We start from the raw sequence: 72089 nt of genomic DNA, 5'->3' as shown, positions 1-72089 counted from the left end.
CAAACATCATCTCAACCAACCGAGACCACCTAGACCTCTATCCCGAATTCAAACCATCGAGCAGAAACCTTCCGAACACCAAATTCACTCTCAAACACCCAAATCCAATCCAGGCATGCATCATCCAAAGATTAGTCAAGAACAAAAACAACAAACCGACCCTATACAAGAACATAAAAACATCTTCAATTAAAACCTATCCTACCCCTTACCTTAGAAATCACATACCAAAATAAAGGAAATACTCACCGGATCAGCTAGGGCTGAGGAAGGGTCGGCTGTCGGCGATGGATCGGGAGGAAGGGGCAGCAATAGCCGGCTGGATCAAGGCCTCAGGCGACAACCAACACCACCAGATACCAGTGTCTCCCGATCGGAGCACATGATGGCCGGCGTTAGGGCACAAGAAGGGCGGCGCTGTGGTGCTCGCGTGCGGTGAGGCCGCGACTGTGACTCGAGAGAGAAGGAGAGGCCGGTGGCTGTGGCTCGCTCGCGTGAGGAGGAGATCGGCGGCGTCCGAAAACTTGAGAAGGGGAAGGGAATCGCCGGTTAGGGTGCGGTGGCTCACAAGAAGAGAGGAAGGAGGCGCGTCGCGAGGCAGGGGCTTAGGGGAGTTCGGCGAGGGAAATTAGGGAGGAGAAAGGAGAAGTTATATTTATATAATTAAACCTAGGGTTTAATAAACTAACTTTAGGTTAATTTAATTAATCAACTCCCAATTTAATTGGGATTTCAAACAGACCTTTTCCAAAGCCTATAATTTTATCCCCTCAAAATACATCATACGAGCTCCAATTAAATCCCAGAAAATTTCTACAAATTTCTACAAATTTCTAAAAATTTCGTTAAGGTTTTTCGTCTATTAAACCTTATTATTTAACTATTATTTGTTGCCGTATTTTACATTGGAGGTGCCTTGGATTGGCTTGAAGGCGCCTTCAAGTGGATGAGGTGCGACCAGTTCTGTGCTGATCCACGCGGGCGACTCGGGAGGCCTAGAGGCGCCTCAGACAGGCTTGGAGGCGTCTCCATCAGTGTATAAAAGGGGACCTCGAGGCAACAGTTAGAACAAGACAAGAAAAGCAATCCTTATGCAACCAGCTGCCAGCGAGAAGTTCAGACAAAGCTGTAACTTGACGCCGATGACCCCAGAGCTTAGAATCTACTATTAATCTTGTCGTTGGTATATTTCATTATTAATTATACTTGAAATTTGTAACTATCTTTACGAGATTATAGTTGTTGCCCAACGTAAACGCTCAACGAGCGTGGGCCTTGGAGTAGGAGTCGACACAGGCTCCGAACCAAGTAACTACTTGTGTTTGCGTGTGCTCTTTTCTTTACTTAATTCCGCTGCGTATTTTCGACTCTATTTTAAATCGAACGAAATAGTCACGAGCGCTATTCACCCCCCTCTAGCGCTTCTCGATCCAACAATTGGTATCAGAGCGGGGTTGCTCTGAATTGGTACAACTACCGTTCGAGCATTTTTTTTCGTCGCTTTCTCGTTCATTTTTTTCCCTCCAAAATTATTTTCAAAAAATTCATTTTCATCTCTTCACGATTTATTAGTATTGATAAAATATCAAATTTGAAAAAATTTAAAATAATATTTTTAATAATATTTTATTATTTTTTTCTTGAAATTCTTAAATTTCTATTTCTATCCTTTCCCGCACTACTGATCCAAGACCAAGTCTTGGAACAAGTTTTATTGTGTTTATTTTGCGAGATTCCTTCTTAATGACCTACGAAGATGGGTACAACTCACATGCCTACCACTTCTGTCCGGTGAAAATTTTAGATACTGGAAAGACCAGATGGAGCACCAATTGAAGATCGAAGCAGAAATATGGACCATAGTCCATATTGGATTTATTCTCCCCATCGAAGAAGGTGTACCCATCACCTGTGACAAGTGGGATGCACAAACAATACGAACATTCGAGGCAAATGCAAAAGCAACATGGATTCTCCTATGCGGACTAACAAATTCAGATCTTGATTGAGTTGGAAAGTTCAACAATGCTAAGGAGCTTTGGAAGAAAGTGCTCAAGATTTATGAGATCCCTTCAGAGCCAGAAGATCAAATAGAACCTGAGTCCGAATCTGAAATTGAATCCCCAGAGTCAACCTCCGAACCAGACTCAGAAGAATCAGAGCAAACCGATTTCATAGCACTGATGGCCAAAGACAAGATATCTGAACCTGAGTCAGAATTTGAAATGGCAACAGTCAAGTGGGAGGATCCTATCATGGATCTAAAAGGTAAAATTGTAAATTCAAATTGTAAATCTCTCATAACCTGTTTTAAGTGTAGGGAGAGAGGGCACTATAGAAACGAATGCCCCACTCGTAAGACTCGACCGACACAATCTGAGGAGAAGGAGAAAATGATTAGGAGAGGGAAGAAACACATTAAATGCTTCAAATGCAAACTAATGGGTCACTGCAAAAGACAATGCCCAGAAAGAAGACCCAAGAATCCAGAGGAAGAAATCAAGGTTAGTACATTTACATTATATGAAAATCCAGTTTTTGCAACACATGATTGCACTAGTTTAACTAATCCTGCTTACTCTAGTATAGATTTCTCTTCAAAATTAGATATGCATGCTAATAATGTAATGAATAAAATTAATTCAAATAAAAATAAGAAATTAACTCTTAGAAAATTAGAAATACAAAATAATATTTTAAAAGATAAAATTGATAAATTAGAGAAGATTGTTAAAATTTAGTCAAATCATGAAATCTAGACTTGAGTTATAAGTCTAAAGTAAAACTTAAACACTACATACCAAGCTAAAATCAAGTACTTTTTATTTACTAAACTTAATTTAAATATAACCAAAATCTAATTAATAAATAATTAAAAATTATCTTAACAAATAAATAATTAATTAAATTCATCTTAATAAATAAATAAATAAATAATTATCTTAACAAATAAAATTAAAGGAATATAATCAATAATGGAGGCTCTAGAATAGCTAGCACCTCTAAAAGGAATCTACCCTGTTGGTGCAACATCCCTTAGGTCAAGGTTGACCTGGTTGACCAAGCTTGAGTCTTGGTTTGGGTTTCGATGTTTGACAATGCAAGGTTGATTGAAGAAGAGTCAAGTAGGTCAAGGATGACCGGATACTTGACTGGGAAGTCCTAGTGAGTGAAGCTAGGCATGAGGAAAATCCTGATGAGTGAAGCCAGGTGAAAGACCTAGTGAGTGAAGCTAGGCAATTGGGAAGTCCTAGTGAGTGAAGCTAGGCAGGAGGAAAATCTTGGTGAGTGAAGCCAGGTGAAAGACCTAGTGAGTGAAGCTAGGCAATTGGGAAAGTCCTGGTGAGTGAAGCCAGGCAAGAGAAATCCAAATGGGTCAAGGTTGACCAGACATCTGGTGAGAGTCCAAGTAGGTCAAAGGGATTGACCGGATACTTGGCACGAGAAAGAAAAGTCCAAGTAGGTCAGAGGGACTGACCGGATACTTGGCAAGAAGAGAAAAGTCCAAGTGGGTCAAAGGGATTGACCAGACACTTGGTGAGAGAGTCCTAGCTGGTCAAGGGTGACCGGATGCTAGGTCTTATGTACCAACAAGTCATGGTTGACTAGATGTTGGTTTAGGGGGCTTTAGACTTGGTTTTAGGCAAAAACCAAGATCTGGATTGATCAGCCGATTGATCCAGCAGGTTTGGATTGATCCGTGGATTGATCCAGCAGGTTTGGATTGATCCGTGAATTGATCCAGCAGGTTTGGATTGATCCGTGGATCGATCCAGCAGATCTGGATCGATCAGTGGATCGATCCAGAAGATCTGGATCGATCCGTCGATCGATCCAGTGAGTCCCCGCGAACAGAACCCCTCTGGATCGATCCAGAGGTCCCAATCGATCAGTGGATCGATTGGGGCGCTGCTGCTTCGCGCGATAAGCGCTGGATCGATCCGTGGATCGATCCAGGCATTTTTCCAGAGCATAGAGGCACTCTGGATCGATCCGTGGATCGATCCAAAGCCTCCCCGATCGATTGGGAGCAATCCAATCGATTGGGATTCGACCGTTGGCGTCGTTTATAGCTGTTGGCGTGCGATTCCTTCAGCATCACTTCATAGATTCATTTCAGATCTTCACCAGCTCCTCCACAACTCTTCTCAAGCTCGAGATCGCCAGTTCTTGAAGGTTCTTGGAGGCTCTTCCAAGTCAAGAGGCGGATCAAAGCAAGAAGAAGAAACTAGGGTTAGGGTTTGTGCACTCATTGTAAGCTTGTATTTCTTTACTACCCTTTCTTCTTCTTGTATTGAGTCTTGTAGGGCTTCTCCGCCCTTGGTAGTTACCATAAAGGAGAGTTTCATTAGTGGAGGGTGCGTGCGTTGTGTGGATCCTTGGATTAGTCACCTCCCTTGGAGGTGGATACCAAGTAAAATCCAAGTGTTAGCGTGTTTGTATTTGTTTCTTTGTATTTCCGCTGCACATCCTTGAAGAAACAAGCAACGCCGAGCAACGAGCACGCGAAGAGCTATTCACCCCCCCTCTAGCTACTTTTCGGTCCTAACAAGTGGTATCAGAGCGAGGTCGCTCTTCACCGGAATCATCGCCGGAAGGGTCAAGCATAACAAGAAGAGCTAGAGGGTGAAGAAGTTGAAGCAAATTCATCAAAAGTCAAAGATTTCAAGAAGCTCAACTTCAAGATGCAATTCCAAGATGGACTTGGATTTGACACAAGGGTGGCTCCACCGTACACATCCACAAGCTTCGATTCTTGGAAATCAAGAATCGAAAATTTTCTTATGATGGAGATAGAGCAATGGTTTGCTCTAATGGAAGGCTTCAAAGCTCCAACAAACTCCAAGGGCAAGCTTCTCAAGAAAAGAAAATGGAGCTTGGAGCAAATTCAAAGGAGCGAGGCAAATGATAAAGTGACCAAGCTTTTGGTCAACTTATTGCCTAGCCACATTTTGGCTCAAATCGGAGAATTCAACGATGCCAAGGAGCTTTGGAGCAAATTGGCAACAATCCATGAAGAACCCTCCACTGTACCGAATCAAGAGGAATCCAAAGAGGGAGACTCATTGGAGCGAGATCAAGAGGAGGACTCCGAGGTTGAGAGATGCTCAACCTCCGAAGAAGAAGTCCAAGAAGAAGCTTCATCTTCAAGGGAGTGCAATGAAGAGAACAAGGAGGGAGCATACTCCTTGTTCCATGTACAAGATGATGAAGCCTCCACCTCTAGGATTGAGGGGGAGCAATCTTCATTGACACCGGATCAAGAGCAAGAAGAATCGTCTACATCCGGGTCAAGAAGAGAAGAGGATGAAGAAGCTTCCACCTCCACAAGTCAAGAAAAATCAAATGGAGGAGTATCACTATCGGATCAAGAGGAAGCCTCTACATCCACATCACATGGAGGAGAAAGCACCACCCCTACACAAGAAGGTATAAATGTTTCAATTAAAAATAAAAATCATATAATATGTTTTGAGTGTAGGGAAAGTGGGCACTACAAGAGCAAGTGTCCCAACTTGGCCAAGAAGAAGGGTCAAGTGACACAAAAGGGCAAGGAGAAGCCCAAGGAGACCACTCCCGGGACAAAGAAGAGCAAGGAGCACATTGTGTGCTTCTTGTGTCAACAAAAAGGGCATTACCGAAGTCAATGCCCTAAGGGGAAGAAGATGGTCAAGGCTCAAGGAGGCACTAGTCAAGGGGGAGCCTCCAAGGTAAAGAAGAAGGTAACATTTATTGAGTCTACCCCTTTACGTTATGGTAAAAAGCATAATAGTTCAAATTTTTACCATTTTAATGCAATTTACCATAAGAATAGAAAGCATGAGGGCATTAAGGAAAAGCATGTGGCCCTACATGCCAAGACTACCCAACCTAAGGTTAGGAAGGTAGATAGACATTTGGGCAAAAACACTAAGGATAATAGATACAAGCCCAAGAATAAAAATGCTCATGGATCAAATGAAAAATCAAATACTAAGTACTTAGTAAGGGAAAATCAAGTCTTGAGGTCAAGACTTGATAAATTAGAAAAGACCCTAAAAAGATTGGAAAATATCCTATTAGGGCAAAATGAGCATAACATAGGTTTAGGGGTACAAAAGTCATCCAATGACCATAGAGGTTTGGGATACAAACCCAAAGCTAAAAAGGATGTGCCTAGTTATCATAGGGTTCCATATAGTTATGGAACAAACCCTAAGTCTAGAGGTCAAGTCAAGGATACAAGGGAAGATATCCCTAGAAGTATCTTTACAACCAAAGTGACTAAGACTTCTAAGAAGTCTAAGAAAGTCACCAACAAGGTCACAAGGGAGGCTATCCCTAGAGTTGACCTAGAAAAGGTGACCAAGGCTTCTAAGAAGCCAAACAAGGTCACTAGGAAGGTATCTAGGGAAGTTATCCCTAATGAATACCTAGAGCATCCAAGGAGCACCAATAGGTGTTGGGTTCCTAGGAGCATTTTCTCTACCCCATAAATGGGTTAGAGAGTGTCCACTCTAAGTGAAAGGGTAGTTAACCCAATCATGAAGAAATTGACACTCAAGGAGCATTTTCAAGGTTTTTGTTAACCTTTGAAAATGAAATTGAATTATTATTTACTCCTTGAAAGAGTAAAATGTGCCTAATGGTGAAAAATTGATTTTATCTTAAAATGACATAAATTGGGAAAACCTAGAGAAATACCAAGTTGGGATTTTGGTATTCTCTTAGAAATTTAAGGCCATCCAGGCCTTGATTTATGTGATTATTCTTGAGGGAAAATGGAATATGCCAACATTTGAGGATATGCTTAATTTTTAAGTGGCATAAACAAATCAAGAGAAACAGAAATGTCAATTTAGGTTTTGGCATTTCTTTGAAGCATTTAGGGCAATCTAGGTTTAACGTTTTAAGTTAAAACAAGTGAGATTAGCTAAGTGGGTAAGGATACTTAGAAAGGTAATTTAGGTATATTTTATTTATGCTGAATCTTTCCATGATTGTTTGCCCATTATATGTCATGACATCATGTTTATTTTTGCACTCATACCTTATTATGAAAATACAAAAATACCATGTCATGTCATACATACATCATGTAATTATAGGAATCTTTCTTTTGAAAGTTATTTCATTTTGATGTATGCCATAGCATAATCATGCATTAAGTTTAATTCCTTGTAATTAAGGACAAATGACATTTAACAACACTTATTAACAAGTGACATCCTGGGTGGATGTCTAATATCTCTAAAATGCCTAGATAGATATGCATGATCCCTAGAATTGGGCAAAACCAAATTTTACATCTCACAAAGACCTATAAGATGACTTGTATGTGTTTTGTCCACAATAGATACAAGTGAGATGTTAGGATGATGAACAAAACTCAACATGTTGATTTAGTGCATTCTTTTGAGTTTTAGGTTCATCAAAACACATAGTTATGTATTTTCCCATCATTGGGAAAGCTGATGTACAAGTCATGTGCATTAAGCCCAAGGAATGTGATGGGATATTGGTTTTGAAAATTATTTTAAAAGACTTTTGGAAAACCTTGGTGAAGGCTATCTTTTGATAGTAATCACCATTGAATAGTTAGACACAAACTTGAAGAAAACGCTAAAGTTTTAGCAAGTTTTCAAGCTTGTGTCAATCTTTGAAGATATGATATATTTTCATAGAAAACTATTTTTCCATGATAAAGTATGCCCTAAATAATGTCTACACGAAATTTCATGATTTTTGTATTTTTGTAGAAATTTCTAGGGGTTTCTGAAGTTGGCTGAATTTGAAATTCAGCAACTATCAGAGCTCCGATCGATCCATGGATCGATTGGAGTGTCTGAATCGATCAGTGGATCGATTCAGAAGGCAATTCTAGCGAGCAGAAGCTCGCTGGATCGATCAGCCGATCGATCCAAGAAGACTGAATCAATCGGTGGATCGATTCAGCAGGGTTCAATCGATTGGAACCCAACTCCAATCGATCGAAGATGCTGATTTTGGCTGGGAAAGCTTATTTTCAGCATTTTGAACCTATTTTAGTCTAGGTAACCATTCCAAACCCCTAAAAATACATTTGTATACATAAAAAGGGTGTTTTCGTGTGGAAAACAAGGATGGATTGGTTAAGGAAGTCTAAGTTGAAGTTTAGGTTGAGGTTTGTTTCAAATTTTGAATATTTGAACCTCAAAACTTCTAAAATTGGGTTTCCTAAAGTTTTGGGGATTCCAAGTCATTGTTGGTGCAATGACAGAAGTTACCACCATGTCTTTAGGGGGAGGGACTCTTTAAAGACATGAAAACTATTTTTCATGAACCTTGGAAGGTGGTCAACCTTCCGTTAAGAACATGCTCAAGGTTGAACATTTGAACTTTAATGGGGAGTGGATATCCTCATTGTTCAAGTGGCTTCAAGTGGATAATGCTCAAGGATGGGCATTTGCCTACATTGGGGGAGAATGTAGGGTTAAGGTTAATGAAGGGTATGAGACCTTCATTATCGTGTTGATCACAACGAGTGAAGTTGTGAACAACGATGAGCAACTCTTCAGGGGGAGAGTTTTCAACAAGTGAATTTGTTGATATGTGCCCAAAAATGGGGCATAGTTTGATGTGTGCCAATAGGGGGAGAATGAAAGGGAGTAAGTTAGGCTTTCATTACCTAGAGGGAGTTTGCCCTCTTAGGGGGAGAATGAAGGGCTTAACTTATGTATTCATTACCTAGTGGCATGAAGAAGGTTTAGGCTATGGGATTAGCCTAACTTACATGTGGTATTGTAAATAATAGTGTTGGTATTGTCAAACATCAAAAAGGGGGAGATTGTTGGTGCAACATCCCTTAGGTCAAGGTTGACCTGGTTGACCAAGCTTGAGTCTTGGTTTAGGTTTTGATGTTTGACAATGCAAGGTTGATTGAAGAAGAGTCAAGTAGGTCAAGGATGACCGGATACTTGACTGGGAAGTCCTAGTGAGTGAAGCTAGGCAGGAGGAAAATCCTGGTGAGTGAAGCCAGGTGAAAGACCTAGTGAGTGAAGCTAGGCAATTGGGAAGTCCTAGTGAGTGAAGCTAGGAAGGAGGAAAATCCTGGTGAGTGAAGCCAGGTGAAAGACCTAGTGAGTGAAGCTAGGCAATTGGGAAAGTCCTGGTGAGTGAAGCCAGGCAAGAGAAATCCAAATGGGTCAAGGTTGACCAGACATCTGGTGAGAGTCCAAGTAGGTCAAAGGATTGACGGATACTTGCACGAGAAAGAAAAGTCCAAGTAGGTCGAGGGGCCGGATACTTGGCAAGAAGAAAAGTCCAAGTGGGTCAAAGGTATTGACCAGACACTTGGTGAGAGAGTCCTAGCTGGTCAAGGGTGACCGGATGCTAGGTCTTATGTACCAACAAGTCATGGTTGACTAGATGTTGGTTTAGGGGGCTTTAGACTTGGTTTTGGGCAAAAACCAAGATCTGGATTGATCAGCCGATTGATCCAGCAGGTTTGGATTGATCCGTGGATTGATCCAGCAGGTTTGGATTGATCCGTGAATTGATCCAGCAGCCTTGGATTGATCCGTGGATCGATCCAGCAGATCTGGATCGATAAGTGGATCGATCCAGAAGATCTGGATCGATCCGCCGATCGATACGGTGAGTCCCCGCGAACAGAACCCCTCTGGATCGATCTGTGGATCGATCCAAAGGTCCCAATCGATCAGTGGATCGATTGGGACGCTGCTGCTTCGCGCGATAAGCGCTGGATCGATCCGTGGATCGATCCAGGCATTTTTCCAGAGCACAGAGGCACTCTGGATCGATCCGTGGATCGATCCAAAGCCTCCCCGATCGATTGGGAGCAATCCAATCGATTGGGATTCGACCGTTGGCGTGCGATTCCTTCAGCATCACTTCATAGATTCATTTTAGATCTTCACCAGCTCCTCCATAACTCTTCTCAAGCTCGAGATCGCCAGTTCTTGAAGGTTCTTGGAGGCTCTTCCAAGTCAAGAGGCGGATCAAAGCAAGAAGAAGAAACTAGGGTTAGGGTTTGTGCACTCATTGTAAGCTTGTAAGCTTGTATTTCTTTACTACCCTTTCTTCTTCTTGTATTGAGTCTTGTAGGGCTTCTCCGCCCTTGGTAGTTACCATAAAGGAGAGTTTCATTAGTGGAGGGTGCGTGCGTTGTGTGGATCTTTGGATTAGTCACCTCCCTTGGAGGTGGATACCAAGTAAAATCCAAGTGTTAGCGTGTTTGTATTTGTTTCTTTGTATTTCCGCTGCACATCCTTGAAGAAACAAGCAACGCCGAGCAACGAGCACGCGAAGAGCTATTCACCCCCCCTCTAGCTACTTTTCGGTCCTAACATACCCGATAGGGTAACCAAACACAACCTACCCGGCAGGGTAATTAGGGCTAGAATAAAAAGGGCTAAGTTTAACTTGACCCACGGTACTGGTGAAGTAAGGAAGCTTAGTCTATACATGTCTAGGAAGATATGACTTCGACCTGGTGCATTTGGCTAAGTGGAACTGACCGAAGCTACATTTTATGGATCCTAACTAGTTAGACAAAGGTTTTGTACTAAGTTCAGTGGATATGACTATTTGGAAAACCTCGAAGGCATGGTTACTTTAATGATGTCCAAGTGACTCACCATAGTCCAGAAGTTTATCCAAAGAATATCTATTTGTTGACCCTAAAGCTAAACCTGAATCTAACATAAAGTTAAATCAAACCCTATAATTGAACCTAATTCATCTCACAAAATTATAAGAACCTCCGATTGAAAAATCTAGATCGGGTGAGATGACTAAGGACAAAACTCAAAATTAAAATTAAATTAAATTAAATTAAATTTAAAAATAAACTAAATTAAATTAAATTAAATTAAAATTCTTTTAAAAATCATTTTAAAAATCCTTTAAAAATCCTTTTAAAAACTATTTTTAAAATTCTTTTAAAAAACATTTTAAAAATCCTTTTTAAAATTCTTTTTAAAATAATTTTAAAAAATATTTTAAAAATCCTTTTAAAAACTATTTTTAAAATTCTTTTAAAAAACAATTTAAAAATCCTTTAAAAATCATTTTAAAAATCATTTTAAAAAACATTTTAAAAATCCTTTTAATTTTTTTAAAAAAATTCTTTTAAAAATCATTTAAAAAATCCTTTTAAAAATTCTTTTAAAAATCATTTCAAAAATTATTTAAAATAAAATCTTTTTGAAAATTATTTAAAAATCATTTTGAAAACTATTTAAAAATCATTTCAAAATTTATTTTAAAAAAAAAACATTTCGAAAATTATTTTGAAAATTATTTAAAATCATTTCGAAAATTATTTAAAAATCTTTTTGAAAATTATTTAAAAATCATTTGTAAATCATTTTAGATTATTTGAAATCATTTTAATTCTATAATTAATTTTAAAATCATAAATCTTATTTAATTCTTTAATTATTAAGGTTCCGATCATAATTAACTTTTAAAGGCTAATTAATTTCAATCAAAGTATTAATTTTGTCATCAAAATTCTAAATATTCACTCATTTAAAAATCAAACTTAAACTTATTTTTTAATTAAAATAAAGGCAATTCCATCTCACACTCACTCATAAGCTGAACATGCTTGATAACCTAGAATGAGTGACAATTTTATTTATCCTATTATCTTTTTGTGTTCTAACTCTGTTTTGCAGGAAACTAATATTTTCGTGCAGGGTTAGAACTGACTAGGATCGGTCGACCAAACCTTGGATTCGGTCGACCGAACCTCCAAGCTACCAGATCAGATCTCCAGAAGTTGGACCGGACTCGACCAGGGATCGGTCGACCGGACCTCGGGATCGGTCGACCGAACCTGGGATATGTGTCGACTGGATCAAGCCGAGGTGTGCGAGTCAGAGGAGAATGATCGGTCGACTGGACCTTGGGATCGGTCGACCGAACGCAGGGATAGAGTTTTGACCAGATCGAAGCGGAGTGACAGATCGACGGGTTAGATGCGGTGGAGATCATCTAATCGGTCGACCGAACGTGAGGATCGGTCGACCGATCCGCTTCGGGTCAAAGCTGATCACGAGACTTGGGGATCTGGATCAGACCTTGCAGAGCTATAAAAGGAGGCCTCGAGGTGCAGCTCATATCATCGCATTCGAACAAGAAAACTGTGCTCTTCCGTGTGCTGCTGCTAACGCCTCAACAACGCTCTGCTACTCCAACGAATCAACTCCAAAGTTCTCTATTCTTATTTTCGTTGGTATAATTTCTTTATTGCACTAATTGTACTCTAGATTGTAATAATTCCGATATTATAGTTGTTGCCCACCGAAAGCGGTCAAGGACCGCGCGCCTTCGAGTAGGAGTCGCTATAGGCTCCGAACGAAGTAAAACACTTGCGTCTCTGTGTGTTTGTTTTTACTTTCCGCTGCGTTTCTACTCTGCGTTTTAAAATCGATAAAATAGCCACGAGCGCTATTCACCCCCTCTAGTGCTTTCGATCCATCAATTGGTATCAGAGCGGGGTCGTTTTGAATTAGGGGTGGCAATTCGGTTCGGGTTCGGGTTGACAGGTTCGGGTTGGCAGGTTGGCGGGTTGGCAAATGACAACCTGAACCCGACCTGATTATTAATTCGGGTCAAAATATTCAACCTGAATCTGATCTGTTTATTTGCACTTGACCCGAACCCGACCCGTTTGACCCGTTTAACCCGTTTAACCCGTTTAACCCGTTTAACTCGTTCGACCTGTTTGACCCGTTTAACCTGTTTGACCCGTTTGACCTGAATATGACCTGAATTCATTAAATAAAATTTGTATATTTAATTAAAAATTAAAAATAACATTTATCTACACAAATTGAAAATTCATATCATAAATGATAAGTCATAGCAACATTGCAATCAATAGCATAACATATCTCTATATTTAGGGTTTTTAACTTTTTTAAATTTGTAATTTTAGTTTAAATTTATAATTATTTATAAACGGGTTCGCGGGTTGTAATTGGGTCATTTCAGGTTGACCCGAACCCGACCTGTTTATTAATTGGGTCAAATGGGTCGACCCGATTTCGACCCGAACCCGAAACTACCCAACCCTAACCTGATTTTTTCGTGTTCGGTTCGGGTCGTGTTTTCGTGTCGGGTCAAAAATTGCCACCCCTATTTTGAATCGGTGCAACCACCATTCAAAATAAATTTTTTCGTGGTATTTTCAGATTTTACAGAGTCAATTAGAATTTAGCTTTATAGCTATATTCTAATTCTTTTCTCGAATCGGTTTTTGCTCGAGGTTGGTGCAACACCACCCGAGTTCGTATTCTGTTTTTATATACTTCCCGCACTACTAATCCAGGACCAAGTCCTGGAATTTTCTTGTTGTTTATTTCTTTTTAGTTAATCTGAAATAGCTCTTCAAGATGGCTACAGTACAACCCGCCCCCCGCTATTCACCGGAGACGACTTCGGGTACTGGAAGGGTCGGATGGAGGCATATCTCCAGACTCATTTTGAAGTCTGGATGATAGTCAAAACCGGACTCCAACTACCAACTGATAGCGCCGACAAACCACTACCATACGAGGGCTGGGACGCATCTCTGATTAAGAAGGTGGAAGCAAATGCCAAGGCAACCTGCACCCTCCAGTGTGACCTATCAAAAGAAGAACTCAACCGCGTCGGCCCCTTCAACAGTGCCAAGGAGTTGTGGGAGAAGCTCATTGAACTTCACGAAGGAACGTCTGACACTAAAGTAAGTAAAAGAGACATAATCTTTAATAAATTATTTAATATCAAACAGTGCCAAGGGTAGGGGCGCTGCCCCTGGCCCCGCAAGGGGATCCGTTCCGCGATTGCGCCCGAAACCACTAAACGAGTCCGCCGGGAAATTTTACTCGTAAAAATTGTAAAAATTATTTTTAAAATTACAGAAAATTATGACAAATATATAATTTTAAATTATATATTAAATTTTGTGATAGTCATGGCCCAAAAACCCAATGTGATTGGATTGTGTTGTAATTCATAATACGGCCTGCGTGCCGTTATGTGTTTGCGAGTGTTGTATTATATTCGCGACCTGCGCGTCATGCCTTCTCTTATATTCTTGTTGTAAATTAGTTAGACTCGAATGTAACTCGAGTTTCAAATTGTAATGTACAAATTGGAGCGGTGGAGGGTCCACACGAGAAGGAGTTCCGAGGCGGGCACGAGCAACACAAGGTGGTCAAAGGGAGGAGCTTGGAGAAGCTGTTGACCCTAGGTTGACCATTCGATCTTCTCATTGGCTTGAGAAGATCGTAGTAGGGCCATGACTAAATCACAAATAGATTAATTAGTTAATTGCTTATGTATATGATGCATGTTTAATAAGTAATTAATTAATTAGTGCCTTACGATTAGATTAGATCTAAGTCGTGCACATGATGCACCCTTGTGATTAGATTAGATCTAAGTTGTGCACAAGATGCATCCTTTTCGATTAGATTAGATCTCGATCGAACCAACTCTAAATGGCTAACCGTGCCGTGATACCTATCACTACCTCGATCACATGTATTGTTAAATCTGCCAAAGCAGAGCAATACATATTATCTTGGTAGGGTACGGAGGGACAATCTTGGTCCCGCCTATCAACGCATGGGTGAATACAAACTCAATTAGATTGAGTATTCCTAGTTGCTCGGTTAGATCGAGTCAACTATAGACATTCTTCCAACGGTTGGAAAAGATAGGTCAAAATCACATCTATATTAACTCTCGGGCGTATTAGCCAAAGCTAACTCGAGTTTTAATATAAATGTAGATATTGATTTTATAAACAAGAGTTGCATAGAGATGTAATTGGTAATCGTTACCTACCGATCATACTAAGCCTTAGGCGTATTAGCCAAAGCTAACTCAAGGATTAGTATGATGTGGATCTTGTCCCACAAGAATTATAGAATTCAGTGGGAGCATCATTTAATTAAAGGCCTAATTAAATGATTTTAAGAATATGAAATTTATTTCTGCAAATTTTTCTGTTGTAGATAACTATGACGTCGAACACGAATTCCTTCTCCCTGCGATCTGTCCTTGAGAAGGACAAGCTCAACGGAGCGAATTTCCTGGACTGGTACAGGAACTTGAGAATAGTTCTCACCCAAGAACGTAAACTGTACGTTCTGGAGCAGCCCATTCCGGAGGCTCCTCCTGCCAATGCCCCGCGAGCCGACAAAGATGTTTATAAGAAGCATCAAGACGACGCATTAGATGTGTCCTGTCTAATGCTCGCGACCATGAACTCAGAGCTTCAGAAGCAACATGAGTTGATGGGCGCTTATGATATGGTTAAGCATCTTCGCCAACTATATCAGGGACAAGCGAGACATGAGAGATTTGAGATCTCGAAGGCACTGTTTCAGTGCAAGATGTCAGACGGGGCTCCTGTAGGCCCTTATGTACTCAAGATGATTGGGTACATAGAGAACCTACAAAGACTGGGGTTCCCACTTGGCCAAGAGTTGGCTTGAACTTGCAGTCCTTGCCGGATAGCTATAGTCAATTGTTCTCAACTATAACATGAACGAGAGCCACTGCCCGAGCTACTTAGTATGTTACTACTGAGATTAACCTTAAGAAGGTTAAGCCCATTCGGATGGTCCGAAGCACAAGGGCAAGGGCAAGCCCAAAGGTAAGGAAAGTCCCAAACCAAGGGCAAAGGCAAGGCACCAAGTCTAAAGGAGGGTTGCCAAGGATGCTACCGCTTCCACTGCGGTCGACCGGGCACTGGAAGAGGAACTGCAAGGTATACTTGGAGGATCTAAAGAAGAAGCGAGTGAGACTTCCACTTCAGGTATATATGTTATAGAAGTCAATCTATCTATTTCTACATCATGAGTATTAGATCTTGGATGTGCTTCTCACATTTGTACTTGATGTGCAGATAGCAGAGCATTGACAAAGGGCGAGGTGGACCTACGAGTAGGCAATGGAGCACGGGTTGCTGCTGTTGCTGTAGGGACTTACCATCTATCTCTGCCCTCTGGGCTTGTACTAGATTTAGACGATTGTTATTATGTGCCTGCTCTTATTAAGAACATAGTTTCAGTTTCTTGTTTGGACAAGAAAGGTTACTTTTTAATAAAAGACAAATGTTGTTCTGTTTAAAAGATATGTTCTATTGTAGTGCACCACTAATAAACGGACTCTATATTCTAGACCTTGAGAGCCCTATCTATAACATTAGTACCAAGATGTTCAAGTCAAATGACTTGAACCAAACCTATCTCTGGCATTGTCGCTTAAGTCATATAAATGACAAGCGCTTATCCCAGCTCCATAAGGATGGTTTGCTGGACTCATTTGATTTTGAATCATATGAGATATGCGAGTCATGCCTACGAGGCAAGATGACCAAGACTCCCTTTAGTGGGCACTGAGAGAGCGATCGATTTGTTAGGACTCATACATAGTGATGTATGTGGCCCTTTCAATGTCATTGCTAGAGGCGGTTATAGATACTTCATCACATTTTCTGATGACTTCAGAGATATGGTTATGTGTACTTGATGACACATAAGTCCGAATCCTTTGAAAGTTCAAAGAATTCAAGAATGAAGTTGCAGAACCAACTTGGCAAGAGTATTAAAATACTTGATCGGATCGAGGTGGTGAATACTTAAGCCATGAGTTTCGTGACTATTTAGCTGAGTGTGAGATTCTATCTCAACTCACTCCTCCTGGAACACCACAGTGGAATGGTGTATCCGAAAGGAGGAATCGTACCCTATTAGATATGGTACGATCTATGATGAGTCACACTGATCTTCCGACATACCTTTGGGGCTATGCTCTAGACACGGCAGCTTTCATTCTCAACCGAGTTCCATCCAAGGTCGTGATAAAGACACCATATAGGATATGGACTGGGAGAGATGCCCAGGTGTCTTTCATGAGGATTTGGGGTTGTGAGGCTTACGTTCGATGTCAAGTCTCAGACAAGTTAGGACCCAAATCCGACAAGTACTATTTTATCGGATAACCCAAGGAAACTAAGGGATATTACTTCTACATTCCCAGTCAGCACAAGGTAGTTGTGGCAAAGACTTTGTTTCTAGAAAGACTAGTGGGAGCACGTTCGATCTTGAAGAAGTTCAAGATGCGAACAATAGCACTGATGCCTCGATGGAAATTGAACTGGAACCACAAAGTGTTGTGGATGATGTTGTTCCACAAGGAGTTGAGGAACAACAACCGGTTCAAGTAGACATACCTCTTCGCAGGTCTGATAGGGTACATCGTCAGCCTGAGAGATACTCATTTCTCTTGTCTGACCATGATGACATTGTGCTCATAGAGGATGAGCCTACCACCTATCAGGAAGCTGTGATGAGACCAAATTCCGAGATATGGCAGATGGATGTCAAAACCGCGTTTCTGAATGGAAACCTGCTTGAGGATGTGTACATGACACAACCTGAGGGTTTTGTAGATCCACAGCATACTAGCAGAGTATGCAAGCTGCATAGGTCTATTTATGGACTAAAGCAAGCTTCTCGGAGCTGGAATCTTCGATTCGATGATGCAATCAAACAGTTTGGTTTCATCAAAGACGAAGATGAGCCTTGTGTCTACAAGAAGGTTATAGAGAACGCAGTTGTCTTCCTCATATTGTATGTGGATGACATACTACTCATTGGGAAGGACATCCCTATGCTTCAGTCTGTCAAGACCTGGCTAGGGAGTTGCTTCTCAATGAAGGACTTAGGTGAGGCATCCCGCATTCTAGGGATACAGATCTATAGAGATAGATCTAAGAGATTGCTTGGCCTAAGTCAGAGTACATACATTGACAAGGTACTCCTACGGTTTGCCATGCAGAACTCCAAGAAGGGATTTCTGCCGATGTCACATGGCGTGAGTCTTTCGAAGACTCAAGGTCCCTCTTATAGAGAGGAGAGAGACCGCATGGATCAGACCCCTTATGCCTCAGCCATAGGGTCTATCATGTACGCCATGCTATGTACTCGACCTGATGTCTCGTATGCTTTGAGTATGACGAGCAGATACCAGTCAGATCCAAGTGAAAGTCACAGGATAGCGGTCAAGAATATTCTTAAGTACTTAAGAAGGACTAAAGAATATTTCTTGATATATGGAGGCAATGATGAGCTAACTGTAAAGGGTTACAGTGATGTCAGCTTCCAGATCGATCAGGATAATTAAAGATCACAGTCGAGGTTCGTGTTTTGCTTGAATGGTAGTGCTATGAGCTGGCAGAGTTCATAGCAGTTCTACAATGTTTCCATCTCATTCGAGAGATTATCGATAGAGGAGATGTGGAGATTTGCAGAGTACCTATAGAGGCTAACATCGTAGATCCCTTGACCAAGGCTTTGGCACAGAGAAAGCATGATGGTCACACTAGGTCATTAGGCCTTAGAGCCTATATTGATTGGCACTAGTGCTAGTGGGAGATTGTTAGTTAGAGCCCTAGAGCCAATCATTTGATGATTATATGGACTCATGTATATCATATTCTTGTATATATATTAAGGCATTTGGTTTTTTGGTTATTATGCTTATTTGTATTAGTGCCAGATAAAATAAGTATAGTAACGTCCTTGAGTAGAAGGTTCTTACCTATATCAATCGATTGGTTGAATCGATAGTGAGATGATATAGGGAACACTACTCTAAATCATTCCTAGTAGAGTATTAACATTCAGGGACAATTTAATACAATAAGACTAGCATGTAGGTCAGCTCGATGACTTGATCTCACAAGTCATGGATATAGAGATATCAAGCTGACACATGGGTATGCATTAGAGAATGTATACTGAATGACCCTCCATAAGAAAGTATCATGGATCGTTATATGAGTGTCATATACTTTCTCATGTGGCTATTAGTATGACTATTAGTCCTTTGACCTGAAGTCACCATGGATCCCTACATAAGGAGTTATGTACTTTAGTTTCGTCAAACGTCACCCGTGACAGGGTGGACTATAAAGGCGATTACTGGGTTTGTAACAAATTATGCAGAGGGATGTGAGTGATGTAGATGGGATCTATCCCTCCCATATGACGGGAGCGACATCAATATTCTTGATAGAGTTAGACCACGAAGTGCATGACCATGCCTAAATGAGTCAACATTAGATGTTGAGCTCATTTGATCTAGTGAGTCTACTTGGAGTTCAAGATTTAGATTGATTAGAGGATGACACGGTCTATGCCTCACATTGATCAATCTAGATGTCTAGGATAGAAGGACAATGTCACATATTGTGAGGAGTCACAATTAGTAGTCACAAGGTGATGTTGGATCTCGACATTTCTTGTAACTTTGGTAGTAATGATGTGTTGCTAGATACCGCTCATTACTTATGCTCCTAAATGGGTTTAGGGCATTGCCAACGTTACAAGAACCTATAGGGTCACACACTTAGGACATTTAGATGGAGATTTGGTTCATATGATGAACCAAGAGGAATAGATTCATTTGATGAATCAAATTGGATTAAGAGTAATCCAAATTGGGCTAATTGAGTTAGACTCAAGTTGATTCATGTATTTAATGAGTCTAATTTAGATTATGACTCATTAGATCAATTTAATTTAATGAATTAGATTCATTATATTAAGTTGGCTTGAATCAAATGGTTAGATTAGATCAACCATGAGAGAGATTGAGTCAAGTTTGACTTGACTAGAGAGGAAGAGGAAGAGTCAAGTTTGACTTGACTCTTTGCCACATCATGAGTGAGGTGGCAAGATGTGGACCAATAGTGTTGTTCCACATCATCTTGTTTTGCCACCTCATGGAGGTTACAAGCCTCCATTGCATTTAATGTGGGTTGGCCACATTAAATGAGTGGAGGTTACTCATTTGCCACATCATTGTGAGGTGGCAAGATGTGGACCAATGGTAATGGTCCACATCTTCATGATGTGCCACATCATAGGAGTTACAAAACACCTCTTAATGGCTTCACATTAATTGTGATTAATGTGGAATGGGAGTTACACTCCATGGAGTGGCCGGCCACACAAAAGTGGTGAATGAAATTTGATTTTATTCAAGGCATTACTTCTTCTTCTTCTTCCTCAAGAGAGCTCTCTCCCTTTCCTCCTCTTGCCGTGACCACACAAGGTGCTAGCACACCTTTTTGTGTGTTTTCTCCACCTACGTGTTCGTGTGGATACTTCTAGAGGAGTATCTATTTTGATACTCTAGAGATCCGGCAATTCCTTGGACGAGCGGGAACGCGAAAGGGCACGCTTCGAAGGTATAACTCTCATCTAGTGTAGATCTAGAGTCTTTGAAACTCGTACTCGTATTTTCGTTCGGTTTTTCTTGCACGGATCTGTTGGTGCGGGAAGCATCTAACGATCGAACCTGAGTTTTGATAATGGCAAAGGATTCAAAGTTAAGGTGTGTTGTGATCTAACATGTTGAATGAGTATTTCAGGAAAAGTCCTAACTGCGGTTAGGCAGGTGAAAACCCCTAGGGGGTGGTAACCCTAGGTCCTAGGGGGTGGTAACCCCAGGTGGAGAAAAGTCCTAGCTGCGGTTAGGCAAAGGGAAAAACCCTAGGGGGTGGTAACCCTAGGTCATAGGGGGTGGTAACCCTATGCGGAAAGTCTTGGCAGGTCGATGGCTTCAGGCAAAAGTCTTAGGGGGTGGTAACCCTAGGTGGAAAGTCCTGGTGTCGCGAACCAGGTGAAAGACTGGACTAGCCGGGAAGCGGATGTCCAGCAGAAAGTCCGGAAGCGTCGAGTGCTGAGCAAAAGTCCAGTCGATCTGGAGGATCGCACTGCAACAGGTAAATCTCCTGAGTGGAGTAGGTGAGGCGTCGGGTCGACCTAGGGTTTCCGAGGAAACCTGAAGTCGACCCGGACAGTTCGAATGCTGTCAAAACTTTCATTATTATCATTCATTATGTTTCGTGCTAACTTTGTTTTGCAGGGTATGTGTTTGGGACTAACACATTTTGCAGGAACAAAGGAGCAAGTTACAACTCGGATGAACGAGGCGCCTCCATGGAGCTTGGAGGCGCCTCGGGTGCGAACCAGGAAAAGCCAGCGCAGAAGGTTGGAGGCGCCTTAGATGAAGTTCAAGGCGCCTTGGGTCGAAGGTTGAAGGCGCCTTGGGTAGGCTGAAGGCGCCTTGAACTGGATGAAGTTCGACCAAGTCTGTGCTGATCTCCGCGGGTGACTCGGCCTTTTTAAGGCGCCTTGAAGGGCTTCAAGGCGCCTTGAATACCCTTTATAAGGGGTCTCGAGCAGAAGCACCAGGACAACAAATACCAAGTAATCTCTCATCAACGTGCTGCTCCAGAAAACATTCCGAAGTGTTGCTACAAGTGCCCGACGACCCGAAGCTTCAGATTTAGCATTTCTTGTTGTCGGTATAATACTTATAGCTTTTAATTGTACTCATAATTGTAATCGTTTAACGAGCTTATAGTTGTTGCCCACGGAAAGCGATCAAGGATCGCGGGCCTTCGAGTAGGAGTCGCCTTAGGCTCCGAACGAAGTAAAATCTCTCGTGTCTCTCTGTGTGTATTTGTTCTTTATTCCGCTGCGTGTTATTAAACTCTGATAGTTCTTCGATTTAACAGAACGATTTAGCCACGAGTGCTATTCACCCCCCCTCTAGCACGTCTCGATCCAACAATTGGTATCAGAGCGGGGTCGTCTTGAATCAGTGCAACCACTATTCAAGTCAATTTTCTTTTCGTGGTTTTGTTCGGAGTCAATTAGAATTTAGCTTCATAGCTATATTCTAATTTCTTTTTACGAATCGATTTTTTGCCCGAAGTTGGTGCAACATCACTCGAGCTCGTAATTCTTACTATTCTCTTCCCACACTACTAATCCAAGACTCAGTCTTGGAATAGATCTTGTTGTTTTTTGTTCTTTTAGATCTAAATGGCCCAACAAGAAGGATATAGCACCGTTCGCCCCCCACTATTTTCCGGAGAAGACTTCGGATATTGGAAGGGGCGAATGGAAATATATCTAAAGATCCAGTTCGACACCTGGATGATCGTCAGAACAGGACTACAACTACCAACTGGTACCGATGGTAAGCCTACATCCTGTGAAAACTGGGAGCCCGCATTTATCAAGAAGGTGGAAGCCGACGCCAAAGCCACCTGCACCATCCAATGCGGTCTGACCAAAGAAGAGCTCAACAGAGTCGGTCCATTCTCCTCCGCAAAGGAACTATGGGAGAAACTGATCGAACTACACGAGAGCACCTCGGAAACCAAGGTAAGTAAGCGTGATTTGTTATTAAATAAACTATACAATTTGAAAATGCAGGAAGGCGAGACGGCAAGCTCTTTGCACGCCCGAATTCAAGATATCCTGAATTCTCTACATGGAATCGGGCAGAAGGTAGAAAACAAAGATATAATAAGGTATGCCCTTAACTCATTCCCTAGGAGTACACTATGGGCATCAATGGTAGATGCCTATAAAGTCTTTAAGGATTTGTCTTCCTTAAAATTAGATGAATTGTTTAGTGAATTCGAACTCCATGAACAGACTAATGCACGGCCATCCGAGAAAGGGATTGCTTTGGTTGCAGGAATGAGTCGAACACGGGAATCAAGAGGACGGCGAAAAGTTGAATCGGAATCAGAAGACGAATCCGATTCAGAAGATTCAGAAGATGAACTGGCCGGCGAATTTGTGAATCTTGTAAAGAAACTCTACAAGAAGAAGAAGGGATTCAACAAGAAAGATCTGAAGAAGGCAGTTCAATCCAAGGAGGCCCAATCAAAGACAAAATTTGAAGTCACATGTTACGGGTGCAACCAGAAGGGCCATATCAAGACCAACTGCCCCAATCAAAAGGAAGCCAAGAATCAAAGAAGAAAGAAGGCTCTAAAGGCAACCTGGGACGAATCTTCTTCGGAGGACGAAGACGACGAACTTAACCAAACAAGTTTACTCGCATTGATGGCCCGGGACCAGATCAGCGAATCCGAGAGCGAGTCAGAAGCCGACTCTGAGGAAAGCCACGGATCCGCATCCGTTTCCGAAGGACCAGACTCCGCTGTAAGTATTCCTAGACTCAATAATTTAGTCAATTATTTACTTCGCAAATTAGCTAAGTCAAATTTGAAAATTAAGTCACTTTTAAGAGAAATAACCACTCTTAAAGGAGTAACTAACTCAAAATCTTTAACTGAAGATTCAACTCAAGTACAACGACTTGAGAAAGAAAATTCAAATCTGAAAAATCAGTTAAACAAGTTAAAAATTACTCTAGAAAAGTTCTCTCTGGGTTCCAAGAATTTGGATCTAATTCTTGGGACACAAAGAGCTGTCTACAATAGAACTGGACTAGGATACAAAAGTAAAAAGAAATATAAATCCTATTTATCCTTAATAAACAAACAAAGTAGTAAATCAGTCCGAGCATGGGTCCCCAAGTCCAAATTGATCAATCAAGTTGGATTTGGTCATTACTGGGTCCCGAAGGATCAAATATACTACCTCAATAGACCACATCGAGGCCGTGATCCAGGGGGAGCAAAAAGAAAAACGATACTAAAAATAAATTAAATTTAAAATTCAAAATCTAAATTTAAAATTCAAAATTAAAAAATTCAAAATTAAATTACAAAATCTAAATTTAAAATTCGAAATTAAAAGATTCAAAATTAAATTACAAAATCTAAATTTAAAATTTGAAATTAAATTATTCAAAACTAAAAATCAAATTCAAAATTCAAAATTCGAAGCTAAATTAAAAATTAAATTGTAAAATAGATGGAGGATCCAAACTAGCTGACACCTCCGACAGAACTACCCGGCAGGGTAACTGAACCTAAATTTTACTCGAAATGGGTAAAACAAGAGTAGACTACCCGGTAGTGGGTAATTAAGGATAGATTAAAAAAAAAAAAAAGGGTTAGATTTACCTTGAAACTTAGTACTGGTGAAATTTTTGGATGATAGTACGTTAGGGAAGCTTGGGCATCGCATGTCTAGGAAGATATGGCTTCGACCTGGTGCATTTGGCCAAGTGAAACTGACCGAAACTACCCTTAAATGGATCCTAACTAGTTAGACCAAGGTTTTGTACTAAGTTCAGTGGGTAGGACTATTTGGAAACTTCGAAGGCATGGTTACTTTAATGAGTTCCTTGTGACTCACCACAGCCCAGAAGTTTATCCAAAGAATGCTTACTTGTTGAACCCAAAGCTAAACCTGAAGCTAACACAAAGTTAAACCAGACCTTTAAATTCAACAATAAATCATCTCACATCAATTATAGGATTCCCTGATTGACAATTTAGATCGGGTGAGATGACTAAGAAATTAAAAGTAAAATTGAATTGAATTTAAATTAATCAAGTTAATTATCTTAAATTATCATCAAAGTAATTAACTCAAAATTAATTTCAAAATTATTTAAAAATCTTTTCAAAATCAATTTCAAAATCTTTTCAAAATCAATTTCAAAATTATTTAAAAAATCTTTTCAAAATTAATTTCAAAATTATTTAAAAATCTTCTTAAAATTAATGTCAAAATTATTTAAAACTTAAAATGCAAAGTAATTTTTAGTTTATTTTAATTATCTTGAATACAATGGAATAGAAAACATAATGTCTGCTTCAATCACGCTATCTTTAATCCATTAAAAAGAAACCAATTCAACTACTTCACATGTAGGAGTTGGATCAATGGATGTTGGATAGTGGATGCTCCAGACATATGACTGGAGATAAATTGAAGTTTTCAAAGCTCAAATTAAAAAATTTAGGATCAGTTGCATTCGGCAACAATGGTCAACTTAAAGTAATCGAAGAGGTAATATCGAACTCAGCTCCGAGTTTATTATTAGAAAAGTTCTGTTAGTTGATAATTTCAATTTCAACTTACTAAGTATAAGCCAATTATGTGATAGCGGATACTTAGTCACTTTTGACAAAACTAGGTGTTTAGTCAAAAATATTGAAAATCCTGAAATTACACTTAAGGGACTTAGGAAAAATAATAAATACTCCAATGACAACCAACATCAATATTGACTCTGACCCAGTTGGAAAACCAGTAGACCCAAAATATTATAGAAGTATAATAGGTAGTTTACTGTATCTAACTGCAAGCCGACCTGATATATTGTTTGTTGTAGGTATGTGCGCAAGATACCAATCCTGTGCAAAAGAATCACACCTAACCTATGTTAAAAGAATACTTAGGTACATTAAAGGTACTCTAAATATAGGACTCTGGTACCCTAGAACTTGCACTCTTGACCTTCATGGCTATTCTGACTCAGATTACGCTGGATGCAAGTTAGATAGAAAAGCACAAGTGGCAGTTGTCAATTTATAGGGTAATGCCTTGTAAGTTGGTCAAGTAGAAAGCAACATTGTGTTGCTTTATCTACCACTGAAGCTGAATATATAGCCTTAGGTGAATGCGCATCTCAATTGCTATGGATGATGCATACTCTTAAAGACTATCTGTTAGGATCGAAAAGAATTTAGATATCTCCACAATGACATGATATTGTCCACTTTGGGCCTAAGCCCTCATGGTTTTGCTCTTGGGCTCTTCCCAAAAGGCCTCATGTCAATGGAGATATCTTTTCTCTTATAAACTCATGATCTTTCTCATGTGTTTCCAATATGGGACTATGTTTGCAACCTTGCAACCCCAACAATCCCCCCCTCAAACAAAGGACCATAGGCTTCCCACGTCTGATCCTCGACCCACCAGGTCTTCCTGCCCCTCGGTCCACCCGACCTACTAGGACTTCCTTGCCTAGCCGCAATTAGGACTTCCTGCCTGGTGCACCCACCAGGTCTTCCTGCCCCTCGGTCCACCTGACCTACTAGGACTTCCTTGCCTAGCCGCAACTAGGACTTCCTGCCTGGTGTCTGGTCCTCTTGATCCGAACATAGGAGCCCCCACTTTCTTTGTTTGAGGTCAATATTGTACCCACATGGTTCAATCAGACCATAGCTCTTGTGCACAGTCGGCGGTTAAACCTTCTGGCAGTCAGGGCTCTGATACCAATTGTTAGGATCGAAAAGAATTTAGATATCTCCACAATGACATGATATTGTCCACTTTGGGCCTAAGCCCTCATGGTTTTGCTCTTGGGCTCTCCCCAAAAGGCCTCATGTCAATGGAGATATCTTTTCTCTTATAAACTCATGATCTTTCCCATGTGTTTCCAATATGGGACTATGTTTGCAACCTTGCAACCCCAACACTATCGACTAGAATATCATAAAACAAAAATTTCAATTGATAATATAAGTTCAATAAATCTAACAAAAAACCCAATTCATCACTCAAGGACTACACATATAGAGGTGAAGCATCATTTTGTAAGGGATCATGTAGCTAAGGGTGATATTATACTCAACTATGTTGAGTCAAAATCAAACCTAGCTGACATTTTCACAAAACCCTTACCTGAACTTGAGTTCAGCTCTCTTAGAAGACAAATAGGTATGTGTTGGGTAGAATAGATACTATAACATTATATTCTTACATTTTTTTATAAATTCTAGGTAAAATCTTGATTTTGTCAAAATCCCTACTTTTTTAGACTTTCAAAAATTGGACTTAGCCTAGGATTTTTCCCTAGAAATCATGTTCCCCTAGGACTCAGCCAGAGCATCTCACAAACACCTAGGTTTACCTTGATTGTGTTTGTAAAACATAGAACGGCGTGAGATGCATAGGGTACAACCTGGACTCAAGAATGCTTATATCTGTGCATCGATATGAGTCTGGGCGTTAAATATGCAATAAACACTAATCAAGTTAAGTTCTCCAGCTCTAGTCAAGTCTATCTGGACCAAAATAACTTAACTTGACTAACCAAGTGAAAGCTATTGTCCTGTAGACAATCAGCAAGTAACTCAAGGTTAGACAGTTGGCAAAGGATACTCAATCTTTTAAGTTAAAAATGCCTATACTTTAGGGCTCTGATATCTGATCAACACTAATTACATTGCTATTCAACTTGACTTATGTTTGGACTTAAGGACCAACTGAATAAATAACCTAAATTAAAATTTTAGCTACTCTCTCTCTTCAACTTAAAAATTAACAAGTTTTTTTAATTATGCTAAGTCACTTTTCACTTAAGCTACATTTTCAAAGTTCAATGTTTGCAAAAGGCTTAGCTAAGTGGTTCATAGAGCAACTTTCAAATTTTTTTTTCAAACTTAGCCAACCTTGAAACCTAACGTTATATATTATTGCTAAGATATTTTCTAGGTTACCTTTCAGATAGTTTCACAAAATTTTAACTCAGTGCTTTCAAAATTTTAGGTGAAAAGTTATTTTTCAACTTAGCACTTATCCTATTTTTTTAGTCTAATTTATTTTTCAAAAAGAAAAATTGAAACTGGCTTATTTTTTTTGATAAAGGCAAAGGGGGAGAATAAGAAAATTCAAAAGTAAACTTTAAAAGTAAAAAGTAAAAAATTTAAAAAGGAAACCCTGTATATTAAGGGGGAGCTTCACATAAGTAATAAGAAAATTCAAAAGTAAACTTTAATAGTAAAAAGTAAAAATTTAAAAAGGAAACCCTGTATATTAAGGGGGAGCTTCACAAAAGTTTAAGTGTTAGCTTAAGTTAGGCGTTGATTTGATTTTATATACTTAAGCTTGCTCACTTAAAACTTTTTATGCATTTGTTTTTACTTAACTTTGAATTTGGGTTGCCATAATCAAAAAGGGAGAGATTGTTGGTGCGGGAAATATCTAACGATCGAACCTGAGTTTTGATAATGACAAAGGATTCAAAGTTAAGGTGTGTTGTGATCTAACATGTTGAATGAATATTTCAGGAAAAGTCCTAACTGCGGTTAGGCAGGTGAAAAACCCTAGGGGGTGGTAACCCTAGGTCCTAGGGGGTGGTAACCCTAGGTGGAGAAAAGTCCTAGCTGCGGTTATGCAAAGGGAAAAACCCTAGGGGGTGGTAACCCTAGGTCATAGGGGGTGGTAACCCTATGCGGAAAGTCTTGGCAGGTCGATGGCTTCAGGCAAAAGTCCTAGAGGGTGGTAACCCTAGGTGGAAAGTCCTGGTGTCACGAACCAGGTGAAAGACTGGACTAGCCGGGAAGCGGATGTCCAGCAGAAAGTCCGGAAGCGTCGAGTGCTGAGCAAAAGTCCAGTCGATCTGGAGGATCGCACTGGCAACAGGTAAATCTCCTGAGTGGAGTAGGTGAGGACGTGTTCCCCGTAGAGGGAACAGTAGGCGTCGGGTCGACCTAGGGTTTCCGGGGGGAAACCTGAAGTCAGACCCGGACAGTTCGAATGCTGTCAAAACTTTCATTATTATCATTCATTATGTTTCTGTGCTAACTTTGTTTTGCAGGGTATGTGTTTGGGACTAACACATTTTGCAGGAACAAAGGAGCAAGTTACAACTCGGATGAACAGTGTCCGAGGCGCCTCCATGGAGCTTAGAGGCGCCTCAGGTCAAGCTGAAAAGAAAAGGCAGAAGGTTGGAGGCGCCTTAGATGAAGTTCAAGGCGCCTTGGGTAGGCTGAAGGCGCCTTGAACTGGATGAAGTTCGACCAAGTCTGTGCTGATCTCCGCGAGTGACTCGGCCTGTTTAAGGCGCCTTGAAGGGCTTCAAGGCGCCTTGAACACCCTTTATAAGGGGTCTCGAGCAGCAGCACCAGGACAACAAATACCAAGTAATCTCTCGTCAACGTGCTGCTCCAGAAAACATTCCGAAGTGTTGCTACAAGTGCCCGACGACCCGAAGCTTCAGATTTAGCATTTCTTGTTGTCGGTATAATACTTATAGCTTTTAATTGTACTCATAATTGTAATCGTTTAACGAGCTTATAGTTGTTGCCCACGGAAAGCGATCAAGGATCGCGGGCCTTCGAGTAGGAGTCGCCTTAGGCTCCGAACGAAGTAAAATCTCTCGTGTCTCTCTGTGTGTATTTGTTCTTTATTCCACTGCGTGTTATTAAACTCTGATAGTTCTTCGATTTAACAGAACGATTTAGCCACGAGTGCTATTCACCCCCCCCTCTAGCACGTCTCGATCCAACAGGATCCGTTGCCCTTGGGTGATTCGGGGTTTCCGCGATGCGAAAAGCGGTTTTCGCGGCCCGAAGAACCCAACAATCCCGATATCAAAGGATCTGGATCAGGTCTGAAAAGGCTATAAAAAGGGGTCTTGGCTAGCTACTTCGAACATCATCATTACAACGATCTTCTAAGCTGTGCGTTATGCCGAAACAACTCAACAACGCTCAGCTACTGTTCCGACAATCGACGAACTAATTCCTAATCAATTATTGTTGGTACAATCTATTTTTAAGTTCAGTACTTGTACTTATATATTTGTAAAGAATTTCGGATTTATAGTGATTGCTCAACGTAAGCGATCAATGATTATAGACCTTGGAATAAGAGTCGTCACAGGCTCAGAACCAAGTAAAAGAAATCTATTAGCAATTGTGCTTATTTCTTTTCTTTATCCCGCTACGTTATTTTAAATTTTTCCAAACAAACAAATTAACCATGAATACTATTTACTCTCCAACACGTCATCGATCCTACACAAAGTTCAGCCTTGAAAAATCAGAGAGGTATTATCAGAAAGAAAATGGAAAAGGATACTTTGATTTGGCCAATTTCAAAATGGGCACGTTATATATAAAGCATTTTTACATTGATTTTTTTAATTTAATTAAAATTATTTAAGCATAGATAAAATAATCATAAAATTATTATAGCAGCTATTTAATAGTTGGTATAATAATTTTATAGTTATTTTAACTATTTTGAATTGATAAGTTTAAATAATTTTATCAATTTGATAAAAAAATAATATAAAAATATTCTATTTTAACTCAATTGAAATAGTTTAGTTACTTCGAATAACGGTTGTATAATGTTGAAATAAATATATTTTTTATATAAAAAAGAAAAGTTTTTTTTAAAAAAAAAAATAGGATGTCTTTTGACTATTTATAATTAAGGTTGCTCATTTGTTTTTTCTCAAAAATAAATAAATAATTGAAGAAAAAAACGGTTCAACTAAAAACTCCATTTACACAAACAATAAAATTCTCTAATCTCAAATATATTTTTTTTTCTTTATAATTGTATTCATCTTAAATTAATTAAATACTCAAGAGTAAAAATCATGCAAGAAACACTTAAACTTAATGCATGCGATCCAAATGGCCTTGTGATGATTTTAATTGTATTTTTTAATGGAATATAATAATAGCTCAAGAATTCTCATATCTGTTCTGTAAGAAAAAAAATGGCTTGGAACCCTAAATATACCATGAATTCAACACCCAAAAAACTGTTAGAGAAAAATCTAGCTAAATCATAAACACCCTCAAGAATTAAGCAAGAAAATATAAAGAATAAAAAAACAGTTGGAGAAAAATCTAAATCATAAACACCCTCAAGAACTGAACATCAACTGTCAAGAACATACAAACTACATATATAAGTAGTTTTTTTTTTTAATAATAAGTAGACGAGCCTTCTTCTAATTTAGCTATCGATAAATTTAAAATTTAAAACACAGTGAGAAAGAAAATCAATTTACCTCGTGGAATTCCATGGCTTGATTCTTGCAGCCTCTGCATGAATTCCCACAGTTTTCTTGAACTGTACCTCTTGCAAAACTGCTCAAGAACAGACAGACTCACAGTTCAAGAAAGCTGTGGAAACCGATGAAAAGGCTTGCCTCGTTCCTCATGGAATTCCTCATTTTTATGTTTCCAGGTTTCTGATCTTCTTGTTCTCGTTTGGCATTTATATATATATCGCCATTACTGATCACCACCGAGCTTCATTATTAATTATTGCATGCCATGGTGTTCACTAGCTAAATTATGCAATTCAGAATTACTGAATACGGAGCAATTGTGAGGAGTACGTTGGCCTTTTGCATCGAACTGTGGAGATAAATATGGAGATAGAACATTGAGATGGAAATGGAGATTGAAATTGACTGCGTAGATCCAGCGAGAAGATGTACGCACTCTTCCCTGCCAAATAATTTAGGAAGAACAGGCTGTTCATAGGTCCCATGAATGCGACTCTGTTTGCTCTCGAGATTAAAAATTTTATTGTACTTTGTTTTCTCTTCTTTTTGGATTGAATTCGGCCACATTTTGATCTTTTAACTGTTGGATCTTGTTTTCTATAAAGAAACGAGAGAGAGAGGGAAAGTTAGAACTTGTTTTTAAAGATTAGATTCGAACAATGTAGGACGCAATGAAAATAATATAGAAGAAAATTAAGAGAAATCATATTTCCGATTAACCATCAAAATAGTCATTAAAAAAAGTTAAGTAGCACTTCAATATATTTTTTATTTTAAAAATATTTTTATTCAATAGCAGTTGGTATCGTGTATTATAATAAATCGATCAATTTGATTAAATATATTATAGATATAACTTATTTATCAACTACAACAACTTAATCTTATCTCATCGACTATATAAATTGAAGTACATGTATAAGAGTGCTACAATATACAAGTTCATGCAACATATATAACAACCCTTATATATATTATTTCCATTGGGCAAAATAAGTGTTTGTGAGTACTGAATGTTGTTAATGTTGGTAATTATGGATTTTACTATAAAATAGAGAGCTAGAGAACAACAAAAACTCGGACTATTACCAAGAACATGGAGAGATTATAACAGATAACATATTATGTATGGACATTAAGTGAAATGTGAAGAACAACATCACACTTCGTATTTCAATTGCAATGTAGTTTGCTAGCAGTCCTCTCAATTTATATATAGTTCATGATAGCTTTCGTAATTGGCTACATAAAGTGTCTTTGATATGGGGGTGACACAGAAGAAATTACTGAGGGCTATGGGTTAGTTGAAAGTCCATAATTAACTTAGGCAGAATGATCAAAGATTATGCTATAGGACACCGAATCCTCGACTTCGAGCCACCGAAATCTTGCTCCAGCTACGGATCTACCAGTCCACCTCAGATGGGAGAGGGACTCCAAATCTCGACTGCCGACTCCCAACTACAAGTCACCGACTCTTGACTTCGAGTCACCGACTCCCGACTCTCGGCTACGAGCCTACCAGTCCACCTCGGATGGGAGAGGGATGCCAAGTCCCTGTTGGATCCTAGAGAAGCTAGAGAGAGAGAGAGAGAGAGAGAGAATGGGAGGGGGGGGAGTTAATAGCGATCGTCACTTTTTCGAAAGTCAAGAATACGCAGCGAACAAAAAGTTAAGGAGAAAGAAGCGAGAAAGATAAAGACAACCACACACTAACACAAGTAATTTTTTACTTGGTTCAGAGTCTTCAACGACTTCTACTCCAAGACCCGCACTTGTTGAGTGCTTTCGTTGGACAATCCACTAATAGTTTGAATAGTACAATAATGAAGTACAAGTGAACTAAAAAAGGTTACTGACAACAAAGAAAGTAAGGAGAACTTTATCGTCGATTGTTGGAGGAGTGTTACAGCTTTGTATGAGCTTTTTCTGAGCAGCGTACAAGAATGAAAATTGTAACACTTGTTGTCTTGAAGCTGTTGGTCGAAGACTGCTTTTATAGCCTCGTCCAAGCTACTAGATCCCCTCCCAAGTGTCTGGACTGTGCTAACGTAGCGAGCTTTCGTTGAAACTTCATCGTCAAAGTTTATCTACCTCCAGAAGCCTGAACCCCCTCCGAACGATTGGACTGTTGACATAAGTTCATCCAGTCATTGTGCTCCAAACTCAGCTTTTGGATGAGTTTTCTAGTTCAAGCGCTTGGACCAACTCTAGGCACCCGGACCGCTCGGGTGCTTGGCCAGGCACCTGTCTGGGCGAATCTAGTCCGGGTAAATCTGGTCCGAGTGCCTAGATCACTTCTGAGTGCCCGGATAACTCTTTTCCAGCTTCTCTTTCCTGTAAAAACAAAAGTTAGTTCAGACGATCAAAATATATTTATCTTGCAAAACAATGTTAACACATTAAAAATATAATTAAATTATGACTTAGATCCTATTCTTCAGACCAAGATCTATTTAGAGTCTCAATTTAAGTTTTTGAAATGAACCCCAATTAGATTGACGCCTACTGCCCCCTCAATTGGGACGCATCCTCACTGAGTCACTCTCTGCCAGTGGCTTACCTCCACTTATTTGCCAAACTGTTAAGTAACCGTTAGAATTTTCTCAGATTTTTTTAAAAACATTACTCATATTTTTAGTATGATCAAATGGAGAGAAATAATTTTAAGTCTAGGAGAGGTACATTTTTTTTTATCCATTGTTGTTTTTGCAAATGTTTTACTTATGGCAAAATCAAAACTTACTTATGATACTTTTCTTTTTATTACCCTAACTTAACTTGGAGTTTATGTATATCAAAAAAGAGGAGATTGTAAATACTCTGGATAAGTTTTGATGTGATAAACCGGTTTAAGTTAGATCCTGTTGTGTTTGATACCTTGTGTCTAAGTGTGCAGAAGTTTAGGAACAAAAGAAGTCAAGCAGAAAACGCAGCTAGCAAGAAGGATAGCACAGGAAGGGAATTGATGGGTTCGGTGCAGCTGAGGGACGAGATAATGCGGAAGGGTACATCAGTGGATGTGAAAGACGTGCGCAACGTCAGAGGGACAAAAAGCCAGTGTGGAAGACTGCTTGAGGAGAAGGCCAGAGTTGAGTTTGAGTGAGCTAAACACTAGAAGGTTGGAGGATCACCCAAGCAACCAAAGACGAAGCAAGCGACTGGAGAAGGCGTCGGATGCGTCAACATTGGGCTGATTAGTCTGGGTGCCTAGTCCCTCAGTGTACTCTTTCGCAGGTCCTAGTCCCTCGAACGCATCCAGCCCGTCGGCTCTCTCTCGTGTCGTCATTCTCGCTAGCTGCGTTTTTTACTCGACTTTCTATGCTCCTAAGTCCCTACACACTTAGGCACAAGGATCAAACCATAATAGGACCTAACTTGACTTGGCTAATCACATCAAAACTACCACGGGGTACTTACAATCTCTCCCTTTTTGATGTAATCAAACTTAGTTAAGTTAGGGTAAATAAAAAACAAATAACAGTAAAAATAACAAGTATATGATTTGTAATTAAAAAAATATGTAAAAATCAAAATATCTAATTCTCCCCCTTTGATTACTTTAAAAATAGGGATAGGCTATGAAAATAACTTGAAGTAATTCAAAACAGAGTTTAATGGATAAAATTACTGTGACTATCATCCAGACAAATAATAAATTTTAAATTTTAAAAATTAAAATTTTTATAATTGATAAACTATTTTTAGGAAAAAATAGTTTAAAAATATTTTTAATCCTTGGAAAATTATAATGATTAAACATATATATCCAAACTAGAGGTAAAATTTTCATAAAAAATTAAAATTAATTTAAGAAGTAATAAATTTTTTCCTATATAAAGGCATATTTTTTATAAAAAAATACTTTAAAATAGTTTTTAAGCTCGAAAAATCTTGAAAAATTTTATAAATATGTATTATAGCAAGTAGCTTTGAAAAAAAAAATTAAAAATAACTTTTTAAGAATTTTTAATATTAAAAATTTATATTTGGATAAATAATTTATAGAAAATTCACTACTTGTCAAAAAATTTCAGAAAAAAATTATTAGATAGATAAAATGATAAGATTTTACAGAAAAAATAAAGTTCATAAAGATAATCTTGAGAAATAATTTTAAAATGAAAAATATGATTTTTGTTAAAAAATTCATAAAAAAAATAATATAATGAGCAGAAAATTCTAGAAATTTTTCTAGAGATAAGAGATGAAATTCTCTATATTAGAAAAATTATTATCTACTTAATTTCAAATAGAATTTAAACATGTAGAATTCTTTAGATTCTCTATTTCTACTTTTAATTTTTTTTATTTTTTATTTTTAGTTTATCAAAATCTTCCAATCGATAAGATGTTGCTAAAGTTCCTTTTAACTTATTATTTTCTTTTAATGATTTTTAATTTTAATTTCCTAATTAACATGAAGTTATAGATAAGATTTTTATAAACTTGTACAATTTGTTAGGAGACAGAGACCGAACTTGACTTACCTCGTCGATCCCTTTATCTGAAGCTCCCCCTGTAGTGTCGCTTCCTTCTGATATTGCTCCCCTTTCTTCGATGCTTTCGATGCTCATCTCAGATGAGCTCGCTTCGTCTTCTTCTTCTTGGTGACTTGCCATCAGTGCAAGCCTAGCATGGGCTTCGATCTCTGACTCTGATGATGTTTCGTCCCACATCGCCTTTAGGTTTCTGTGCTTTGTTAGGGTTGACTTCTTGTCCTTCTCCTTGTTATTTATGTTAGGACCAAAAGTAGCTAGAGGGGGGGTGAATAGCTCTTCGTGTGCTCGTTGCTCGGCGTTGCTTGTTTCTTCAAGGATGCGCAGCGGAAATACAAAGAAACAAATACAAACACGCTAACACTTAGATTTTACTTGGTATCCACCTCCAAGGGAGGTGACTAATCCAAGGATCCACACAACGCACGCACCCTCCACTAATGAAACTCTCCTTTATGGTAACTACCAAGGGCGGAGAAGCCCTACAAGACTCAATACAAGAAGAAGAAAGGGTAGTAAAGAAATACAAGCTTACAAGCTTACAATGAGTGCACAAACTCTAACCCTAGTTTCTTCTTCTTGCTTTGATCCGCCTCTTGACTTGGAAGAGCCTCCAAGAACCTTCAAGAACTGGCGATCTCGAGCTTGAGAAGAGCTGTGGAGGAGCTGGTGAAGATCTGAAATGAATCGGGTAAGAAGTGCCGCAACCATCGCACGCCTGCAGCTCAAATACGACGCAACGGTCGGATCCCGATCGATTCGAAAACTCCCAATCGATCGGGGAGGCTTTGGATCGATCCACGGATCGATCCAGAGCGCCTCTGTGCTCTGGAGAAAACACCTGGATCGATCCACTGATCGATCCAGCGCTTATCGCGCGAAGCAGCAGCGTCCCAATCGATCCACTGATCGATTGGGACCTCTGGATCGATCCACGGATCGATCCAGAGGCTCTCTGTTTGCTGGAAAGACCTGGATCGATCCACTGATCGATCCAGCACTTGGTTTTTGCCCAAAACCAAGTCCCAAGCCTCTCAAACCAACATCCGGTCAACCTTGACCTGTTGATACATCATGTCTAGCATCTGATCACTCCTTTGACCTGCTAGGACTTCCCACCAAGTGTCTGGTCAATCCCTTTGACCCACTTGGACTTTACTCGTCGTGCCAAGTATCCGGTCACTCTCATGTCCTACTTGGACTTCCACCAGATGTATGATCATCCTTGATCCATCTGGATTTTCCCTTGCCTGGCTTCACTCACCAGGACTTTCACCTGGCTTCACTCACCAGGATTTCCTTCTGCCTAGCTTCACTCACTAGGACTTTCACCTGGCTTCACTCACCAGGATTTCCTTCTGCCTAGCTTCACTCACTAGGACTTTCATCTGGCTTCACTCACCAGGATTTCCAATCTGCCTAGCTTCACTCACTAGGGCTTTCCTTCTGCCTGGCTTCACTCACCAGGACTTTCACCTGGCTTCACTCACCAGGATTTCCAATCTGCCTAGCTTCACTCACTATGGCTTTCCTTCTGCCTGGCTTCACTCACCAGGACTTTCACTTCTGCTGCCTAACATACCAGTTAGGACTTCCTAGTCAGAATCTCCCCACATGAACAACTGCACCTGCATTGTCCATGTATCTACATGTATTGTCAAACATCGAAACTATGACCAAGACCCAAGCTTGGTCAACTCAGTCAACCTTGACCTAAAGGATATTGCACCAACAATCTCCCATTTTTGATGTTTGACAATACCTTTAAGTTAGAACCATTCTGAGTTAAGCTAATCCCATAGCCTTAACTCCATTCATGCCAAAAGTATGAATGTTGGTTCCCTTCATTCTCCCCCTATGAGCTCCCCCATAGGTAATGAAGGTCTAACTTAAACCACACATTCTCCCCCTATTGGCATACATCAACCCATCTTTGAGCACACATCAACCCATGCTTCAATTTTAGGCAAACTTCAACAAATGCCCCATTGTTGAAAACTCTCCCCCTGAAGAGTTGCTCATCGTTGTCCACAACTTCACTCGTTGTGGTCAACACGATAATGAAGGTCCCATACCCTTCATTATCCTTAACCTTACATTCTCCCCCAATGTAGGCAAATGCCCATCCTTGAGCATTATCCACTAGAACCCACTTGAACAATGAGGATATCCACTCCCCATTAAAGTTCAAACGCTCAACCTTGAGCATGTTCTTAACAGAAGGTTAACCACCTTCCAAGGTTCATGAAAAATAATTTTTCATGTCTTTAAAGAGTCCCTCCCCCTAAAGACATGGTGGTAACTTCTATCATTGCACCAACAATGACTTGGAATCCCTAAACCTTTAGGAAACCCAATTTTAGAAGTTTTGAGGTTCAAACATTCAAAATCTGAAACAACCTCTACCTAAACTTCAACTTAGTCTTCGTTAACCAATCTATCCTTGTTTTCAACATGAAAACACCATTTTTATGTATACAAATGTATTTCGAGGGGTTAGGAATGGTTACATTGACTAAAATAGGTTTAGAGTGCTGAAATCAGACCTTCCCAGCCAATATCAGCGTCCTGGATCGATTGGAGTTGGGTTCCAATCGATTCAACCTATTTGAATCGATCCACTGATCGATTCAGGATGTGTGGATCGATCGGCTGATCGATCCAGTGAGCTTCTGCTCGCGAGAATTGCCTTCTGGATCGATCCACGGATCGATTCAGGCACTCCAATCGATCCATGGATCGATTGGAGCTCTGATAGTTGCTGAATTTCAAATTCAGCCAACTTCAGAAACCCCTAGAAAATTCTACAAAAATCCAAAAATCATGAAATTTCGTGTAGACATTATTTAGGGCATACTTTATCAAGGAAAAATAGTTTTCTATGAAAATACATCATATTTTCAAAGATTGATACAAACTTGAAAACTTGCTAAAACTTTAGTATTTTCTTCAAGTTTGTGTCTAACTATTCAATGGTGATTACTATCAAAAGATAGCCTTCACCAAGGTTTTCCAAACGTATTTTAAAACAATTTTCAAAACCAATATCCCATCACATTCCTTGGGCTTAATGCACATGACTTGTACATTAGCTTTCCCAATGATGGGAGAACACATAACTATGTGTTTTGATGAATTTAAAACTAAAAAAAATGCACTAAATCAACATCTTGAGTTTTGTTCATCATCCTAACATCTCACTAGTATTTAATGTGCACTAAAACACATACAAGTCACCTTATCGTCCTTGTGAGATGTGAGATTTTGGTTTTGCCCTATACTAGGGATCATGCATATCTATCTAGGCATTTTAGAGATATTAGACATCCACCTAGGATGTCACTTGTTAATAAGTGTTGTTAAATGTCATTTGTCCTTAATTACAAGGAATTAAACTTAAGGCATGATTATGTTATGGCATATATCAAAATGAAATAATTTTCAAAAGAAAATATCCTATAACTACATGATGTATGAATGTCATGACGTGGTATTTTTGAATTTTTCATAATAAAACATGAATGCAACAATAGACATGATGTCATGGCATATGATGGACAAACAATCATGGCAAGATTTAGCATAAATAAAATATACCTAGATTATCTATCTAAGTATCCTTAACCACTTAGCTAACTCAAAATACCACTAGTTTTAACTTGAACTGTTAAACCTAGATTGCTCTAATTGCTTCAAAGAAATGCCAAACCTAAATTAACATTTCTATTTCTCTTGATTTGTTTATGCCACTTAAAAAATTAAGCATGTCCTCAAGTGTTGGCATATTCCATTTTTCCTCAAGAGTGATTACACAAATCAAGGCCCGGATTGCCTTAAATTTCCAAGAAAATACCAAAATCCCAACTTGGTATTTCTCAAGGTTTTCCCAATTTGTGCCATTTTAAGATAAAATCAATTTTTCCACCATTAGGCACATTTTACTCTTCCAAAGAGTAAATAATAATTCCATTTCATTTTCAAAGGTTAACAAAAACCTTGAAAATGCTCCTTGAGTGTCAATTTCCTCAAAGTTGGGTTAACTACCCGTCTAATCGGAGTTGACACTCTCTAACTCATCTATGGGGTAGAGAAGATGCTCCTAGGAACCCAAAATCTATTGGTGCTCCTTGGATGCTCTAGGTATTCACTAGGGATAACTTCCCTAGATACCTTCCTAGTGACCTTGTTTGGTTTCTTAGAAGTCTTGGTCACTTTTTCTAGGTCAACTCTAGGGATTGCTTCCCTTGTAACCTTCTTTGTGACTTTCTTAGACTTCTTAGAAGTCTTAGTCACATTTGTTGCAAAAATACTCTTAGGGATAACTTCCCTTGTATTTTTGGCTTGACCACTAGCCCTAGGGTTGGTTCCATAACTATATGGAACCCTATGGTAAGAGATTACATCCTTCTTAGCCTTTGGTTTGTATCCCAAACCCCTATGGTCATTAGATGACCTTTGTGCTCCTAGACCTAGGCTATGCTCATTTTGCCCTTTTAGGATATTTTCCATCCTTTTTAGGGTATTTTCCATTTTGTCAAGCCTTGACCTCAAGACTTGATTTTCTATCACTAAATCCTTAGTTTTTGGTTTTCCATTAAATTTATGAGCATTTTTGTTCTTGGGCATGTATCTATTATCCTTAGTGTTCCCGCCCAAGTGTCTATCTACCTTCCTAAGCTTAGGTTGGGTAGTTTTGGCATGTAGAGCCACATGCTTTTCCTTAAATCCCTCATGCTTTCTATTCTTATGGTAAATTACATTAAAATGATAAAAATTTGAACTATCATGCTTTTTACCATAATGTAAAGGGGTAGGCTCAACAAAAGTTACCTTCCTTTTTACCTTAGAGGCTCCCCCTTGACTTGAGCTTCCTCCTTGAGCCTTGACCATCTTCTTCCCCTTAGGGCATTGACTCCGGTAATGCCCCTTTTGATTGCAAGAGAAGCACACAATGTGCTCCTTGCTCTTCTTTGTTCCGGGGATGGTCTCCTTTGGCTTCTCCTTGCCCTTAGGTGCCACTTGGCCCTTCTTCTTGGCCAATTTAGGGCACTTACTTTTGTAGTGCCCATGTTCCCTACATTCAAAATATATAATATGATTCTTATTATTAATTGAACTATTTATACCTTCTTGTGTAGGGGTGGCACTTGCTCCTCCATTTGATATGAATGTAGAGGCTTCCTCTTGATCCGAAATCGATTTCCCTCCAATTGATTTATCTTGACTTGTGGAGGTGGAAGCTTCTTCATCCTCTTCTTCTCTTGACCCGGATGTGGAGGATTCTCCTTCTTCTTGATCCGGTGTCACCAAGAGTTGCTCCCCCTCAATCCTAGAGGTGGAGGCTTCATCTTCTTCTTCATCCTCTTGTACATGAAACAAGGAATATGCCCCTTCCTTGCTCTTTTGATTACACTCCCTTGAGAATGAAGCTTCTTGGATTTCCTCTTCTTCGGAAGTTGAGCATCTCTCAACTTCGGAGTCCTCCTCTTGATCTTGCTCCAATGAGTCACCCTCTTTGGATTCTTCTTGGTTAGGTACAGTGGAGGGGATCTCTTCATGAAGCTTAGCCAATTTGCTCCATAAATCCTTTGCATCTTCAAATTCTCCAATTTTGCAAAGGATGGTGCTTGGCAATAAATTTACCAAAAGCTTGGTCACTTTGTCATTGGCCTCGCACCTTTGGACTTGCTCCGAGCTCCATTTGCTTTTCTTGAGAAGCTTGCCCTTGGAGTTTGTTGGAGCTTCAAATCCTTCCATTAGAGCAAACCATTGCTCTATCTCCATCATAAGAAAGTTTTCGATTCTTGATCTCCAAGAATCGAAGCTTGTGGATGTGTATGGTGGAGCCACCCTTGTATCAAATCCAAGTCCATCTCGGAATTCCATTTTAGAAGTTGAGCTTTTGAATTTCTTTGAACTTGATGAATTTGCTCCAACTTCTTTACTCTCTAGCTTTGCTTGTTATGTTTGCCCCTTCCGGCGGTGATTCCGGTGAAGAGCAACCTTGCTCTGATACCACTTGTTAGGACCAAAAGTAGCTAGAGGGGGGGTGAATAGCTCTTCGTGTGCTCGTTGCTTGGCGTTGCTTGTTTCTTCAAGGATGCGCAGCGGAAATACAAAGAAACAAATACAAACACGCTAACACTTGGATTTTACTTGGTATCCACCTCCAAGGGAGGTGACTAATCCAAGGATCCACACAACGCACGCACCCTCCACTAATGAAACTCTCCTTTATGGTAACTACCAAGGGCGGAGAAGCCCTACAAGACTCAATACAAGAAGAAGAAAGGGTAGTAAAGAAATACAAGCTTACAAGCTTACAATGAGTGCACAAACCCTAACCCTAGTTTCTTCTTCTTGCTTTGATCCGCCTCTTGACTTGGAAGAGCCTCCAAGAACCTTCAAGAACTGGCGATCTCGAGCTTGAGAAGAGCTGTGGAGGAGCTGGTGAAGATCTGAAATGAATCGGGTAAGAAGTGCCGCAGCCATCGCACGCCTGCAGCTCAAATACGACGCAACGGTCGGATCCCGATCGATTCGAAAACTCCCAATCGATCGGGGAGGCTTTGGATCGATCCACGGATCGATCCAGAGCGCCTCTGTGCTCTGGAAAAACACCGGATCGATCCACGGATCGATCCAGCTAGCTTAGGAAAGGCCTCGATCGATCCACCGATCGATTGATCTCTGGATCGATCCACGGATCGATCCATCTCCTGGATCGATCCACTGATCGATCCAGCACTTGGTTTTTTCCCAAAACCAAGTCCCAAGCCTCTCAAACCAACATCCGGTCAACCTTGACCTGTTGATACATCATGCCTAGCATCTGGTCACTCCTTTGACCTGCTAGGACTTCCCACCAAGTGTCTGGTCAATCCCTTTGACCCACTTGGACTTTACTCGTCGTGCCAAGTATCCGGTCACTCTCATGTCCTACTTGGACTTCCACCAGATGTCTGATCATCCTTGATCCATTTGGATTTTCCCTTGCCTGGCTTCACTCACCAGGACTTTCACCTGGCTTCACTCACCAGGATTTCTTTCTGCCTAGCTTCACTCACTAGGACTTTCACCTGGCTTCACTCACCAGGATTTCCTTCTGCCTAGCTTCACTCACTAGGACTTTCACCTGGCTTCACTCACCAGGATTTCCAATCTACCTAGCTTCACTCACTAGGGCTTTCCTTCTGTCTGGCTTCACTCACCAGGACTTTCACCTGGCTTCACTCACTAGGATTTCCAATCTGCCTAGCTTCACTCACTAGGGCTTTCCTTCTGCCTGGCTTCACTCACCAGGACTTTCACTTCTGCTGCCTAACATACCAGTTAGGACTTCCTAGTCAGAATCTCCCCACATGAACAACTGCACCTGCATTGTCCATGTGTCTACATGTATTGTCAAACATCGAAACTATGACCAAGACCCAAGCTTGGTCAACTCAGTCAACCTTGACCTAAAGGATATTGCACCAACAATTTAATTTTAGGCAGTTGTCTTTGACGTGCCCTTCTTCATTACATTGATAGCATTTTACTTTTCTTTTCCTTTTCTTGTCCTACAATTGATTGAATTTATTAGTTTTAATAAACTTTATAAACTTTCTTATCATAAAAGTTGTTTCATCATCATCGAGAGATGTTTTGGATTCTACTTCGTCTATTTTTACCTTCAAGATAATGTTGTGCTTAGACTCCTTCTTTAGATCTGCGCATCTAGACTCATAAATTTCAAAAGTGGAAAATAACTCTTCTAAATTACTTACCTCTAAATCTCTAGAGATGTAATATGCATCTACTGGAGTTGACCATTCAGGAGTTCTAGGAAAAGTATTAAGCGCATACCTTAGCGAATCTCGGTTGGTTACCTTTTCTCCAAGATTCATGAGTTTAGTGACTAGTTCTTTAAGCTTGGCGTGGAATTGAGGAACTGTTTCACCTTCCTTGAGTCGTAGATTCGTCAGTTGATTCTGAAGATGATCTCTTCTTGCGAGCTTGGCTTCGGAAGTTTATTCGTGAAGCTCCAGGAAATTTTTCCAGAGATACTTTGCAGACTCGTAGACTCCGATTCGATTTACCTCTTGTAGTGGTAGCATGCTTAGCAGATGGAACGCTGCTTTTCCATTTGCTTCAAATTCAGCTTGTTCCTTTTTCGTCCAATGATCTTCTTTCTTTAGCTCACTGTTGCTATCGGTAGGTACTATAAAACTATTTTTTAAAATTAGAAATATATCAAAGTAAGTTTTAAAATATACCTCCATCTTCTTCAAGTGTGCAAAGTCTTCCTCGAACTTTGGCAAGTGGATGCTTATTTCAACCATCATTTTTTGTGCTTCAGTCGGCGGTAAGTTCTTCTGAAGCTGTTGGGCTCTGATACCACTTGTAAGTCCCTTATGACCGGCAAGAAGGGGTGAATTACCTGAAAATAAAAATGTAAACCTTTCTAGATATTATAGCTTAATTAACAAAACCACTTGTACAAAAAAGAAATAAAAAGTAAATTAATTAAAAGACAAAGGCACAAAAATTGACTTGGTTTGCAATAAGAGGATTGCTAATTCAAGACAAGTAAAGCATGGAGGCCATTGGAAGGTAGTGCAAAAGGTTCAACATCGAGAAATATACGAAGTAACTGAAGTTGATGAAGTATCTGAATAATTGAATCCAGGAATAATTTCAATATTGAGACTAACCAAGATATGTCATCTAATGAAGCAACTTCAGTAGTTGGTGAAGACTTAAAGATATCCCAACTTTGTAGATTAGATGTTAAGCATCAACATTTAAATATGTCAAATGTACAAGTGGAGTTGGCTAGGCATGCTCAAAGTTTTCTTAATAATGAGGATGAAGATATTGAAATTGATAGTGACACAGATGATCAATTATCTCTTCCAAATGATGATAACGATTAATTTTTATTTACATAGTATTATATATATATATATATATATATATATATATATATTTGTTGATCTATATATGATGACTATGTGGCAATTATGTCGCCCAAGAGGATTAAGCATCTACCCGTTCAACAGACACCTGACGATGATAATTCTCCTAGTGGTTAGTTGTTTTGTATTTACATTACAAAAGTTTTATTTAGTCATCTATTTATTTAAGTATTTCATTTGATAATTGTTAATACTTTTGCATTTACAGGCTAACTACTATGTAGAAGACACACGATTGGTTGTGACGTCAGATCAATGAATGGGTAAATTATCAATTGCTTTTCGTTAGAGTGATGGGCATCCAATTGGCCTAAACGCAGCTTCATTTATGGTCGAGTTAGGTCTTTCAGTTAAGAAATTTGCTCCCTTATAAGCTAAGAGTTGGAAGCATGTCTATGCAGATAATAAAAAGATGATATACGATTGATTATTAGTAAGTATAAGTAATTCAACATATTTATAACCACCCCTCCTTTATTTTTAACCATATGCAAAATAAATTTATTTTTTTTTCAGGTTGCTTTTGATATTGAGGAGGGTTCATCTTCGATTATAAAGGAGATTGACCGGTTAATGGGTGCAAGGTAAAGAGACAGTAGAACAAAAATGCATAATCATTATAAGAAGCTATTGCCCCTTCCTCCCACTGAGTGTCGGCAACAGATGCCAATCGAGTTTTGTGAGATGCAAGAGGAGGACTGGGACTACATATGTGCTCTGTTTAAATAAGGCATTTCAGGTAACTCATTATATAACAAATGTCTTTTTATATTAAGATTTAACTATTTGTTCTATAACATATTTTATTTAAACAAAACTTTGTGTTGAATGTTGAAAATCGAGGCAAACTTCCATTTAATCATCGCAGAGGTTCAAAATCATTTATTCAATATAATTACGACGGTGTATGTGCTAATTTTATAGTTATCGTATATTATTATTGTTTATTGATTAAAATATTAACACATTATTTTTTCAGACTGATCAATCATAGAGAAAAGATTGGATTATTGTCTTTAATAAAACTTATTATAGCTCATCAAAAGGGTGGATTGAAGGGACTCCTAAAACTGCATATGCATGTTATGATTTTTTAGTGAATTTGTTATTAATTGTGCATAATTAAATTTTATAATATTTTTAATATATTTGTTATTTCTAGGATGAGATGGTAAGATTGTGTAATGATTATATTCAAACACAAGAAAATAAAAAAAATATATCATCGATGTAATCCAAATTGCGGATACAGTTTGTGATCAGGTCAACGATACTTGTTATGTTATATACTTGTCATATTTGGTACAATTTTGTCAATATGACTCTAATCCTTGATTGAATTTTCATAACTTGGTATTTTATTGTTAAGCTACATCAGGTCCTCAGTACTTGTTAGATCGATCGCACGTGAGAGGGGGAGGTGAATCACGTGGTTTTCAAAAACTCATTTTTTCTATTTTAAAATCAAAATATGAACGTGGCGGAAAATAAAGAAGAACTAGAATACAAGAAGACACGAACGATTTACTTGGTTCGGAGACTTTGGCAACTCCTACTCCAAGACCCAGGTCCCGCAGACCTATCGACGTGTAATTCACTAAAGGCCTCTTCTGGTACCTCCGGAAGAGGAAATCAAGTACAAAGAAAGTTGAACAACTGCAACACACTGTACTTGTCCTTTTGCAGTAATTAATTACAAAAGAAAATTACCAACACTTAAAGATTAAATTGGGAGCCCTCGTGTCGATATCCATCTATCGGCCGCGATCGGAAGTCCTCGGAGCAATCGTTGGGCATAGCAGCTTTGCAGCAGAGTTGTAGCAGGAGCCTGGAGCAATCAAAACTTCAAATGAACACACAGTAGCTTGTATAAGTGTTATTGTCCAATGTCTTCTCGAGACAACCTTATAAAAGGCATGGAAGGCGCCTTCCATAGCCATGGAAGGCCCCTCCAATGAGGCATATTAGATCCCGAATAGTCCGGTGCTTATCCACAACTTTGGCCAAAATTTATCCTGCAAAAGGCGCCTTCTATGGCCATAGTCATAGAAGACGCCTTCTATGAACAGTACGAAGGCACCTTCTATCAAGCTTAAAGGCGTCTTCGGACACTGTTTATCCGAAGGCAAATGTACTCCTTTGTCCTACAAAACAACGTTAGTCCAATAAATAAAATAATAATATGTAAGACAAATGTTAGTACAATAATAATGAGCTGTATTAATTAGTTCCTGTCTTCCCAGGACCAAAAACTAGTCAAGGTCTTAGCTTAGGGATCCCAATGGACCTAAACTGGGCTAATGCCTACTGTCCCTTCAACCGGGACGTGTCCTCACTTGGTCACTTTCCTCCAGTGACTTACCTTAACTTACCAGTTTGGCAGACATCCAGTTAGCCCATTGACCTGTCTGGACTTCATGTCAGCTATCTGATCAATCCGTTGACCTATCTGGATTTCTTGCCAGATATCCGGTCAACCCGTCGACCTATCTGGACTTCATACCAGCTATTCGGTTGGCCCGTCGACCTTGTTGGATTTTGTACCAGCTATCTGGTCGGCCCATTGACCTAGCTAGATTTTGTAACAGCTATTCAGTCAGCCTGTTAACCTAGTTGGATTTCGTACCAATTATCCGGTCGGCTCGTTGACCTAGCTGAATTTCTTGCACACTTAATCAAGTGGTTAGATCACAACAAAGCCTAACTTAACTTACTTGTCATTCATCAAAATTCGAGTTAGACCGTTAGTGCAAACCGCACCAACAATCTCCCTTTGATGCAATGACAACCTATATTAAGTTAGGGGGAAAAAAAAAATAAAAATAGATAAATAATATGGTTTAAGTTATTTGGATTTCGATGTTTCAAAGTTTGTTAACTTAATCAACTTAACTCATTAACCCTCCCCTTTGGGCATTTATTAAAAAATATTAATAGATATTTATAAAAAAAAACTCTGATCTTTTTAGAAAATAGTGGTTTAAAAAACATTTTCAAAACTCTTTAAGATTAAAAAAATAAATTTTGAAAAATAAGTTGGTTTAAAAAAATTTTCAAAAAAATTTTCATCTTTTAAAGCAGTTTTAAATACTAAAAACAATTTAAAAGTTGGAAATTTTTAAAGTTAAGGAAAGATAAGTTAAAAAAAAGAGTTGAACATACTAGGTTTTGTAACAATAAAATTTTTCCAAAACTTGTCGAAAATTATACGAAGTTATGCATCAATGACAAAATATTTTGCAAGAATTAAGGTTTGTAATAACTTGTAAAACTTTTCAAAAATAGTATTGGAAGTAGTTTAGAAAATTTGAATTAGTTTTCAAAACAATATTTCAAAACATATGATTTGAAAAGTATCAGGATTTTTCAAACATATGATGTTTCAAAACATAAAATAAATCTTATTAGAAGGAAAATTAATTAAATTGTGAGATAATTTTTAGGGATATTGTTGCTCCCACTGAATCAGATATTTATTTTGAAAATAATCGAATCAACTATAAATTGTCTTTAACTGTCTAACTGTTAGTTACTAACTGGCTATTAGAAGATAACAGTGTTCACTTAGTTAGTCAGGTTAAGTCATTTTATCCGGTTAGTGTTTGACTGACCTGAACTACTTAACTTGATTACTATAAATTTGATATTTAACGCTCAGATTTATGTTGATGCACTAATCTAAGTATCTTAAGTCCAGACAATCTGCTTATGCATCTCACCCCTTTCTAAGTTTGATAATTACAAACAAGATAACCCTAATATGTTGGTGAGATGCTCAAGTCCTAAATCTATAGGAACATGTTTTCTATGGATTTAACCTAGACTACGGCTAAAAGTGATTTCAAAAAGTCTAAAAATAAGAGAATTTTGAGAAACATATAAGTATAGAATTTTATCCTAGAATTTGAAATTTTTGAAAATAATTTTAAAAAATATTGGCCCTAGTCTATTAAACACAATCCTAATTTTAACACTCAGACTAAAAAAAACTAACTAAAAATAGTAAGTCAAGTCATATACAATGTATAATAATGTATGTAACAAGATCAAGTCTGATCATTGTCAGCAGGTGGTGGTAAGGGTCGCTCAGGAGCGCACAGAGCCTGAAGAATCTGCTCAAATTTGGTGGCATATCGTCTTGGAGAGAAGTAAATTCAGTGGTCATCTCCCCCCGGAGTGTGTTGAATCTATCCGAGATTGACTGCCGAAGCTGCACGGAGGACTCCACAAGACAAGCAAGTCTATCCTCGACAGATAAAGAAGTTGAGGGCTGGGTCGAGGTCGAGGGTTGGTCCGAAGTCGGAACATACCCAAATATCTCCTCAGCCGTAAACTCTGGCCACTCCTCTCCCTCAGCTGGAATAGGTGGAAAGTCATCCTCGGCCTCGACTGGTATGGTTGGTTGCGACCCACTTCTCCAAGATAAAACCTCCTGAGCAGTGATGTCTATATGCACTAGGGCTAGCTAACGCTAACTAAACTCGTCATATGTACTAAGGGAGCTAGACGTACCATGGGGCATATCTACTCCTATGCTCGAAAATATGTATGTCAAGATGTGACAATAGGACATATGAACCTAACGCCTAGTAACGAGACTGGATGCATATATGATATTATGAAACATATGTAATGTAATGTCAATATCTAGATGCTGAGAAAGGGCGTACAGAAAGAAGGAGTGGGAAGGTCACATCATCGCAGCGTCACGAGATGTGATCGGTAGAATGCATGTGGTTAGGACTCGATATAGGATATAGTCCTGGATCCTAAGGGAGAGTGACCTAAAGTCAATCACTGTAGGTAGTCTCTCCTCCCCCCAAAAATACATATAGATAGTATCCCATGTAATATGGGAGTAGGGATCACTGAATGGCAGATCCATACCAAGGTAGCACAAAAATGTGCATGCAGTCTCCTAAGTCCTAAACTATCATATAATAAGGTGGGGGAAAAGTGAAAATCCTTTCCATCAACTCTGGTGGAGTAGGTTTGATCATCTATCTTTTCTAAGTTGTTATAGAATTGAGCACACAAATCAAGATTTACTACATGATTGCAGTAAACTAGTTTATCTAACTAGTAGTACTCAATAATCTATGTGATAGGGGCGCAGTATTGGGTAAAAAAAGTTCTACATAAGTACATAGATTTCAGTGCAACATATGTATGCTGTAAGAAAGACAACCTAAGCTGCTCAGTAGGGAATCTAGCATTAGTAGATGGAGTATTGCTAGGCCTAGGAGTAACATATCATCTTTTCCTAATTTTATACACATATAAACATAAATAGACAAGAAAAATGCATATAAACTAAGTATTGAAGATACATATTGAGGTAAGGTATACCTAGGAGACATTTTTGAGATTTTGAGGATGAAAGTGTTGAGAAATTCGGGCTGGAAGGTGTCTTGTTGCGGTTGAAATTGCGAACAGAGATCATCTCTATTCGTTAGAAAAATACAGTTCGAAGGTGCCTTTAAGTATCATGGAAGGCGTCTTCCATCGGCTGAAGGTGCCTTCCATCGCTTAGGCGGGAATTTTCCCGCCTCTCCTAAGGGTGCCTTCCACCGGTGTTGAAGGCGCCTTCGGGAGGCATTTTTTTAACATAATTTTTAAATTTTAATTTTAATTTGAGTTAATTTTTTTTTAAAAAAATAATTTTAGGTTAAATGTTAAATTTTTATTTTAAATTTTAAGTTGAGTTAATTTTTTTAAAAATTTTAATGTTTAAATTTAAATTTTGGTTTTAATTTTCATTTTTAACTTTAATTTGAGTTAGATTTTTTAATTTTAACTTTAAGTTTTAGGTTTAATGTTAAATTTTCAATTTTAATTTTAAGTTGAGTTAAATTTTTTTAATTTTAAGTTTAAGTTTTAGGTTTAATGTTAAATTTTCAATTTTAATTTTAAGTTGAGTTAAAATTTTTAATTTTAAGTTTAAGTTTTACGTTTAATGTTAAATTTTTAATTTTAATTTTAATTTTAAGTTGAGTTTAAAAAAAATATATTTTCAGTTTAAGTTTTAGGTTTAATTTTAAATTTTAGTTTTAATCTTAATTTTAATTTTTAATTTTTAATTTTTAATTTTTAATTTTTAATTTTTAATTTTTAATTTTTAATTTTTAATTTTTAATTTAAAATTTTAATTTTAATTTTAATTTTAAGTTTTAAATTTAATGTTAATTTTAATTTTTTATTTTTTATTTTAAGTTTAAATTTAATTTTGATTTAATTTAATTTAATTTAATTTAATTTTGATTTAATTTAATTTAATTTAATTTTAAATTTTAATTTAATTTTAAATTTTAATTTAATTTAATTTAAATATCTTAATTTAATTTAATTTAATTTAAATATCTTATTTAATTTTGCCTTAGTCATCTCACCCGATTTATATTTTCGATCAGGGAATCTTATAATTTTGTGAGATGAGTTAAGTTTAATTTCAGGATTTGGTTTAATTTTGCGTTAGATTCAGGTTTAGCTTTGGGTTCAACAAACAGACATTCTTTGGATAAATTTTTGAGCTATGGTGAGTCACTTGGACATCATTAGAGTAACCATGCCTTTGAGGTTTTCTAAATAGTCCTATCCACTAAACTGAATACAAAACCTTGGTCTAACTAGTTAGGATCCGTAAGGGGTAGTTTCAGTTAGTTCCACTAAGCCAAATGCACCAGGTCAAAGACATATTTTCCTAGACATGCATAGACATAGTTTCCCTAACCTACTATCATCTAAAACTTCACCAGTACTTTTGTCAAGTTAAACTGTTGTCTCTATTTTAACTAGTCCTAATTACCCTACCAGGTAAGTTATTATTTTGGAGGTGTCAAATAATTTGGAGTCTCCCCCTGAATTATTGAACATTTTGAGTTTAAGTTTTTGGTTTATGTCGATTACTTTTATAGTTATAGCTTACTTGATGGTAATTTGATATATTTGTTATGTATTTATTTCATACATTTGATTTGATTTTATCTTTTAGATTTAGGTTTGATTTTGTTTTGTTTTTAAGTTTAGACTTTGATTTTAAGAACTCATTTTGGTTTGAATTTAAGAGTTTAGTTAGATTTGTTTTTAGGTAATGGATTTCATTTTTAGGTACATAATATTGATTAATTCCTACTTGCGTGGTCAGCCACGCTTTTGGAACCCAAGCTTTAGCTTGATTCTTATTTTGGTTAACTAATGATATAAAGGATTTGTTAGTTGAGCTGGACTTGTATCCAAGTCCAGACATGTTGTACACAACTCTTTGTGATCCAAGTATCATATCGAGGTACTTGGATCTAGTTGTGAATTTTTGTAGTAACTCTTTTAGTTTAATTATTTCATTTTTTAATCTGGAATTATCCTCCTCAAGTTTTACAACTTGAGTTGGGATTTCAGCTTGAATTGGTTCAGTTGTTGCACTCAATTTTAATTGTTCATTAAGTTTATCATTTTCTTTTGTTAGTTTGTTTATTTTATTCTCAGATATAGTTAATTTTTTATTCAAGCATACAATAATTTTAAAGAACTTTATGCTTAAACCAAAGTATACTTCATCGGAACCTTCAGAAACGAGTACAGACCCGTGGCTTGATTCGAGTTCGGACTCGTCTTTCAATTCGTTCTCCAATTCTGTTTCATAAGTCATCGGCGCGAGGTAGTTGGAGTGCTTCAGTTCTCCACTATCTGATTCATCTCCAGACGATTCATCCCACGTCGCTTTGAGGGCCTTCTTCTTCTTTAGATTTGAGCAATTGGTCTTGTAGTGCCCTTTCTTGTTGCACCCAAACTAGGTCACATTTTTGTTGTTAGAGTTGGAGGTGGAGTTGATCTTCTACAAGTCCTTGCTGGTGAAGTTCTTCTTTCTCATGGTGAACATTTTTCATACCAATTTCACCAAGTGTTCTTCATTATCTGAGTCTGGGTCAGACTCGACTTCAGGTTCCGGCTTGGATTTGGACTTGTCTTTTGATGATCATGCAATAAGAGCAAGACCTTTCTCAAATTTGGTGTTAGTCTATCTGTGCAATTCTAGTTCACAAAATAATTCATCTAGTTTTAACTTTGACAAGGTCCTCAAAATCTTATAGGCATCCATGATGGATGCCCACAGTGCATTTCGAGGAAATGTGTTTAAGGCATACCTTATCAGATCCCGGTTCTCTAATTGGTGGTAGATTGTGTGGAGTCCGTTGAGATGTCTTTTATTCTCGCGTGCAGCTGACTGACTGTCTCACCTTCCTGCATTTTAACATTAAATAATTTATTTAAAAATAAATCTCTCTTTGTTACCTTTGCGTTGTTGGTTCCCTCATCTAGTTCTATGAGCTTGTCCTAAAGTTCTTTTGTGTTTTCGTGTAGGCCACGTGGTTCAGCTCTTCTTTTGTTAGCCCACACTGATTGTGTTGAGAGCTTTGAAGTCAATTTGTGCTTTTTTCTTCATTTTCGGATTCCAATTTTTCGGGTCCATTTGAATTTTGGTGTTGTGGTCGATTGGAGCCTTGTACCCTTTGTCGATACTGAACCATTGGTCATAGTCTGTTTTTAGATACATCTCCATCTGCTTCTTCCAATATGGGAAGTTGTCACCGTTGAATAGGGGAGGATGAACGGTGTTGTACCCTTCAAGTTGTGTCATTTCACAACTAAAAAAAACTAAAATGGGGTACCAAGACTTGGTCTTGGATTAGCAGTGTTTGAGATATATTTAAAAATATAGAAAATTTGAGAGGTGTTGCACCAATCTCAAATTAAAACCGAACAAAAAAATTATCTAAATAGGTAAAGTTTTACCAATTCAAATAGAATGCGAAAAACAAAAAAAAAATCTAAAAATGATTCCCCCGACTTGATTAGTGGTTGCACCAATTTAGAGCAAAACCTGTTCTGATACCTCTTGTTGGATCGATCGCACGTGAGAGGGAGGGTAAATCACGTGATTTTCAAAAACTCATCTTTTCTGGTTTAAAATCAAAGTACGAATGTAGCGGAAAATAAAGCAGAACGAGAACACAAGAATACACGAACGGTTTACTTGGTTTGAAGCCTTTGGTGACTCCTACTCCAAGACCCAGGTCCCGCGGATCTATCGACGGGTAATCCACTAAAGACCTTTTCCTGTACCTCTAGAAGAGGAAATCGAGTACAAAGAAAGTTGAACAAGTGCAACGCATTGTACTTGTCCTTTTGCAGTAATTAATTACAAAAGAAAATTACCGACGATTAAAGATTAAAGTGGGAGCACTTGTGTTGATGTCGGTTTGCCAACCGTGATCGGAAGTTATTGGAGTAGTCGTCGGGCGTAGCAGCTTTGTAGGAGAGTTGTAGCAAGAGCGCGGAGCAATCGGAACTTCAATGAACGCGTAGTAGCTCGTATAAGTGTTATTGTCCAATGCTTTCTCGAGATAGCCTTATAAAAAGCATGAAAGACATCTTTCATAACCATGGAAGGTGCCTCCAATGAGGCAGATTCGATCCCAAACAACCCGATGCTTATCCACGACTTCGGCCAAAATTTATCTTGTGGAAGGCGCCTTCTATAGCCATGAAAGACACCTTCTATGAACAGCATGAAGACGTCTTTTATCAAGCTTGAATGCGCCTTCAGACACTGTTCATCCGAAAGTAAATGTACTCCTTTGCCCTACAAAATAATGTTAGTCCAATAAATAAAATAATAACCTGCAAGACAAATGTTAGTACAATAATAATGAGTAGTATTAATTAGTTCTTGTTCTCCCAGAACTAGAAACTAGTCAAGGTCTCAGCTTAGGGATCCCAAATGGACCTAAACTGGACCGACGCCTACTGTCTCTTCAACCGGGGTGCGTCCTCACTTGGTCACTCTCCTCCAATTATTTACCTTAACTTACCAGTTTATCAGACATTCGATCAGTCCGTTGACATGTTTGGACTTCATGACATCTATCCGGTTGGTCCGTTGACGTAGCTGGACTTCTTGTTAGATATCCGATCAACCCATCGACCTATCTGGACTTCGCACCAACTATCCAATAGGCTCGTCGACCTACTTAGATTTCGTACCAGCTATCCGATCGGCCCGTTGGCGTAGCTAGATTTCGTACAACTATCCGTCGGCCTGTTGACCTAGCTAGATTTCGTACCAACTATCTAGTCGACCCGTTGACCTAGGTGGATTTTCGGCACACTTAATCAAGTGGTTAGATCACAACAAAGCTTAACTTAACTTACTTGTCATTCATCAAAACTCGAGTTAGACCGTTAGTGCAAACCACACCAACAGTACTCATTCTGGATACATTAGAGGATTTGGAAGTGAGCCAAAGCCGGCTAGGTCTACTTCTTTAGATGCCACCTCATCTAGACCAACTAACACAGTAATGCAAGAAAAACTTGAATCCACTGAGCAATGACTAGAGGCACAGAACAAGAGTCAGCAAACACCCAAGTTCAGTTAGCAAGCACCCAAGAGCAGTTAACAAGCACCAAAGATTAGTTGGAATCAATGAGATCAAGACAAGATTTGTTTGAATAAATTCTGAACCGGTTGACACCTAGAGCATTAGATTCCTTGATCCATGATTCATCTTCAGCTCCACCCCTCCTTGACCTTAATTGTTGTTGTGGACTTCATGTTGTGAACTTTATTTGTGAATTTAATGTTGTGAACTTTATTTGCTATTACTTGTTGTTAATTAGAGGTGTGAACTTGTTAATGTTTATGTTATGAACTTGTTGTTAGAGTTGTGAACTTTATATTGCTTGTGCTGAGTTGAGTTGTGAACTTCGATTGTTTGAGTTGTTATGTGCACTTGTTTGAGTTGTGAACTTGTTAATTGTTTGATTGTTTGGGTTTGTAAATGTAGTGAGTATGAGTTGTAAATTTTGTTGTTAGTTTGTTTGTGAGTTGTAAAATTGGATACAGGATAGTTTGTGAGTTGTATAAATGTATACAGGATATGAATATAAATAAATAATTTTTTTAAAAAAAATTATAATGTTAGCGACTATTTTGTGCAAATCGTCGCTAACACTGTATCCTATCATAATCTGGGATTTTTTTAGTGTATCGTAAATATTGGCTATGAATTTTTAAATATTTGTCGCTAAAAGATAATTTTAGCGACGAATTCATAGTTATTTTGTCGCTAAAAAATTATAGTTCGCGACGACTACTTCATAATTCGTCACTAACTTGTTGAAGTTTGCGGCAATTGTGTAAACTTTAGCGACGTTAATATTACATCGTAAATATTAGCGATGAATTATTTTAGTTCTTTGCTAAATATGGTTTGCAACATTCTTATTACGACGAAGTTAGCGGTTATATAATATCGCCGCTAATTTATGTCAGCGACAAAAATATATATATTAGCAACAAATAAGTTTGTCGCTAAATTACATAATTCTTGTAGTGTCGATAGATGCATCAATACTTGTGCAAAAATAAAAAGTAATATTATATAAAGGAGTCTCCACCTATAAGTGTAGGTACACTATACTACTCAATGTTTCGCAATCAGAATTCATTGTTCATCATCCCTACTTTCATTTTCTTCTTCTACCACTTTTCTGACTTGAACGTCGGAGCGAGTGTCTATACCAGGGACCTCTCCCTAACCTGATTACTAACATTTTCTTCTCCCAATTCTTATTTTTACCAGACAGGATCAATCACGGTTAATGGGTCAGAGTCTTCTTATGGGTAACATCGGAGCCACCTAACCAGTACATTATCTTTCTTATTATTAGACAGAATCATCAGTCCATATGCTATACATATATATACCTAACTCGTGTGAAAGCTAGCGGGGATCGGACAATAGAGCCAGTAATGAAAGTGATATTTGTTCGTCATGTATAGACACCAGAAACGAAACTCAGTGACTTGCACATGCACTACAGGACCTCCAAGTTACAAACTATATATAACCCTCGTACGTATTTTTAGGGTTTGCAGTAATTAAGAGGAGCAAGTGCACCGGCGGGTATAGATGAAGAAGATAAGAAGATGACGACTGCTGCACCAGCTCCGGCCAATTCTCACGTTGGCCATCGACGACCACAAACGTGACCCATGCCCATACCCATCGCCATCCCTAGTGATGGACCTTATCAATTCATGCATGCTTCTCTATCCTCCAAAGGAAACGCCATGCCACAATTCCATCTCCTCCTCTCACTTAGCTCCATGGATCCTATCCATTGATACATAGACATGCAATACGACAAAGAAGAAGACGAAGTAGAAATTAATAATGATTTTTAATATTATAATTATTATATGTATAATATTTTTTGATTAAATTAAATTAATTAATTTTAACACGTTGTAATAATGTGTAATGAGTATAATTTTTTGATGAAAATTTTATTGAGGTTTTTTATAATGATAATATGTCAATTTGAAAATCACTTATTAAATAGTTGTTATAATATTTCAAGATTATTTTTTTAAGTTGGTACAGGGTATCTAACTTTTTAAATCGATTAATCCTGGAGATGATCAAACTTGTTCCATAGAAATTTTCCATCAACTGTTAGGATAAAACATAAAGTACTCGTAAAGACTCATCCAGGCGGTCAGTATTGTTAAGTCAGCTTTTTACTAAAGAAAAATCTTATGCAGTGAGTTGTCTCAGAGACTCAAATATTAGATCCTTTATTGGACGGCCTTAAGATGATTTTTTAATGGTATTGAAGGATTTTAATTAAGTTTAAATAATTTTAATTAATTTGATAAAAAAAATATTCCATCTATAATATTTTTAATCATATTGAATTGATTTATTATAATACACTACAAATCTATCCCGTCGGCTGAAGTTAGAAAGAACTTATAACGAAAGCAAGATAAAACGAAGAGAAATTATCATCTCTAAGTTTTATTGAAAATAGAAGTTTTATCCAATAATAAAAGATTATCTTAACATCAACTAACTTGTAGAGACTCAAAACCCTAAAATATATAAAAAAAAAAAATCTTAATAAAAAGAAAAAAAATTAACAGATTCAACAGATTCAAAATAAAAAAAATACAAAAGATGTAAATAACTAAAAAAAAGACATCTTGAAGGCTGTCCAATGGATAATAAATTGAATCTAAGATTCTGAGTCTCAGCTACGGTTTACTGTAGGAGATTATATTTTTTTCCTCCAACGAGAAGTACGCCTAATAACGCTAGTATATTGAAAAAAAAAAATCATCTTGAAACTATTATAACAACTATTTAATAAGTGATTTTCAAATTGGTATATTGTCATTATAAAAAAACCTCAATAAATTTTTTATCTAAAAATTATACTTGTTGCACATTATTACAACGTGCTAAAATAAATTAATTTAATTTAATCAGAAAATAGTATACATATACTAATTTTAATATTAAAAATTATTTTTTATTATTATTATTATGTTAGAATGGACATATAATGTCGCCTGGCTATGGATCAACGGATAGGATCGATGGAGCTAAGTGAGAGAAGGAGATGGAAATGTGGCATGGCGTTTCCTTTGGAGGATAGAGAACGATAACATGTATGAATTGATATGGTCCATCGCTGGGGATGGCGATGGGTATGGGTATATGGGTGGAGTCTGTGGTCGTCGATGGCCAACGTGAGAATCGTGGCCAATGCCGGAGCTGCAGGTGCAGCAGTCGCCATCTTCTTATCTTCTTCATCTATACCCGCCGGTGCAGTTGCTCCTCTTAATTTCTGCAAACCCTAAAAATACGTACGAGGATTATAGTCTGTAACTTGGAGGTCCTGTAGTGCATGTGCATGTGCATGTGCATGTGCAAGTCACTGAGTTTAGTTTCTAGTGTCTATACATGACGAACAAATATCGCTTTCATTGCTTTCGCATTATATTCGGGCTCTATTGTCTGATTCCTGCTAGCTGTCACTGAGTTTTGTTCTTGTGTTTTTTTTTTCTCGCCACTTTCACACGAGTTAAGCATGTGTAACACATGGACGAAGAGAAAAGACGAAGAGTACTCACCTCACTTGGTGTGCTTCAATGGTCACTTAGTATGCGATTCCAATTCCATTGTTCATATATATATATATATATATATATATATATATATATATATTGGTAAATGGTCTATCGACCAAATTAAACTTAGTAAATAATATAACTATTGTATTCCATTTCTCAATTGGTGGATTAGAATGTTAATTTAATAAGAAACCCGATTGTACATGTCATGTAATTGGATCAAACTCAATAAAGTGATCTGATTAAGTATTTGCGAGTTTAAGTTATTGGACGTGAGTTTATATGTGTAGAATTTATTATGTTATTAATGTTGGACTGATAATAAATCTGGATCTATCATATAAAAGGGTATGCTCTTCGTAGGATTAGGTATTCACAGATCATCACGCTTCCCATTGGCTAGGAAAATATGGCGTTGTCAACCTAACACCCTATGGAAGATCCATTCTTTGCATCTTTGCAGGATCTCTGGATTTCACAGACAACGCCAAGACGATGACATGCTTGTTGCAATCAAAGATCTGTTAATTTTGTGTCGTCGTCGTTCTCTTATGTTAATTTTGCTGTAAAATTTGATGAACCATATATGTACTGATCCTATTCGGAATTTGAGTCAGAAGAATGCCAACTGAGATGGCGTCGGTGTTGACGGAAAGATGATTTGGGCACACCTAGCGTATGGGCACCGGAAAGGTAGACCCTACGTGGAGCTGAAGGACGGTGGTGACAAAAACAGTGATACTTAGACTCTGTGCATACTCAGATAAGCACCTAAATTAAACGTTAGAGATCAAAAATCAGGGAAAAAGTCCTCGACACAGGTCCTCCGATGTTCAAGTCAGGTACTTTATCCCAAGAAGAACAATGAATTGTTGGATCGAAAAGAATTTAGATATCTCCACAATAGCATGATATTGTCCACTTTGGGCCTAAGCCCTCATGGTTTTGCTCTTGAGCTCTACCCAAAAGGCCTCGTGCCAATGGAGATATCTTTCTCTTATAAACCCATGATCTTTTCCATGTGTTTTCAATATGGGACTATGTTTGCAACCTTGCAACTCCAACAATCCCCCCCTCAAACAAAGGGCCATGGGCTTCCCACGTCCGATCCTTGACCCACCAGGTCTTCCTGCCCCTCGGTCTACCCGACCTACTAGGACTTCCTGCCCCTCGGTCTACCCGACCTACTAGGACTTCCTTGCCTAGCCGCAACTAGGACTTCCTGCCCCTCGGTCCACCCGACCTATTAGGACTTCCTGCCCGGTGTCAGGTCCTTTTGATCCGAACATAGGAGCCCCCACTTTCTTTGTTCGAGGTCAATATTGTACTCACATGGTTCAATCAGACCATAGCTCTTGTGCACAGTCGGCGGTTAAACCTTCTGGCAGTCCGGGCTCTGATACCAATTGTAGGATCGAAAAACTATATTTATGGAGCAACCACCTGGTTTCATTCATCCACAATTTCCATCTCATGTTTGCCAACTCAAGAAATCCTTATATGGTCTTCGACAAGCTCCTCGTGCATGGTTTCATCGACTATCTAAATGGTTACAAGCTCAAGGATTTTCTGGATCAAAGACTGACTCGTCTCTATTTCACAAATATAATGATGAAAATATGATATTTTTTCTTATTTATGTGGATGACATTCTGATAACCGGCAATGATCACAAGGGTATCACGACTTTATTAAGTCTTCTCAATCAAGAATTTCCTACTAGAGATTTGGGTATTGCTCGTTTTTTTCTTGGTATTGAGCTTATTCCACATGAGGATGGCTATCTTCTCTCTCAGAGCAAATACATTACTGGACTTCTTCAAAAAGCCAAAATGGATGGAGCACGTCCGGTCTCTACACCAATTGCTATAAACAACTCTCCAACTTCATCCTCTCCTGCTCTATCTACACTACAAGAATTAAGCTTTACAACATCACTTATCCTGATATTACTTTTGCAGTAAATCGTGCTTGTCAATTCATGCATGCTCCAACTGAACAAAATTGGGATAATGTAAAAAGAATACTTCGCTATCTCAAAGGTACTATTCTACATGGTCTTCTTTTATATCGCCAATCGTCTAGAGATTTACATGCATATAGTGATGCGGATTGGGCAAGTTCTCCTTAAGATAGACGCTCTACTAGTGGATATGCAATATTTCTTGGACGAAATCTTATCTCATGGAATTCGAAAAAGCAACCTACGGTATCTCGTTCAAGCACTGAGGCAGAATATAAAGCTATAGCAAATACAACGTCAGAAATTATTTGGCTTCAATCACTTCTCTCCGAACTTCATCTTGCATCAAATATTGCACCAAAAATTTGGTGCGACAATATTGGAGCAACATATCTCACAGCAAATCCAGTCTTTCATGCTCGTACAAAACATGTGGAAATTGATTTTCATTTTGTTCGTGAACGTGTGGCAACTCAGCAATTATCTGTCTCTTATATTTCTGCTGAAGATCAAATCGCTGATATATTTACCAAGCCACTATCCAGACAACGCTTCAACAAGTTAGCAAGCAAACTCAACGTCAGAGATCTCCCGTTGAGTTTGTCGGGGGATAAAAGAGATATAACAGAATTATCCAAATTGACCGGATCAAATTACCAAATCAAATCATATTAATATTTAGATTATTCTAATAATTCTGTTATAATTATTCTCAGAATTATTCTAATAATTCTGTTATAATTATTCTCAGAATTATTCTTAGAATAATTCTGTTATTTATTAATTAGTTATTTGACCAAGTACTTTTGAACATTATATATTGTATTGATCTTAGAGCAAATATCAATGAACAATAGATTTTATTATTCTCATTTTATTCCTTCCTCTCTCTCTATTCTTCTTCTTACACAATGTACGAAGGAAAAAAGAACTGTAGAAGACGAGTGTGAATGTGTGCATGCGTGTACCTAGCTAAAGGAGAGGACCTCCCTTTTTATATGACAATGCGTACCTCTGGAGACTGACCGATGTCAGAGAATGTTGGGTGTCAAGACCTGTCAAGTGATGGAGGACACGTGGTGCTCTCTCATTGGTTGAAGGAAGGTTCCATTCGCAAATGATAGCAGACCACCAGAATATTTCCTGATGCAGGACGGTTATTCTCTGACAAACAGTTACGATTCCCTACTATTATTGTCGCCTAGTACTTTCTGTCCCGCCCAGGCTTAGCTACGGACTGCTCGAGACGACCGTTCGGGTGAGTCACCTGATTTGAGTCTTGATAAGGGAGACGAACTGTGGTGCGGTCCTCATCTTTCCTGTTGGATTGTTAGGGGGCCGACCGGGAGTTGTCTTACCGAAAGTACCAGGCCTGGCTATACGGCTCGGGCTGAGGAAACTCGACCAGTCGGGGAAGGTCAGACCTTACTCTATGCTACATCTTATGCCTCTAATTTGAGATTCTGATCTATTTGTACCTGACCGAGAATTATACGACTGATTATGTCAGGCGGTCTAACTCTTTCTTTCCTCTAACTGTTGACTTTCATGTTCCTTTGACTTCTGACTGTCACGTCCCCTTGACTTTGGATTATCCTTGACTGACACGTCCCCTCAACTTTTGACTATTTGAGCTTATCAGGCTCCACCTTTATGCACTGTATCACAAGCCTCCCCTCTAAGTCTACTCGAAAGAGGTCCAAGTCCGACTGACTAAACCCCAACTTGAGTTTCATTTACTTCACCACAATAAATGTTACTTCTTTCCCCAAACCATCGGTATGGCAACCTATATAATTGCTCAATCAACCTCATGAAAAGGGCCACTTTAATCTCTTCAGAAGTTGACTTCTCCCCTCCTCTTTAAAAGGGGATGACCTCCGCTCAGAGAGACACACTTTCCTTTAACTGACGTCCCTTAATCATGAATTCGAACTCCGAGTCGGATGAACTGCAACACCTTCGCCAGCAATTGGCTCATATGACCCAACTGCTTATCCAGAAGGATATGGCTTACCCGAGATGACGCGAGAGAGGGATCTTCATTCTTCCCTTCGTAGGGAAATTGAATAATTCTAGCTAGCTGCTAAATCTCGGGCCTGAGTTGAGGTAGCGCTGAAATATAAAGCTTATTCAAACCTGAAGAGTTAACTCAATTCATGATCTATTTGAAAGAGAAACATACTTCTTCCACATCCCTTCTGCAGGAAGAGGCCAAGATTAAAGATGAAACAGTCGCTCAACAACGACGCATCTTTTAATTGACTCAAGCTGAGCTAGAACAGGCTCAAATCCATCTGGAGCAAACAGGTCAACCAGAACATTTTTGTCCAAGGTGCTGACTCATGGATGACATTGGAAGAGAATTCGGAGTACTTAGCTGACCTCTATGTCTTTACAGATGCGAGAATGAGATTTTGAGGGGCGCTCCCTTGTAATTTATCAATTAAACGTAGACCTGATCAGGATTCAATCTTTATTCCTTTCCCACTGGAACACTCTTGCTCCATGCAGACATCTTTAACCAAAAGAGCATTTTGAATATCCCTGAGTGATGATAGTGATGCGAGAGGTAATTAGTGTGGCGGAGGCCTTGCTTGCTTATAACCCGCGTGAGGGCAAGAGCTTGAGGCACCAACCGAGAGGTCGTTGAGCGCGAGAGCATACTCACTTATAACTCGCGCTAGGGCGAGAGTCTGGAATCCCGACCGAGAGGTCGTGGGGCGTGAGAGCATGCTCACTTATAACTCGCGCTGGGACAAAAGTCTGGAATCCCGACCGAGAGGTCGTGGGGTGTGAGAGTATGCTCACTTATAACTCACGCTGGGACGAGAGTTTGGAATCCCGACCGAGAGGTCGTTGAGCATGAGATAATGCTCACTTATAACTCACGTCAGGGCTAGAGTCTGAAATGCCGACAAAGAGATCGTTGGGCGCGAGAGAATGCTCACTTATAAATCATGCTGGAGCGAGAGTCTAAAATCCCGATCGAGAGGTCGTTGGGCGTGAGAGCATGCTTACTTATAACTCTCGCTGAGACGAGAGTTTGGAATCCCGACTGAAAGGTCGTTGGGGCGCGAGAGAATGCTCGCTTATAACTTGCACTGGGGTGAGAGTCTGGAACCCGATTAGGAGGTCGTTGGTCGTGAGAGCATGTTCGCTTATAACTCACATTGGGGCTAGAGTCTGGAGTCCCGACCGAGAGGTTGTTGGGCGTGAAAACATGCTCACTTATAACTCACACTAGGACGAGAGTCTGGAACCCGACCGAGAGGTCGTTGGTCGCGAGAGCATGCTCGCTTATAAGTCGTGCTGGGACGAGAGTCTGGAGCCCGATTGGGAGGTCGTTGGTCGCGAGAGCATGCTCGCTTATAACTCGTGCTGGGGCGAGAGTTTGGAACCCGACCGGGATGTCATTGGTCGCGAGAGCATGCTCGCTTATAACTCATGCTAGGGTGAGAGTCTGGAGCCCGACCGAGAGGTCGTTGGGCGTGAGAGCATGCTCACTTATAACTCGCTCTAGGGCAAGAGTCTAGAGTACCGACCGAGAGGTCGTAGTCTTGAGAGTATGCTCACTTATAACTCATGTTGGAGCGAGACTCTGGATAGCCGACCGAGAGGTCGTGAGGGCATGCTCACTTATAACTCGCGCTCAGGCAAGAGTCTGGATTGCCGACCGAGAAGTCATTGGAGCTTGAAGGAAATGCCCCTGTGGGCTTAGCTCCATTCACCTGTGATCATGAAGCGTGTTACATAAGACATTAGTTGAATTTGAATCTTACTCTGATTTCGAGGCAGGGATGAGGTGCAAAATTTTTATCAACGCTTCCCGCCGCCTTCCCGAGGTAGCCGCATGGAATTTTCGATCCTCGAGGTATGGTACCCCGGAGGCATGGTGTCACTGTTCCCATATCAATTTCATGATTTCCCTGTCATTTCCATCATAAATGCCACTTCATAGGAAGCTGACATGTGTTCCACAAACTTCCTTTGATATGATGCCTAATGCATGCTTTCTGCACGCGACCCAATGGTACTACTCTCCTTTGATCTGACGGCTGTCGTGAGCCCCACTGTTTTGATTGTCTGGTTCAAATCCCCATGCTCCTTAAGGGTTTTGGTTTAGAAACCCTAAAGGCTTCCAACAGTTGTTCATCGATGCTTCGTCTTCCTCAACCTTTCCTCTCTGCTTGCCTCTGCTCATTCACTTTCTTCTTCGTGCATCTCCTTTGTAAGTGCTTCTCCTTCCTCACCCTTTACTCCTTCGTTCTTCAATTTGAGAATGGCTAGAGAAACAGTAGTACCATGGTATGCGTATTTTCATTCTGATTTTGATAAGAGTGACCTCAGGGCGGAGCAATCTATCTTGCAGCTTTCTGAAGCATACCAGCTTCGTGTTCCCAAACCCAATGACCATGCTTATCCTCTTCCCGTCGGCTTCGTGACCTTCTTCAAAGACCAGCTTCTTGGTGATCTCCGTTTTCCTGTCCCTTCTTTCTTTTCCTCCTTGAGTCGGTACTTTGGCATCCCCTTATCCCAATTCACCTCCAATGCCTTCCACGTCATGTGTGGAATGGTCATCTTATGTCGCCTGTATGAGATTATTTTGACTCCTCAACTTTTTCATCATTGCTATTTCCTTAAGCGATCGGAATCGGGTATCTTCATGGTGCAATCCAGGACCGGGTATGAATTTTTTGAGGGCATGCCATCTTCTAATAAGGGTTGGAAGTCTCATTTCTTCTATGTCCAGTTTTCTAAGTTCGTGACTTGGCCTCTAGAGTAGCATCCCCATCTCCCCTCTCCTTTTGAGTTGAGTGGCCATCAACACTGGCCCGCCTGTGCCTCTGCCTCTGAGAAATTGGATGGAGTGCAACTTTGACTCTCTTTTCTGTTGTGGGAGGGCATGTTGTACACTTTCAGGCTGAGCTCCAGCCAGACGCCTTTGAGCGCACCTTTTGGTAAGATTACCCGACTCTTCTTTCATATCTTCACTAACTGGGGTATTTTCTTTTGTCTGCAGAAGTCCTCATGTTTCGAGCCTTCACCCTCGATTCCTCTGCGATGCCCATCATGATCCTACGGAAGTGGGCGGAGAGATTATGTCTGGTCAGGAGGTTCCCCAGGCCAGCGCCTCAGCAGGAGCCCCCCTCTCCACAATCGGGAGACCAAGAGGCCCACGAAGATGAATCGCTTCCCATAGAGGCAATTGCTGGTGAACAAGCCTCCTCTCCGACTCCCGAGCAGCACTTGCACCTTCAACGCAAGAGAAGGTGTGTTACTCCATCAGTTCAATCTTCCCCATAAACGGTACCAAATTGATCCTATCCAAAATCTGAATCAGACGAAGGCCAGCTGAGATGGCGTCGGTGTTGACGAAGGGCGACTTGGGCACACCTAGCGTATGGGCACCGGAAAGGTGGATCCCACGTGGAGCTGAAGGACAGTGGTGATGAAAATGATGGTACTTAAACTCTGTGCACACTCAAAAAAGCACTCAGAACGTTAGAGACCAGAAACTAGGAGAAAAGTCTCAAGCGCAGGCCTTCCGACGCTCAAGTCAGGTACTTTTCTCTAGAAGAATAGTATATGACGGAAAAAAGAACTGTAAAGATGAGTGCAAATGTGTGTGTACGCGTACCTGGCTAAGGGAGAGGACCTCTCTTTTTATATGACAATGCGTACCTCTGGAGACTAACTGATGTCAAAGAATGTTGGGTGTCAGGGCCTGTTGGGTGATGGAGGACACGTGGTACTCTCTTATTGGTTAAATGAAGGTTCCATTCGTAGATGATAGCAGATCATTAGAATATTCCCTAACGCATGATAATTATTCTCTGACAAGCAATTACAATTCACTACATTGTTGTGTCATAGTATTTTTTATCCCAACCGGGTTTAGCTACGGACCGCTCGAGATGACTGTTTGGGTGAGCCACCTGATTTTAGTCTTGATAAGGGAGACGAGCTATGGTGTAAGCCCCATCTTTCCTGCTAGGATCGCTAGGGGGACAACCGGGAGTTGTCTTACCGAGAGTACTAGGCCTGGCTATGTGGCTTGGGCTGAGGAAACCCGACCAGCTGGGGAAGGTCAGACCTTACTCCATGCTACATCTTATGCCTCTGATCTGTCTGTATCCGACCGGGAATTATCTGACTGATGATGTCAGGCGATCTAACCCCTTCTTTCCCCTAACTGCTGACTGTCACGCCCCTTTGACTTCTGACTACCACGTCCCCTTGACTTTGGACTATCCTTGACTACCATGTCCCCTCAACTTCTGATTGACTGACCTTATCGGGCCCAACCTTTATGCACCGTATCATGTAGCATGAATCTATTTTTTATATTTGTACCGACTTGAATGCATGCTTTAGATTCGTGTTTCCATCAATTGGTATTAAAGTCATGATTATTTTGTTGATTATATAGCATTAGGTTAAAGTTTTTGTGTCAATTTCATCAATTTTACAAAAGGTTTCAATCTATTTTTGCAAAATAATGATTAGCTATTTTTTTTCATTTTCCTCAAGTTTTTCTGTCAAGAACACACAAAACAACCTCTATTCGTGGTGGAAACCATCATGTTTGAGCTGGCAAAATCATTCTGAATTACTATCAATCAACTACTTTGATAAGGTAATCGACTCTTATGCCTAACAAATAGAAATTTTATGATTCAACTGTGACACTGTTGGATTGAGATGCACGTGAGAGGGGGTTGAATCACGTGATTTTAAAACCTTGTTCTTTTCGGTTTTGAAAACAAAGTGTGCAACAGAAATACAAACAAAAATACAAAACTAAAAGCAAGTAAAAGACACAAATATAATCAGTTTTACTTGGTTCAGAGTCTTTAGCGACTCCTACTCCAAGACCCAGATCTCGCGGACCTATCAATGGATAATTCACTAAAAGCCTATTCTGGAAACGTCAGAAGAGGGGATCTAGTATAAAAGAATCGAAAAAGTGTAACAGACTACACTTTCCGTTTGTAAAAATTAAGAACGGAAATTAAATTATGTTACCAAACACTTTTATAGATGGTCTACTTGAGCTTGGTGTTTGGATGGCTTCTCAGCAGCAGTCGAGCATAGTAGAGTCACAACAGGGCAACAACAAAAAGTCGGAGCAGTTGAAAAGCCAAATCAGGCGTGTAGGCACTCGTGTAGAAGTTAATATTGAATGAAGAAGTTGAATGCTCTTTTATAGATGGTGGAAGGTGCCTTCCATAATCTTGAAGGTGCCTTCAATCTCCCAAATTTGATCCCGACCAATCCGGCTCTAGGCGACGAATTCTGAATTTTATTCATTGGAATGTGCCTTCCATAGAACTAAAGGCGCTTTCCATGAACAATGCTGAAGGCGCCTTCCATAGTATGGAAGGTGCCTCGAGCACTGTTCACCCGAGACTTTTTGTGCTTCTCTTACCTTGCAAAACATGTTAGTCAATAAACCAAATAATAACATGCAAGATAATATGAGCATAGTAATAAAGAGTAGTAATTATATCTTGTCTTCCCGAAACCAGGATCTAGTCAATGTCTTAATTTAGATTTCCGAAATAAACCTAAATTGGATCGACGTCTACTGTCCCTTAGAAGGGGGGTGCGTCCTCACTTAGTCACTCTTCTTCAGTGACTTACCTCTACTTACCAGGTGTAGAGTACCTTCCAGAATCACAAAACCGGACTTAGGGAATTAAACATCCTGACTTACTGAAATCGTACATCTGGTCTTCACCTATCAGGAATCAGACATCCCGGCCTGTCGAAATTTCACATCCGGTCTTCTCCACTCAGGAATCGCACATCCCGACTTACCAAAATCACACATTTGATCTTCACCCATCGGGAATTGCATATCCTAACCCTTGCCAGAATCTCACATCTAAACTTCAACCCGTCAGGAATCAAACATCCTGAATGGGGTTAGTCAACCCTACACACTCGATAGTAAGGTTAGATAGCAACATATCTAATTTTAACCTATTTGTCATTCAACAAAACTTAGGTTTGGCCATTGGTACTGACTGCACCAATAGATACTCCACTAACTGCCAGAAGGGAATAGTCGATTGTTATAACTAAGTTCACAAATAGTAAATTTGCAGCTCGACTGCGGCACTCGACTGATTTTTTTATTGGTCTATTGCTAAGTAAGGGTTTGCGAACAGAAAGTTAGTAGTTTGGCTGGTGCACTTTATTGTTATTATTGGTGCAGCGAGACCGACAAGAGGGGGGTGAATTGCCTGCAAATAAAAATTATACCCTCCTCAAGAACTTTCAACTCAAATATAAGCAATGATTAAGAAATTGAACAGAACTAAAATAGAATAGAAAAAGTAGGCTCAGTGATTAACTTGGTTACAACCAAGATGGTTGTTAATCCAAGGCGGTTGGAAAGCACACTAACAAAGTCTCTTTCTCTGAAGGCGAAGAAGCCTTTTACACTTGGAGAGCACAGAACTATTGCTTGGAAAAATAAGAGTACAAGAGTTGTTATGTTTAGTTGTTCGAGACCATAGGGGTTCCAAAACTTATCAGATCACCTGATCTTCGGGATCAGGTTTTGACTTTGACAGGGATCGGTCGACCGATCCCCAGGTTCGGTCGACCAAACCTACTATACCTGCCCAGTCTTCCGTCCAGGTGCAGTCTCTCTAGATCGAGCTTAGGTTCGGTCGACCGATCCTCGTTTTCGGTCGACCGATCAACCAACGGTCTCCCCTCGATCTGACCCGATCAAATCGCTCGACCAAGTCTTTGATTATCTTCGGTTCAGTCGACCGATCAGAAGGTTCGGTCGATCGATCAGCCAACTGCTGGTTGCTGACGTGGCTAGAACGGCTGGCTTCTGAAGATAGGGGTTCGGTCAACCGATCATGGGGTTCGGTCGACCGAACACTTGTCAAGTCAACTCTCGGTTGACTTGCTCTGGTTCGGTTTGCTTGGGTGATTTCGCCAACCGGAATAGGACTCACCCGAACTCAATTCCTGGCCTTCTCCTCGAGCAATCTTCCGTCCCGGCTTTACGTCCCTCGAACACCGCGCACGTTCTTCACGCCCATCGGTGTACTCTTCCGCAGTTGTCTCGTCCTTCGGACGCACCGAGCCTGTCGGCTCCCTTCCCATGCCGTCCTTCTCGCTAGCTGCATCTTCCGCTCGACTTCCTGCGCTCCTAAGCTCCTGTACACTTAGACACAGGGATTAGACAAACAGGACCTAATCCCAACTTAATTGATCACATCAAAACAACCACGGGGTCCAACAATCTCCCCCTTTTTGATGTACATCAACCCAAATTTAAGTTAGGGTAAAACATGCAAATAGTAATTTTAAGAAAATTACTAAACTAATATTTTAGGCATAAGAAATAATGTTTACAACATAAGGGGAAAAAAAATAATTTTCCTAGCTCCCCCTAAGCTTGTTACTTGATTCTCCCCCTTTGATCACAACAAAAAACGGGGTGAAAATAATTTTCTAAGTTATTTTGAAAAAATTTGCTAAGTGAAAATTTAATATTATTTTCAGAAAAACTTAGCTTAGATAAATCTAATTTACAGAAAAGATCTTAATTAAAGAAAAAATGAGAAATTTTCTAAGTAAAACTTTCAAAAAAATATTTTTTAAAAAAATATTTTTGAAGAATTTCTAAGGAAATGTTTTAAAAATTTTTCAAAGTATTATTTTATTCTAATTTTAATGCTTTTACCAGAGAGTTAATTAAATATTTTATTTCGATATTTCGGCTTCCAGGTCATAGCGAGATACTAGGTCTTCTTGGCTATTGGAGCAACAACCACTTCCTTAGACAAAGCTTCCATAAAGAGACTCATTGTTTAATTTTCTCACTGTAAGCTTTTAAGAAAAATTCAAACTAGCAAAGATTTTGCAGCCCAGTAAAGATTCCTTCCTACAGGGTTGGTCAAAAATTTAGAGGGTACATATCCTTTAGGTATTTTTTTAAGTTGACCCTGATGTTTTCTTATATACCAGTTTAATTTTTCATAAATTCTTAATTTTGATTTTGGAAATTTACTTAAGCAAGCATCATTATTTTTCAATTTTTCAATTTCAACTTTTAATTTCTCATTTTCTAAATTCAAATTTTCTAACATTATTTTGATCTTGAAAGGTGGGAGCAATCTAATCTTATGAGCTTGAGCATCATGAAACTATCAATTTTAGAACCACTTAGAAGCTCAATCATTGAATAATAGAATATTAAGACTTTCGTAAATTAATTAGTAGATCGATTTACCTCAAATGAAATGGTCAAAGTGTACTATGAGCATATCAAAGCTCATCTCAATTGTGATATAAAGGAAAGACATCAAAGCCATAAAGAAAGAGCTGAAGTCTATGACAAATAATAACGTTTGAGAACTTGTTGAATTGTTTGAAAGGGTAGACCAGTTAATTGTAAATGAATATTTAAAATCAAACGAGCTTTGCTAAACAATATCGAAAAGTATAAGGCTCGACTTATTGTCAAGGGATTCACTTAGAAGGAGGACATTGATTATAAGAAAATTTTCTCACGTTTATCGGTTAGAGACATTCTTAGGATAATAATGATACTTGTATCTCATTATGATTTAGAGCTATATCAAATAGTCACGAAGACTACTTTTCTCAATGGTGACATTGAGAAAATTATATATACAGAGACTTTTAAACTTGAGAATTCAAAGTACCTAGTATGTAAATTAAAGAAGTTATTAATTTATGATTTAAAACAGACATCTTGCCAATTATATCAAAAATTTGATCAGGTGAATACTTCATTTGGTTTTACGGAAACCTCATTGATCAGTGCGTATATGTTAAGTTCAGTGTACGAAAATTTATCATACCTATTATATATATGGATGATATTCTACTGACTAATAATTGTAAATAATTGTTGCATGAGACCAAGTCATTTTGATTAGGTAATTTGGAAATGAAAGATCCTGGTGAAGCATACTTTATTTTTGACATACACATATGTCATGATTGTTCGAGGGATATTTTTGAACTTTCACAAAATGCCTATATTGAAAAAGTACTAATACAGTATAACATGCATGCAGAACTCTAGACCTAAGGACACACCTATATCAAAAGGTGAGAGATTTTACTTACAATATTGTCCACTACCTAAACTTGAGATAAAAGAAATGTAGAAATTTCCTTATGCATCGATTGTGGGGAACCTCATATATGCATAAGTCTATACTCGTTTGGATATTGTGCATATATTAGGGATGTTGGCCAAATATTTAAGTAATACTAGGCTAGAGCACTTGAAAGCGATAAAGAGAGTTATGTGATATTTGTAGAAAACTAAGAAAATGTTGCTTACATATAGGAGGTTCGATCATTTAGAAATGATTGAACATTCAGAGATGGACTTTGCGAGATGCTTAGACAACAAGAGATTTACTTCAAGATATGTCTTTATGTTGGTGAGAAGAGCTATCCCTTAGAAAAAATGTCAAACAAACGTTTGTAGCCACTTTAATAATGGAGGTAGAATATATAGTTTGTTATAAAAACATCCAATCATTGAATTTAACTATAAAATTTTATCACAGGATTGTAGTTTATCAATGGTGTTGATAGGCCATTAAAGATTCATTGTGATAATAAAATCATAGAATTTTATGGCAAGAACAATCACAGCTTATTGGAATCAAAATACATTAACATAAAGTATTTAGCAATAAAAGAAAAAATACATTAACATAAAGTATTTAGCAATAAAAGAAAAAATCCAAAGTGGTTAAGTATTAATAGAGCATATCCGCCCGACATATTTCATGTTGGTGAATCCATTGACCAAGGTCTTACCATCTAAAATTTTTCATCATGGGATGAGTATGAGAGTCCCGGATGAAGTACCTATTTACTAGGACTCTATATTTATTGTTTAATGCTCTATGTGATGAACACATGCACCATTTTTGTTATCGTACGAATTTAAGCTTTCTAATATATGTGTATATTTCATTAGACACTCTTAAGAAAGTCATCATGATTTATTAATATAGTTTAGCATTTAGTATTTGTAAATATGATGTTAACCTCTATTTAGAGTCATAAAGAATTATGATGGTTTATTGCTACAGTTTAATATAAAGTATTTACAA

This window comes from Zingiber officinale, chromosome 2A (assembly GCF_018446385.1).
Source record: "Zingiber officinale cultivar Zhangliang chromosome 2A, Zo_v1.1, whole genome shotgun sequence".
Lineage (NCBI taxonomy): Eukaryota > Viridiplantae > Streptophyta > Magnoliopsida > Zingiberales > Zingiberaceae > Zingiber > Zingiber officinale.
The sequence above is the reverse complement of the archived record's forward strand: the minus strand, read 5'-3'. Positions refer to the sequence as shown.